This window comes from Primulina huaijiensis, chromosome 4 (assembly GCF_012295235.1).
Source record: "Primulina huaijiensis isolate GDHJ02 chromosome 4, ASM1229523v2, whole genome shotgun sequence".
NCBI lineage: Eukaryota > Viridiplantae > Streptophyta > Magnoliopsida > Lamiales > Gesneriaceae > Primulina > Primulina huaijiensis.
Window position 1 is genome coordinate 20,553,178 of NC_133309.1, and position 71,619 is coordinate 20,624,796.

A 71,619-nucleotide genomic window follows, 5' to 3' on the forward strand; every position below is an offset into this window, starting at 1 on the left:
CTCGCCACTTCTCGAAGAGGCTTGTCTCCAAAACAAAGTTTTATTGCACTGTGTTCTTTCTCCAGAATTTCATCCTTGTCTTTGATGGTACTTAACATCTTTTCGCTTTTCTTGAGAGCTTCAACCAGGCCTTGTTGGATCAAGATGGCTCGCATCTTGATCCTACAAAGAGAGAAATCATTCTTAATGGTGAATTTTTCAATGTCACTCTTCAGCGATCCCATTGATCCTTGTGCAATTACGTAGTCGATTCCCACGGACGGCGCCACTTGTTGAATTAAGTGTTTCAATGGTTTCCATTTCTTATGCATGAGTGATTAGAAGCACCAACCAATTCACACAGCTTCTCTTTCACGCAATAGAAAGTAATAGAGGCTCAAGAAGGTTACGTGGTTCGGCTGGTTCACTGCCTACATCCACGAGATATTTTAGGCATAAGAATTCGCAATAAAGTTTTTTTTTCTCCTTTGATTCTCTCGAGTCAATAAGCTTGTATTCTTTTTCTCTCGGACTCTTGTGATCTATGTGTGATTGTTTTTTTTTTTGGGTCTCTTCCTTACGCTTCTTTCACATATTTATATGTTTGATCAAGTTACTTCTCTATTGGACCATCAGTGTATTATTCTCTGGCCCACTAACTGATCAATCAAAGTTCTTCTTCAATTGGCAGGACCAAGCTTTGAGACATTTCTTAACAGTTTAAATCTCCAAAATTAAGGTTTTAATTCGGGTGAATTGGATGTGTTCGATTGGGTTGACACATGATGTTATTAAAAAATTGTTCAACTCAAATCCGACTAACTCGAGTCAACCCGACTTAACTCGATTTTGATTTTTTTTTAAAAATGAAATAAAAATTCAAAAATAATAACTATAATAATATTTTAATTTAAACACATAATAACAAAATCTCTCTTATGATTTAAATTTGGAATTCTAATAGTAGAAATTAAAAGAATATTTATTATATCAAATAAACAATTGTTTAAAAAATAAAAATATATATACACAAAATAAATAAAAAATGATGAAATTTTTATGATATAAATATACACTATTTTTTCAAAAATAAAATATATAAAAATGTAGATAATATTTATTAAATATATATTTTTTAAAAAATTAAAATTTTCAGGTCAACTCGGGTTGGCACGAACCCGACACGAACCCGATTCGGGTCAGATATCGGGTCCAGCCCAATCTGATCCGAACCTAAAAACCCTCATCTAAACTTGATTTTTTACGGGTACCATCTGATTGGGTTGACGGATCGAGTCTTATTTTGACACCACTCTCCAAAATCACGCTTTTTTAAGTACATTTTGACTTTGTAATAATTTGATTGGTAAATTGAGTGTTACATTTTACTTTTTTATTAGATATTATCATTTTCTTTTATGATGTCGATCATAAACTCTTAGCTTTTGGAAAGTTTTTTTTTTTAAGAGATTTTATGAATGTATAAAGTATCAACATCTTTTTGTTAATGGGACAGTCGAATTTGAATAAATATTTGCTAAATTTTTTGTTTATATGTTTTTTTTCTTTTCGATTTTAGTTATTTATATTATCGATTTTTTTTTGTCAATTTTAATCCTTCATCTACTCACATCAGTGATGCGTCAGTGTCATATCAACGCCACATTATAAAAGAACTAAAATTGAAAACAAAAAAAAAAAGACTAAAACTGTAATTTATTAACGTAGATGACCAAAATCTCAAAATCAAAAGACAAAAAAAAAAATCAATTTTCCCTTCCACGCTAAAGAAACGAGGATGCGTATGAAACCAAACAAACACTTGGGCAAAATTTAAAGACAAAAAACACATATGATTCACATCCTTTTCCCATCACATGAAAGACAAAAACAATAAGAAACCAATGGCCACAATTTATATCTTTCACACTAGACTAATTGACTTATCAGTAACATAGCTTTTATTAATTAATTTTATAAAACTTGCAACAACTTTTGATGGGAATTTCAAGAATATCCCCAAATTGTATGCTTAAAATTATCAAGTCTCACGTTGTCTCCATCAAAAGAGAGACGTCCCATATGTAACAAAAAACACCCAAATAATTGTCTCAATTTTCACACTTAGGCCGGCAACGTGACACATTGATTACGTTCCTACTACACAATCTCCCTTCTTTCACATTTTCCGACTACTCGATAAATACAGCAAATTCGACGAACGAAGCCCCATCATATACGCCACAAAAATGGCAAGAATCACGAGGGGAGGATTCAATGGTTCTTCCATCTTGATCAAGTTGTTGGTGTTGCAAAGTCTGAGTATGCTTTCTTTAGGACAAGATTTCGATTTCTTCTACTTTGTCCTACAGGCGAGTGATTTCGAGCCTCTATATATGCATCGTTTTTCGTGACATATTAGAATTTTTTTTCTTCCTTAGAAGGGACGTGATTATATTAACTTCGATGTCATGGTATGTGCAGTGGCCAGGATCATATTGCGACACGAAACAGAGTTGTTGCTACCCCACAACAGGGAAGCCGGACGCAGATTTCGGCATCCATGGGCTGTGGCCGAATTACAAAGATGGCTCGTATCCTTCGAACTGTGATCCCAACGATCCTTTCGATCAATCGAAGGTATATATACGTATACACGTTATGAAACACTTTTGAATTTTCATCATAAAATGTCAAAACAGATATCACTAACTGAGAATGGATTGAATCTGTGGGGGAATGCAGATATCAGATTTAATAAGCAGAATGCAGCAAAATTGGCCGACTTTGGCATGTCCTAGCGGCAGTGGCTCGACGTTTTGGGCACACGAGTGGGACAAGCATGGCACATGCTCCGAGTCCGTGCTGGACCAACATGGCTACTTCAAATCTGCTCTTAACCTCAAATCCAAACTTGATCTCCTCCAAATTCTTGAATCTGCTGGTAAATTTGTCCTCGCTTTGTTTGTTTGTTTGTTTTTTTTTTTTCCGATCTCGAGCCTAACATGAAATATAATAAAATGTAAAATTATTGTAATCCAGAAATTAAACCGCGACGTACCTAGTCTTGATCCTAAAGCATGTTTGGAAACAAAATAAAATTAGATTTGGATTTGAAAATTTCAACTTCGTTTTGTATGTTTGGTTCATTATTTTTGAAAAATATGTTCACAAATGGCATTTCTTGGTCGGAAAAATAAAGGGTTTTGAATTTGAAAATTTAAATTCAACCGTTATAATCATTTTTTAGTAATATAATATTTTGTATATCTATAATATTCTTTTAATTGAGTTATAGGATAATTTTTTTTAATCTAGGGTAGAAGTTTTGAAGTTAGTGTCAATAAAATTTTAATATATTTTGAGGAAACTATATGATTCATAAAATGAGAAACAAATTGTAATAATTTTAAAAGGTGAAAATAATACATGATATTTAAAAAAAGAGAAGATATCTTGTGAGACGGTCTCACAGATCTTATTCGTGAAACGGAACCCAACTTATATTTACAATAAAAAGTAATACTTTTGGTATAAAAAATTATATTTTTCATAGGTGATTTAAAATAGAAGAACTGTCTAACAAAATTGACTCACGAGACAGTCACACAACAACTTTTATGCTTTAAAAAACATTTCATCTTCCATTTTTACATTCCAATATTTAACAAATCCAACCAATCCAGAAAGGATTTCGAATAATTTAACGAAGTCACATCAAATTCTTCCGAATACTAATTTCATTTCAAAATCTCATCCCGCCAAAATGTACGAAACAATAGAAATATAAATTCCATCAAATCCCAGGATTCATGACTATCAAATATCACTCATAATTTTCCAAATTAATAATTTGTTTCAGGGATCAATCCAGATGGAGGAAAATATAGTTTGAGCAGCATAAAAAGTGCAGTTGAAAGAGCAATTGGATACAATCCTTGGATAGAATGCAATGTTGATGAATCTGGGAATAGCCAATTGTATCAGATATACTTTTGTATTGACACTTCTGGCTCAAATTTCATCCAATGCCCAGTGTTGCCACATGGGAAATGCGACTCTACCGTTGAGTTCCCATCATTTTAGGAACATTTGTCTTTCTCTTCATAAAAATATTAATTTGAATCAAAGAGAAATAATAATAATTTGTCGATACGATTCATATCTGACCGCTATTTACGATTTTGGTCATCTATATATAATACTGAATTTAATCTTGTCTGCTATTTTTTTTATACCTGTTTTAGTTATTTTTCAGACTTAACGTCGAGATAGAATCAACAGGCGTTGATCACTCACGTCAATATTTTGATGAAAATGACTGAAATTTGAAAAAAAATTAAAATTTGATAATATAAACGGTCAGATTCGTAAAGTAAAAAAACATACGGATCAAAGTTGCAAATTTCCATGTTTGGTCTTAAATCTCTTCTTTATATAATTATTTTAGTTGCCCAATCGACATCAGAATCTGGTCGCACTGTTCTGACTCGTAGGGCCAAGTCGGGCATGCCATGGCAGTAGATGGATGGATACCTATAATTAAAAATAGTCCATTATATGATTTCAAAAAATAAAAATTAAAAAATAGCCCATTAGATGATTTCTAAAGATAAAAAAATAAAAAAAATCATGCAATAAATTGGTTAATGATCCAATAAATATAATTAAATAAAATGAGACTAGCAAATTAGTGTTCATAATACCATGATATCACAAACTCATAGTTCAGAAACTAAGAGATGTATTTTACAGAAAATTGTTAAATTAGTTTCGCAGCAAGCATAGTGATGAAAGAAAACTTATGAACCCAAAAATGAGGATTCAAGACAGTTTGGAGAAACAATGCTTCAATTAAGATTAGATCAAAACCTTCAACCAGAAGAAATAAAATTCGTCAAAATAGATTTACGTCACATGGATGTAGAGCTTTAATAAAAAATATCCTTAGAATATGTCAAAAAAATGATCAAATAATATTACAATAAAGATCCCTTGGTATGATGGGACATAAACCAACTCCAAGAAAATCTTAAAATTATGGAAGACGATGAATATGAGTTTGTCATATGTAAGTATATCCCAATGAACATAGAAGATCAAAAAGATAAACAGATTATTATCAAATAATATTTAAATCTTGGTTTAATCAAAACAAGAATATCTTCATATAGCCGTCCATGTTTTCTGGTAAGAAATCATACTAAAATAAAAGGAACAAACACATATTAGTTATTAATTATTAAAGTTTTTTATACCCGGTAGAGAGCATTCAATCAGTTGTATACGCAATACCAAAATATTTTCTAAACTCGATTGTAAGTCAGGATTTTATTTATTTCGGATACATGAAGAAAGCGAGAAATTCACATATTTCTCCACACTACAAGATCACTATATTTAGAAAAATATTACCAATGAGATTGGATAATTCACCTCAGATATTTCAAAGAAAGATGGATAATCTATTTAAAGATTTTTTAAATTTATATTTTGGCTATTAAAAATCATCAATATAAACACAATATAAATTTAAAAAATCTTTAAATAGTATTCATTTAGATATTTTATCTAAAGTATATAAAAATGAAGGACTAGTCTTATCAAAAAAGAAGGCAGTCATCGTAACAAGAAAAATAAAGTTCTTGAAATATAAAATGATGAGTCGGAGATAATTCTGCAAGAACACGTTGTGAAAAATGTGCAAAATTTTTCATAAAAACTCAAAGATACTAAACAACTTCAAAGTTTTTTAGAATTAGTTAAATTTGTTGGAATGTTCATAAAAAATCTAATAAAACAAAAAAAGTTTAGTCCATTATTAAATAATTATGCAAGATTCCTATGGACAGAAGAACACACAAAAGGATTAAGTCAATTAAAAGAAATTTGCAAAAAACTATGAAAATGGTTATTCCTCAAGATGAAAATGATATGATACTATATACATATGTCGGTGATCGTTGGTGGGCACGGCTCTTATAAAGCTCACACCAGAAGGAGAACAACCTTGCAGCTATTGCAATGGACTATTATCATATGCAAAAGCTGTAAGATTGTATATCAACGAAAATAAATTTTATGCAGTAAAAAAGACTTTTGAAAATTGATCATTATTTTTACTTGCAAAGAAATTTACCTTAAAAGTTGATAATATACAGGTAAAAGCTTTCTTGAAAAATAGAATTGAATATATTGAGAATTCTAGATTGTGGAGATGGCAGGCTTTGTGTCAAAATTATATTTTTGATAATGTTATTATTAAATCTCATGAAAATAATCTTGCAGATTTCTTAACAAGATATGGACAATGCTCATGCTAATTCCATCACGAGATTGTTGAGACATTTGAGGGAACACCTTGAAATGCTTCAAAAAGATTTCAATAAGCTTGCCCTAAATGTAAAAGTTTCGGGTAGACTACAACAAGTTTGATAAGAGCACCGTCTCTGATCGAATAACATGTTGTTTACAGGCTTATACTAAGTTATAGTATATATTGCAAAAGTCGATCCTCCAGGCTCTTGAGAAGTCACTGGTTTCCCAAATGGATAGTTTTCGAGTACAAGGATCTATACCTGGAGCAGGGGATTCAATTATCCCTGGCACAATTGCTAATTCCGGATAATTTTTAGATAAGTTGGTCAAAATAAAAATTGAAGTTTCAGATTCTTATCTCGAACCTCAAGTCAACCTGAAACATCCACTACTCGTTTTTCTTTAAAATATACTAAAATTTTTTTTCCTTCCTACTACTTTCGGCCGAAATATACATAATTATGTTTTAAAGTACTTTTGCACCATTTAAAATAAACCAACCAACTATTATTTGAAAATCCAAAAGAAAGTAATTCAAAGTATAAAATAGTAAACGTCAACCAACCTAAACTAACATTATTTCAAAAATCAATTTAACTCTAACATCCTCTCAAAAGCATCATAAGTCATAAAAATCTTTAAGTAATCATAAATCATAAACTTGGTTTTATTTGCAGAAAATTAGTGACGATCCTCGGGTTGTGTGCACCTTCAGTCCAACTAGTTCAACCATCAAGACTTCCATCAATATCAATCTCAGGCCCCCTGCATCGATCACACCTAGTGAGTCTATTGACTCAGAAAACCTTAACCATGATAACAAGTAATACATACACATTCACAAGCAAAAGTGAAAATACTTTTAATAAAATAGTTTTTCATGAACATATACTTTAACATTTTCCTTTCAACATATCATATCATATTTATTTTCATCATATACGTATATGTTTCCCTTTTTATTAAATTCAGATCATCAATTGTGACTTTTATATTAACTGTAAGTCGATGAATCCATCTACGTATTACAACGGTACCGAGCGACGGGGACATCAACAAAAGCATCACCCGTCAACTGAGATTTGGCCTTACATATCATCATATCATCGTATTAGTTACAATCAATTTACCTCCTTCAACATTTCATATTTGCATCACTTATAAAAATTCATGCACATATAAATCATTTTTCTTTTAAACCAAGCATGCAACATGTCTTTTAGCATTAACGTTTCATCATAAAACTCCATAAACATTTACAATACAAATTTTAATATTCATTACAACATTCAGGGTACTACCAGGACGTCTAACATTTTTCAGATGTAAAATGATCGTTTTGCCCCTGAAACCCTAACTTTCCCAATTTATCCTCAGACCTTAAAACAACGACCCAAATATATCCAAACTTAACATATCCCCTTAAAATACACTCATAAATATTTCTTAGACGTAAACTTAAGCTCCTCGACTAATTTCTCAATTCGTATTTAAACTTAGACGTATTTCCTGATTTTAACTCGTATGGACTCGAAACTTAACCAAACTTTCTCAAATTTGAACCAAATCTTATTAACACCTAACTAGACCATATACAACTCAATTCAAGTCCATTAAACCATTGGAAATGCCTATAATTGCTACTGAATTTTCTGCCCTAGTTTGGTCAAACTCTAGCTCACCTCAACCTCAATTCCTTCGCACCTACACACTAACCGATTGGACCAGACCCTAACCAACCCTCCTAGGACCTAGACCGAGCCCCTTAAGACCTTCCTAGTCCAGCCCTCTAGAGCCATGCACGAGGACGTGCATGGTTCTCTCCCTTGTGCGCGGTGGTGCCCTAGCCATGCGCCCTTCCACTCCTAGCCTTTCCAGCCTTGCGTGGACCACCATGGCTTAAGGCTAGGACCCTCACGAGCCCAGCCCTTCGTCTGGAAGACACTTGCACAACCCCATTCCTAGTTTTCCCCAAAAAAATCGAACCCTTGCCCTATGATCCCAATTTTCGTTCCAGCTTGTTTCCCTTGCGTCCAGCCCTTACCTATGCATCTAGGGACCCTAAACGTGTGGAGAAACTTCCCTTCCCAAGGCCCTATGATGGCAGCCCCTTCATGCACCATTAACAAGAGTTTTAAATTATAAAAATACATGTTCTAAGCATAATATGGCATAAAAACGAAAATAAATACAAGGGCGACCTTCATTCAAACATGCTTCGAACATATAATATGGTGCGATAGATGAGAAAAAAGATATTAAAGCGTGTCTTTGCGTTTATTACGCACGGAAACGAGTTGAGATGAGAAGAATGTTGACGTAGGGAGGGACCTTGCTGATTTTCCCTTCACAAACCGTGATTCCTCCTTCAAATTTCTCGTGCGTGCATGTGTCTTGGGTGCTAGGAGTCCTTGTGTGTATTGTGTGCATGAGTTATGACGGTTTAGTGAGGGTTTGTTGGCTTTTATTTTTAATTAAAACACATGGTGCAAGCTTAGGCCCATTAACCTAGTATAATAGGCCCACTAGTTAATATTTAAAATATTTTGTTTAGAAAAAGTTGTGAAAATATTAGCCGAGTTCTCGAAAAGTTCATATTTTCATCAAAAATCGAATACTTGTTAAAAATATGACTCGGCGTATAAAAACACCTCATTCTCGAAAATTTCATTTAAAATAAACCACACATTAAACAATTAAAATAATTATTTAATAAAATATTTTCCCTCATATGGTCCCTGATCTCCGTTCCTCGATCGCGTCTCAAATAACCTTCGAAACACAGTTTTATGCATTCTAACAGGAAACCATATTTTAAACATGTAATCATGCACACCATAATTAATTCATACCATTAGAACCATTTAATTAGTCATTTTCTATTTTTCTTAGATTTGCATGCAGTTGGATTACATTATTGTATTTTGGACCTTACACAACCCTTCACCTTGGGGATTCAAGAGCGATAGATCAACCTTAGATCTCAATTGAGAAGAAAAAATCTAAGGTTGGTACTAACGAGCATATAGTTTCTCCATTTCATGTATATCAACATAAATGAGAGAAATTGAAAATAAGAATATGTATCAACTCAGCCACAATCTGAGTTGATATTGTAGAAAAGTATCCTAAGCTATGGATGAAACCAAATTCTTTTCCCCAAGGTGGTAAAAGCATTGTATGAATGTGAGGCTCTTGCCTCAGTTTATACTACATCACCCAGTTTCCTAGAAATCTCAGTACTACCAAAACAAATCTAGGAAATTGTTTATGAAACATGAGAAAATAATGATTATTTGCGAGATGAGATATTTTGGAGCTTTAAATTTTTAGTGCAGCACCAGAACCAGTTGGGAAAGGCTCGCATGAAGCCTTTCACTTCATCAAGTTGACAAGACAAGGCATGCACATTCAAAAGTTCATCAAAGATCCTCCGGAGAATGAAACATCTCATGTTTCATAATTAATTGAAGACGACATCTCCCCTAGACTTGCATGAAGATTATGAGTCTGTCTCTCCGACATGGACAAAATCAAGTTTCCATTTAAGTTTTATCAAAATTATGTAAATGGATTTTTCTGTTAAATACCATGACAGGAAAAATACAAGCTTTGCAGAAGAAATATTTGAAAAGAAAAGAAATATTTTGTGGAATAGCAAGCTAACGGGAAGTAAAGAAACTCGTCGTAAATTATGCAATACAGCTCACGTGGGAAGATGGTCAGAAAGAATACACCCAAAATACACAAACCAGGAAGAGTCAGAATTCGAGAAAGGTTTTTGGCCCAAATCTGACAGAAAATATAATGCGTAGACAAATCCAAGTGATGAAGGTCCACACAAGTCACGTTTCCTCGAGGACCATACAAAAGCAAAATATTCCCCAACACAGGTATAGAAGGCATGTGATTGAATCACTTCATTAGTGGAAGATGGACCACTCAACTACCAAAACATGACATGCCACTAACTAATGGCACACCAAGTAAAAGATGTTCTCGGCCACAAATGCAAAGCAATTCACAAGTTTGAAGTACGGATTTCAAAACCACCAAGGCTTCTATATATATTAGGATAGAAGGAAGATGAAGACATCATTCAACCTGTTCATTATTCTTTCAAAATAAAATTTACAATATTTTTCAGTTTATAAGTATCGTTTATCGTAGCTAAACAAGTTTCTCCTCATCTACAAGAGGTTACTATCTAATAATATGTTGTATGTTTGAATAAAAGAACTAATACTTAATGTCCTCTCACGTATTATTTTCAAAATTAAACATCTTTAGCATACAGTTTGTGTTAACTGTTATTAAAAGAATCTACGTCAGGAATCATCTGTTGCGACTGCGTAGTTAGACTGCGAGGAACAATCTATAAAACCTGGTGGATATAACCCGAAGACATTCTGGTCAAAGAGGTAAAATATTTAATTTATTTTACGTAAGCATGATGTGCTAATAAAAAAAGTAAAATAAAAGAATTTGGTATATAAGCTGAAAACCTTGCGAATATGTTTTTAGGCTACATGATGTTAAAGAACATGTTCGATATGTATAACAATGGCACGTACCAAAAGCTCGAGGATATTTTTGGAATTTTTAAATAATTAGGTAGCTCAAACAAACTTTTAATATACAAGAGAGTAAGTATAAAGTGGGTTTTAGGTTTAGGAAGTTACTGACAACTTGGCCTTGTCGAAATCTGCATGTTATTATATTTCTATGAAGTTGAAGGTTCAATCAACCCCATCTACATGACATCACCACTCGGGGTCAAGAATTTACTTGGATGTATCAATTTGATTTAGGTTTATGGATCTGATTTCTTATTTAAAAATTATTAAACGTATCTTAGATATATTTAATCGGGTTTCAAATGATATATATCTCGAACATATTTCAAACTTATCATAACTAATACTAAAAATGCTTAAGTTGATATCGAGTAAATCATAAAATCATAGAAATCAAATCAACCAAATTTCAACGAATCCTAGTTCACTAACCTAGATGCACGTCGCGATTATTCGAGCTTTCGATAATTTTTTATGGTATTTCTCGTATTATTAATATAATCTTTAAACATTTTCTAAGGCGTTTTATGTTGATATATAATTTTTCCTGAAAATAATACTATGTTTTTGATGCAGCTAAAATAAATGGGTCGCGTAGACTGCGGACGCGAGATCTGACTGGTTAGAAAACTGGTCCACTTGGCCAGTAAATGAGCTCACCTGGCTGGTAAACGGATCCACGTAGACAATATACAGTTAACTTGCAGGGCGTCACCAGCGTCACGAACACTCGTTAAGTGGGCGTCGGGAGGGTTCCCGACGTAGACACTCCGACTATCAAGTCAGTAAGCAGTTCCAAGAAAACTCAGAGAACTAAAGAACTTTTATAAAAATGAGAGCCTACCTTGAATTGTGTGGGAGTTCCCTATTTATAGATTATTAGGAGCCCTTAATGGGCTTGAGCTTTCGCAAGCACAATCCAATTTTTGGGCCTCGATAATGTTAAAACTAAACAAATAACTAATTGAATTAGGCTTATTAAATTGGGCTTATTATTATTATTAATCCAACAACTAATTAATCGAGTTGGATTAAATAATTATATTGAGCTTGTACCCATCACAGGCCCCCCACTCTCGAGCAGTTTCAGGTAAATGTAGGTGATCGAGAGTATAAATTATGTGCGGAAATCAATCGAGCAAAGATCGATACTTTAATGCAGGTTTTGGGGAATGATTTTATTTCCATTTTTGCATTTAAAGCGATTTTTATTTGAGATATATATATGTATATATTTATATATTTTTGGAATGATTTTATTTCCTTTGATTTGTTATGAAAAAAAAATCTCAACCACTATAAATATGAGTAGGCGTGAATTGAATCAAAAGAAGACAAAACAATTGCAAGAAGAATTGTGAGTGGACCGAATTTGCAGACATGAGTACGCATTGTCTTTTCTATCTATTTATTACTTTTGTATTGGATTTGACTTTTCATGCTTGCATTGTGGTTTTCACCTCATTGTATTGTGTCTTGGATTAAGACATTTCAAACGTGTCCCACTATATTTTAATAATTATCTCTCCATTCTTCCATATTTGAACGAAATGATATGGATTTCTCCTTTGTGCTTTTTTTTTTAATTTTTATTTCGTTGCTTGAGCTTTGAGCGATCTGTCCGGAGTGATGGTGGGGGCGTGGACGTGGGTGACCAGCACGGGCGGCGCCGAGGAAAAGTACGAGAAAGAGATCGGTGAGGGCGAAAGCAAAGGAGAATAATCCGGGCTCTCACCGTTACTAGCGAGCGGGGGGTGGTGGTGGAATTCAAGCGCTGGGACAGCATTAGGCGGCTTCTCTGGAACACGGTGGTGGAAATTCCAGCAGCCTCTGCACGCAGTGCATTCAAACGTGGATGGGTGTGAACCATGGCAAAGTTTCGTATCATCTGGAGCCTATAGCCGCTGCTATTGCTAGTGATGCTCACTTGGAAGTGAAGGTTTTGATAACAAAAATGGCAGACAAGCGGTTCTTTCCCCTGGAATCATCATTTCTTGTTCTTCTCCATGCATGCTTATTCACAGTAACACATGCCATGCTTCTCGAAACCGAATGCAACAAAGCTACAGATCCAGAGTTATGTCTCAACGTATTCGGGTCGGATCCAGCCACCCGCGCCGCCTCTTCCTTGGTCGGGCTGGCGCAGATCGGCATTGCTAGAGCCACGAGCCACGCCGAGCAAACCAGGGCAGGTATCAACACGCGATTGTTTTTCTCGACGGAGTCGAAAGAGAGGAACGTGTTGAGCCAATGCGTGCATAAGTACAACGGCGCATTGGCCACGTTGAATGTAGCGCCGTTTACCCTGAGAAGAAAACTGTACAGTGAACAAACTACTCTTGAGATTGACTCACTCCATGAGGGTATTGATTTCTACTCCACCATTACACATGACTAACTCGTAGAACTCAGCATGGATTTGTTCAGAAAATTTACAGAACGTAACGAGAAGATGCATGGTCTTTTGTTCCTGGATGTCATTCCTCTCTCCGTTGGTCTTGAAACTACTGGTGGTATCATGACTGCATTGGCTCCACGGAACATCACCATCCCCACCATCAAGGAACATGTCTTCTGGATGACTTTAAATTTTTCAATATAATTTGGATTGGCTCGACTGGGTATTTTTTGTAGGTATTGTTTTTGTTAAAAAAATTTTTTTTTTTTTTAAAAATATGTGCAGGTTGTGTTCCTCGAGGGAAGGAGTATTCCTTGCTAATGGCCAACTGTCGGAATAGCCAAACTTTAATCAGTAGCTCTAGCGAGAGCGATGATTATGATAGTGACTCATCAAAATCTGACGACGCCGACTTATCGGGTGGTTCAGGTTTCTTTAGCGACTCCAAGACTAGATCTGTAGGCTCTCGCGGATTCCCTAAGGGATCTACGCCGTTAGAGAATCCATTGTTGGGTGATGATCCTGAATGGAGTGATCCTTTAGGCGTTGACGATAAGGATGCTCTGTCTGGCCAAGATGTCGGTAGTTTGCGCGAAGTGCTTGGAATACCACCCGAGTGTGACATTAAGGTTCCGGGACCTCAAGATGACTGTCATACCCCGCCTCTGGGTTACTTCACCCTTTTCCTTGAATACTTTACTGGTGGACTTGTGTTTCCTCTGCAACCTCTATTAGTGGAGTTGGTTAAAAGCCTCGGTATGAGCTTTAGTCAATTGACTCCAAATGCCGTTATAGTTTATTCAGCATTTTGTCATAAGATGAAGGAGATTCACATGCCTTTGTCTGTAGAATTGTTTCACTCACTTTTCTCGGCGTGTAGAAGCAAACCGGATTCGCACGTTTACTTCCAACCTCGGGCCAAATGTAAATTTTTGTCCCGAATTCCGTCTCCTAAAAGTTCTTGGAAGTCTCACTTTTTCTATGTTAAAGACTGTGGGTGGGGAATACCCGTGGTCTGGAGTTCAGGACTTCGAGTGATTGCGATGAGAGAGACTCACCATGCACTTCAACTTCAATGTCGTAATTTAGGTCTTTTTGAAAAACTTTGTAATCCTAGAAATTTAATGACCGCTGGTATTTTATTTTATTTTATTTTTTTTGTACTCTGTGTTGGTTATTCCTTCATTCTCCATATTTTTTTGCTGTAGAATTCGCTGATTCTCTCTCTTTTATATAACATTTTCTGTCAACTGTATATGTGCAGGCGATAGATTTGATTTGGCAACGATCCGGGCTCGCAAGGCCACTGTGGGGAGGCGTTCCCCGCTTGCTGGGGAAGGTAGAGCGCCTGCGAATCGGGCTGTTCATGACTTTCGTGACCCTATCTGTAAGGGGATCCCACCGGCACGTTCTGAGCATGTCCGCGGGTCGGGTTCTAACTCACAAAAGAAAACTAACTATTCGCCATCAAGCAAAACTTTGGAGATTAGGCCTGCGAATGGGGGAGGAGGAGAGGCAAAAAAAAAACAAGCTCATGAAGGGGTGCAAAAGAAGATTGATGAGGAAGCACAAAAGAATCCTAAGAGGATCCGTGCGGACGATCAAGGAGCATCTTCCAAGACTTCCCGTTTTAAACATATCTTTGTCGATGGGGTGAACCATAGCAAGAAGGCTGACTCTTTCTGGGATTTCGATGATCCGGAGATTGGATGGAAGAAAGGACGGAGCATTGTCGGAGACTATGACATGGTCCATCTAGTGTCGCTGTCTACGGATTCATTTGCTCATTCCTTTGCCTGGAATTCGTGTCAGGTATTGTGCTTTTTATATTATAATCCTGCATGTTTCGTCCGCTTTAAAATTGTTTTATGATATTTGCAGGGTTTGTCGTTAGCTAGTGCTGTGCGAGTTCGGGAGGAAAGGCTGCGCAATTGTCAAGATAAGATGCATGAGGAGGTTGCTCGTTTGAAAGAAGAGAATTTTCGTCTTACTCAAGAGAAAGAAAAGATCAATGTGGAGCTTCTACAAGTACAGGAAAAGCTTGCGGACAAGTTAAAAGATTTTACAATCCTCGAAGAGAGGTATTCTACTGAGGTCAAGACTGGTGGTCAATTCCTTGACTCGGAGGTGGGCAATAATCTTTTGAAAAGGACTGAGGAGAAAGGCGCTCAGAATTTCAAAGCGTTCTCTGCATTTAGAGAGGAGGTACTCGACCGTGCCATGATCATTCATGACGAGGTAGTTCTGGATTGTCGAAACCAACTGAGGAAGAAACTTGTGCCTGAGGAGATAGTGATGATGATTGAGCCCAGTGTCCCGGAGGTGGGTGGAGGCTCCATGGTTGATGTCCCTTCGGACAATGCTGGAATGATTGAAGCCTTGGATCTCCGCCCTACTGAGGGGGAAGCATAGCGTTAAGTAGCATTTATTATTATTTTCGTTTGTTACTTATCGCAATGTTGTTTATTGTGTTTTCGCACGGATTGGATAGTCGCTTCATTTGAGCACTGAGGTTGCTCAATTTTCATATTTGATGACTTTATTTATAAATTTGCTTCATACAGTGCAATATGCGGTAGCTTTGTTGGTGATGACGTAATGCTTGTTTTCATGTTTACTTGGGAGGGGATCAATCTCCCAAGATTTTGTCTCAAGGGGAAGTCCTAAACCCCCATTAAGGGTGGTGAGGTATCCCGGGACTTGTTTCATCTTTTACCTTCTCCAGAGCCGTCATGTTAGCAATCCCACGAGGTTGGCCAAACCTCCTTTTTTTGGGGAGCCTTCGACGACTACATGGGTAGGTTACGATATAAGCATACGTATTCGGAGTATTTCACATGAAAAAAGTCCTTGCTAACATTGGAGAATAACTGATAATTTTATTGAATAATGTAATGATGGAGATACATGGGCAAAATGATGACACAAGAAACAACCAAACATAAACTATTATTTTCTTTTTCAACTATGTCCCTCTATGCATAAAACTTCTTCAGATTTGCTACATTCCACGGCCGAGGTAGTACTTTCCCATTTTGGTGTTGGAGGCGATAAGTTCCCATCTTGATTATCTCCACCACTTTATAGGGGCCCTCCCACTTTGGGTCAAGTTTTCCGACTGGGCGCAAGACATCAGCTTTTCCCATCACAAGTTCTCCTACTTTGAAGGATCTTGGATTTACTCGGTCATTGTAAACCTTAGCCATGCGTGCCCTGTACCTTTCTGCCCGGACGGATGTTTCCTCTCGCAATTCGTCGATCAAATCCAAGGAGGCCAGAAGGGCCTGATCGTTCTCAAGCTGCTTGTACTGTTTCACCCTCAATGAAGTTTCTCCTATCTCAGCGGGAGCTACAGCTTCAACACCGTAAGCTAGATTGAAAGGTGATTCCCCTGTCGATGTGCGCGGTGTAGTTCGGTACGCCCACAATGTGCTCGGCAATTCTTCCACCCAGTTTCCTTTAGCGTTGCCAAGACGGGTCTTCAGATGCTGCAAGATAGTTCGGTTAGTTACCTATGTTTGCCCATTGGCTTGTGGGTTGCCGACCGACGTAAATAGTTGTTTGATAGAGAGACCCTGACACCACTCCTTTAGTCTTGCTCCAGAGAACTGTGTACCGTTGTCCGAGATCAGTGCTCGAGGAATCCCAAATCTGCACACTATGTTTTTCCACAGAAAACCTATGACGTCTTTCTCCGAAATTTTCGCCAATGGCTCTGCCTCGACCCACTTCGTGAAATAATCTACGGCAACTATGAGAAATTTTCTCTGCCCCGTAGCTGGGGGGAAAGGTCCTACCAGGTCTATTCCCCACTGGGCAAAGGGTAGGGGGCTTCCAAGTGGTTGTAACAACGTCGCGGGTTGGTGATGGAGATTGGCGTGCTCTTGGCAAGATCGACACCGCTTAACCAATTCCATGGCATTTTTTCTCATGGTTGGCCAAAAGTAACCTTGTCGTAGGGTTTTGGCAGCCAATGCTTTCCCTCCCAAGTGGTTTCCACAGATTTCTTCGTGGATCTCACGAAGAACGTAGTCTACCTTGCTCGGAGTGAGACACTTCAAGAATGGCTGAGAGTAACCTCGTTTATAGAGCTTTCCATCTATAATCGTGAATCACGCAGCTCTTATCCTTAGCTTACGTGCAGCGACGGGATCTCGAGGGAGATCTTCACGCATTAAATAGTTAACAATCTCTTCTTTCCAGCTTGGTTCTTCTCCTTCTAAGCAAAAGATGTTGCAGTCGGCTTGCTCTGCCTCCTCCTTACTGATTGTCAGGAAAGTTATCGTTCTGTTGTCTATGTTAGTCCAGGAACTGGCTATCTTGGCCAGACGGTCTGCCACTTCATTTTTTGCCCTGGGCACTTGTTTTATCTCGTAGCTCTCCAGTAGAGCGAGTAATTCGTTAAACTCTGGTCACATATTGGTTCATTTTTTCCTCTTTGGCTTCGTAAGTTCCATTGAGTTGGTTAACGACTAGTTGGGAATCACTGTGCACCACCAGACTTCTTGCTCCTGCCGACAGAGCCAACTTAATTCCTACTACAAGTGCTTCATATTCGGCCTCATTATTTGACGCGGGGAATTGAAATTTAATGGAATACATCAATTTATCACCTTGAAGGCTTTCTAGCAATACCCCGGCTCCACTTCCCTGCGAAGTGGAGGATCCATCGACATGGACCACCCAAGTCGGGACAGAGCTTTCTTCCTCATTAGTGGTCATTTCAACAAGAAAATCTGCGAGAACTTGTGCTTTAATAGCTGGGCGAGGTTTAAACTCAAGTCCAAATTTGCTCAGCTCAACGGCCCACTTAACCATTCGGNTAGAAGTTCTTTCCATACAAGAGCTAAGGTGTTTACACCTTAGTTGGAGCCATCATCAACCTCAAGAGGTTGATAGGTATTTTTCTAAACACACTATGTATGACATTTTGTTGTTTTTGTATTTGCTACACATTAAATCAAGGTGGCCGAAAATTTCTTATGAAAAATAAAAATTTTAAACTTCCGTTCCGCTTCCGGTCACCGTAACCGATCCCCTTTCAGTTTATGCTCTCTTTCTTCATTCACCACGAGCACAGCGCTAACCGCTTCAGGTGAGACTGCTAAATAAAGCATCAATGCGTCCCCAAATCGAGGTTTTACTAGGAGTGGCGGTGTGGACAAATACTTCTTTAAGTCTTCGAATGCTTACTGACACTCTTCCGTCCACTTGAACCCCTTTCCTTGCCTTAGAACTTTGAAGAATGACAGGCCTTTGTCTACAGATCTAGAGATCTGCCGGTTCAAAGCAGTCATCCTTCCAGTTAATTCTTGTACTCCCTTCACACTCCGCGGGGGAGTCATGCTTAAGATTGTCTTTATATTTTCGGGGTTTGCCTCTATTCCTCTTTGTGAAACCATGAATCCAAGGAACTTTCCACCTCGTACACCAAAAGAACATTTTTCTGGATTTAGCTTCATGCGATACTTTCGTAATATTTCAAAGCATGAAAGCATTCTTCCAGGTCCTCCACATGCTTGATCGCTCGGACACTTTTTAAAAGCATGTCATCTATGTACACCTCCATATTCTTCCCAATCAAGGTTTCAAACATCTTGTTAACCAATCGCTGATATGTTGCTCCCGCGTTCTTGAGTCCGAATGGCATTACCTTATAGCAATAGATCCCTCGATCAATGATGAAACTAGCCTTTTCTTGTTCATCTGGGGCTAATCCTATCTGATTGTACCCTTGGTGGGCATCCAANAGTGGTGAAAGCCCCCTCGCTTACAACGTGATCCTTGGACGTCCAAGCCTCAATCTGTTTCGTGCCATTGCATCCACATACCACATGAAACTAAAATTCCCGACTCTAGAAGGGCCAGGAGAGGCGGTCGGAGATAGCAGACTCGCAAGAGAATGTCATGCGTCTATTTTGTTAAATGCAGGGGAGACTCGAAAAAGATAAGGACCTGACATAGATTCCTTGAAGGGAAAGAAACAAAAACTTGAACAAGTTTCAAATGAAAATGGAATACATCTCGTGGATGGAGAATCAAATGACAGAGAAATNACTACTTCGATATGTTTGAGAGCTTCTGTTGCGGTCATCATTTCTCTGTCATTTGATTCTCCATCCACGAGATGTATTCCATTTTCATTTGAAACTTGTTCAAGTTTTTGTTTCTTTCCCTTCAAGGAATCTATGTCAGGTCCTTATCTTTTTCGAGTCTCCCCTGCATTTAACAAAATAGACGCATGACATTCTCTTGCGAGTCTGCTATCTCCGACCGCCTCTCCTGGCCCTTCTAGAGTCGGGAATTTTAGTTTCATGTGGTATGTGGATGCAATGGCACGAAACAGATTGAGGCTTGGACGTCCAAGGATCACGTTGTAAGCGAGGGGGCTTTCACCACTAAGAATTTCACCATTTTCGTGCTCCGCCGCGGGTACGATCCCAAGGATATGGGTAGAGCAATTTACCCAATTTCTTCAACTATTTCTCTAGCAAAACCGACGAGGGGAGTATTCACTTGCGCTAATTGCGCATTACTCAGACCTAACTTTTGGAATGCCTCATGAAAAATGATATCTTCAGAGCTTCCTGAGTCCACCAATATTTTCTTTACCCAAAAATTAGAAATCGTGGCGGAAATGATTAAGACGTCATTGTGGTCCTCCCGAGAGGCTTCCAAGTCCTCTTCTCCAAAAAACAATTCATCATCTTTCATTGATATCTCGTTAATCGACTGAGTTACGGCTAAGCGTGAAGAATTTTGTTCATGTCTGGCGGCACGCACGAGATTTTTTCTTGCATTGTTTGAATCACCGCAGGCGGGCCCCCCGGTTATGACAGATATTATGCCTCCCGTGGGCATGTTCTCCTCCCTCTGCTCGGACTTTTTGCCCCTCTCGCCCCGCTCTCGCTACTGCTCGCTCGGGCGTTTGTCATCAGGACGTTTGTTGCCTCTCTGCTGATGGCGGAATTTATCCACATAGTCACCTAAATATCCTCGCTTGATCAAATTTTCTATCTCAGCCCGAAGGCTGAAACAATCTTCAGTGGAATGACCTTTATCTTTGTGGAAACGACAGTATTTGTCAGATTTTTGACGCTTAGGATTTTCTTTCATCGGGCGCGGTGGTTGTAATAAACCTTGTTCTGCTACTACCAGTATGTCGGACAAACATGCCTTTAAGGGAGTATACTGGAGTCTCGGACTTTGGGCTGTTCGTTTTTCCTCCCTCTTTGTCCCTACCGGTCCCTCTTCTTCCCTTCTTCTTTTCCCTAAGTATCGTGGTTCGATGGCCTCTTCAATGCGTATATGTTTTTCGGCTCTTTCTAACAATTCCTCCAGAGTGCTTGGGGGCTTTCCAGCTATAGATTCCTTGACTTTTCGATGGCGGAGGTTCTGCTGCATTATTCCGGCTAACAGGTCATGGTTAACATGAGGAACTTCATGTACAACTTGCGTGAATCGTTGTACATATTCTCTCAGGCTTTCTCTCTTCTTCCCTTCTTCTTTTCCCTAAGTCTGCCTTCGCATAAAACTTGTCGAGATGATCTTGCGGGTCGCCCATTCCCTCGTACTCTGGCAAGTTGGGTATTTTCACTCCCACTGGTACCGACTCAGCTAAGATGGCAGTGGTAAAAGGGCTACGCCGTGCAGGTAAAATGGCCAATCGGCTGTCTTGTTCATTCAAAGTGCGAGATCCTTGTGCGTAAGTGTGGAGCGAGATACTTTCTCTCCTTGGAAGGGGACGATGTGTATGGCCATCTGATTCATCTTCCTTGTACGTTTCATCATTGCGCCTTGTCGTCTTGCTGGGGTTATGGGAAGTCGAACGGTCGTTGGGAGTTGTTTCACCAGTATTAGTGCGTGGATGATGTGCAAGTATTTGGGATGATGTGCAAGTATTTGGGCCACTGCTTCAGCTGCCGTGTGAGTGGCTGTCTCTTCCATCATGGCTTTCAGCGCTTCTTGGGTGATGAGCATCTCTGACTGCGAATGATTAATATGCGGGTGTCCCTCACCTATAATGTTACGAGAGGTGTGCGAACGAGTGTGCATTTTCGAGTGACGAAGTGATTGTTTCCCACAGACGGCGCCAAGCTGATGCAGCTGAAATAAATGGGTCGCGTAGACTGCGGACGCGAGATCTGACTGGTTAGAAAACTGGTCCACTTGGCCCGTAAATGAGCTCACCTGGCTGGTAAACGGATCCACGTAGACAATATACAGTTAACTTGCAGGGCGTCACCAGCGTCACGAACACTCGTTAAGTGGGCGTCGGGAGGGTTCCCGACGTAGACACTCCGACGATCAAGTCAGTAAGCAGTTCCAAGAAAACTCAGAGAACTAAAGAACTTTTATAAAAATGATAGCCTACCTTGAATTGTGTGGGAGTTCCTCTATTTATAGATTATTAGGAGCACTTAATGGGCTTGGACTTTCGCAAGCACAATCCAAATTTTGGGCTTCGATAATATTAAAACTAAACAAATAACTAATTGAATTAGGCTTATTTTATTGGGCTTATTATTATTATTATTATTAATCGAACAATTAATTAATTGAGTTGGATTAAATAATTATATTGAGCTTGTACCCATCAGTTTTAAAAGATTTGGTACACCTAATATGGATCGGACTTGTAGTCTAATTAAATGACTGACTTTGGAAAAGTAGAAGAGGACCCGAGAAACGTGTTAGTTGTCAAAAGCAGCCAAAACAGAATAAAGAAAAACGTGTGCACAATAAGCAATAAGGTGACACGCTTTCCTTAGTCATTGTTTTTTCTTTTCCGTCTTTATTACTTCTTTTGACTGTTTCTTCCCCTTTTCTTTGAATAAATAAAAATCTAGATTAGGGAAAAATCCGAAACGAGGATGGGATCCTCGATTNGATATTAATATTATCTCTAATAATAATAGATAATAATAAGTTTTGGTTTGAAAAAATTCACAAACCCGTCCTCGTCTTGTTCCATTAATATTTTAGAAATGGAGATAGGGCGGAGATGCGAATTTGATCTCCGCGATTTCGGGTTCGAGAAAAGCGGGGATCGGGATGGGTATGGAGATGAGGATGGAATTCGGGTACATGGGTGGGGATGAGGATGGAATTCGGGTACATAGATGGGGATGGAAAACCCGCCCCGCCACGCCACGCCACATTGCCATATCTAGTCTAGACTGATTTTTCTGTGAANTATTTAATGTTAATGATATTAAACAAATGTAGGGAAAAAAGAAGAAAAAACAATATAAGACGTCCATGTTGAATTTGTTAGGTGTAAATTGTAATATAGGAAATTGAAATAGGTCACAGGAGACCATTCCAGAAGCCTTCAAAATATGTACTTTACTTATATTAATAAACTTGGTAAAAACTTGTGTGAGACGGTCTCACGGGTCATATTTTGTGAGACAAATCTCTTATTTGGATCATCCACAAAAAATTACTACTTTTTATGCTAAGAGTATTACTTTTTATTATGAATATCGGTAGGGTTGACCCGTCTCACATATAAAGATTTGTGAGACCGTGAGACCTACTCAATATACTTTCATGTACTATGTGTGCACATAGATTAAATTTTTATTTAAAATATAGTTTTCTATTTATACATAATAATTTTTATATGAAATATAGTGATATTAGAGTAATTTTTATTTAAACTTAATGTTTGAATTTCTAATTTAGTATGGTTTTTTAAGATAAAATTTAGACTTAACATTTAACGATAAAAAATTAAAACCTTATGATCTCACAATTTGAACTAGGTAACTTATCGAATGGATCGGGATTGATACAACTGAAACTTTTGATCACTTCGATGTTAAGATGGTTGAGATTTTTACTTTCAGCTCGACTTCTTGTGTACTGTCTGTTTGTGTCAACATATTATAAACTTCAGCCAAATTTCTGAGAGTTTAATGCTAAAATATTCTCAAAAAAGACAAACAATTCAAATAATCATTCACTCTTATCTAACAGACTTTAAAGAGCCATTTGTTGCCGAATCTAACTAGTGCCCAATGATATTTATTTGTTCGTACTATATTTAGAAAAAGACAAATAACACATAACATCTTCTACCAAAACGTCTGTTATCTGATATATTTGAGTATCGTTCAATAAAATATTAATGTTGGATTTTTTGTCTATAAAGAAAGCGATTCAAGATAACATTTTGAACTATCGATATTGATTATTCAAAATAATCGATGCTCTCAACAACAACCTCTTCAAGAAAATTTGTTCATCAAGTTGTTTGCACTTACTAGAGTTCTTCGTCACACAATTAGAAAATCAAATATGTGCAAATTATTTTACTCGCTCGTTGTATTTTATACCCGAGCTATATTGAGTGGTGAATAATGTTTTAAATTTTCATGAGCCTATTTCTTGACATATTGTTTATCTATATTTGAGTTTGCTAGGAGTTTCAGCTCAATAAAGTTTTTGACCGAGCTGAAATGTTCAAAAGATTGCATTAATCCAAGTTTGTGTCAAAATTTTAAAAATTTATATTATAATTAAGGGCAAAAACTTGTGTGAGACGGTCTCACGGATCGTATTTGTGAGACGGATCTCTTATTTGAGTCATCAATGAAAAAATATTATTTTTTTTCTAAGAGTATTTCTTTTTTTTGTGAATATGGGTAGGGTTGACCCGTCTCACAGATTAAGATCCATGAGACGGTCTCACATGAGACCCACTTTATTATTAAGATATGTCAACATGATTTTTTATTAAATTATTTGATAATTAACTAAAATAAATAGAGTTATGCCAAAACCGTCGTTTGGTGCGACGAACGAGAAATTAACAACTCCTCTCACTAGATTCCCCAACAACGAAATAACTGGATTTCCTATGACTTGGGTTCTATTTGACTTGGATGTCGTGTAGACAAATATTAGTATAATAAATTTTTAATTCGAATTATTAAAGAAATCGAGTCAAATATAATTCTATACTATTTTATTAAATTTGAGACATTTAGAGTAACTAACTTCGGTGTCATGATCTGTTTTAATAATTATATATATTAATAAAATATTAAAATTTTAATGTAAGTTATATGTAGTTCAGTGAATAGAGTCATTCATTCTTGGGGTTTATGTTATATGTTCTATTCTTAATGAAGTCATTTTTTTATTCTTTTATTTTTTAATTTATATATCAAAATTACAGTGTAGTCCTTCACTATTTCTTATAATTATATTTTGATCTTAATTTAAATATAAATCAAATAAATTATAAAAAATATTATACAATTACGTCGGAGTACGAGTGGATAGAAACGAACGTAATTAAGCCGTTAATCACACTTAATTTATCAATTAATATCGACACCCTAACAGTGAACGCAACAAAGAAGTGGAGAATATTTGCTTAAACAGGAAGTTGAGCGAGCACAAAATTCAAAGCTCATTCAAACGACAGCTTTCAAATCATTGTCAAATTCCCTCTGTTTCATCCAGATTTCTTCTGCTTTTCTTTCTCCAAATCGCACTCTTCGGACTTCAGGTCGTTTTGCCGCAAGGTATGTTTTGTTGTTGCATTTATAGCTGTAATATTTTCGCCGTAGCTTTTTTTTTTTTTTAGATTTTATGTGGCGAGTTTTGTTTTCTTTCTGCTTGATTTGTAGTTCACTGTGCTACGATCTGTGAAGTTTTAGTTTTTCCGTGGAGTTTGAGATTTGGAAGTTCGTATTTTTCATTTAGGTTCGTTAGTAATCAATGTTGACGTTGAGATCTGCAGTTGGAGTTTCGCTGTGATGGACAGTTGAATTTTTTTAAGAAGTAGTGTAGAGTTGGTTTTAGGAAGTTCGTAGCCTTTTAGGTTCGTTAATGGCTAGTGTTGAAACTGGGATTCGTTGAAGTTGTGGTTCTGGTGGCAGTTGCATTTTTTTTCGAGATTGTGCCGATCGAATCCTACTCGTAATTTATTGTTCATAGATATTTTCTATGGCATGGTGCTAGATGGCCATGCCATTATAGTCATCTATGTGACGTTTGGCTAATTGGTGAGTGTAGAGGTAATGTGCTGCCTAATGCTTCCGCCATTGACTGCTGACTTTTTGTGGTCTTGTGTGTCTGTTTTTGGGTACTACGGGGAGGAGTCCCTGACTTGTAGCATTTATTGTCCGTGTAGCATTTATTGTCTACAATGTTATCTATGTCTTGAGTCCTTTTCTTTCTGAACTTTGGAGTTGTATTTGCGGAGTTTGATGGTTCTGAAATATTACTTTGCCAAATGTTGTGGGTATGATTATATAGTTATTTTCTCCTTTAAAGTTTCTGAGTCTCTTGTAAACTTCTATGTTTGAGTTTTTAAATATTTTAATTTTTTTGTCCAAAGCAATCTAATTGTCGATGTCATTCCATTTTGGACCATTTCCTTATAATCTTGTATTGTGTTCGTGTTATTATCCAAATTATGGAGGAAAAGATGTTTAATGCCTCTGGCTATCTTCCCTTGTACTTTTTATGGTGTTGCGTTGATATTCAAATATGGAGAAAATAACTTCATTGCCTCTTTCTATCTTGTGGTGTCTCTGATCCCTCTCTTTCAGTTTGTGTTTTGTTTATCCAAATGCTAATGAAAAATTGCTATTACATTGTGTTTGAAAGGCCACTGGTTTGAACTTTGAAGCTCATAATTGCGTGAGACACTTGAAGTACCAGCAGGCCTTCCACAAAAACTGCTTGACCTATTATTTTAAAAGGATCATAAAGGGCTGGAATGTTATTTAACCTAATTTTTACTGCATAAAGCTAAATGATTTTTCTATATGTTGATTGAATTTTTTGTAAGTTGATTTCGTTATCTTGGTACACAATCTGCTAATCACTGATAGCTAATGTCCAACTTTAAGATGTACGGAATCAATGTCTTGTGATTAGAATAAGACTAGATCCCTCAAAATGTGTATGCGATCGAACTCGAAGCATCATGGAGTTATAATTTATGGCATTAGCATTATTTTCTCTGTTATTGAATCTTATATTGCTTGAGTGTCCATATAGGCTAGAATGAACACATGCATCTCTACCAGTTTATCAATAAATTCACTCATATGATGCAGAAACAACTGGTTGACATCTCATAACCGATGACTGGTTGACATCTCACAACACGTCTTTCTTTCTTAACAGTAAGTTTTAAGTTCACCTTTTTTGAGAATACAGTCTGGCTAATCTGTTACTTACATTCACATTGTCTTTATCCTTAATTTGGAATTTGTTTTGTTTGTTATGACCTATTGGGCAGACCATTTTATGCAGATTGCCTTGCTTCCTTGAAGTTCAATTCTCATGATATCTGCTTGGATGCTTAATAATGCACAAAAATGAAGAAACTGTATGGTGGTGTCTTATCCACAACCTTGTTGATGGTTTTAGTTCTTGGTTATTATATAACTAATAACCCCATCAAGGAGAGTTATCTTGCAAGTCCTCGGGCCTTCAATCTTACAAATCCTCTTGAGTGGATAAGTCCTGGCACTCCACCTGCATTTCATAGTCGAGAAACATCTTCTCAAGTGATCTCTACTGAAGTTATATTATCTGAGTTCTATGTTAAAAGAAACTTGACAAATGAAGAACAAAATGCTTTGCGAACTTGGAACCGACTGAAACCCCTGCTTACACTGGATAAAGCCTTACCTAATGCTATTGAAGCTATTAAGGAAGCAGGTGTTGCATGGAAAAATCTAATCCATGTAGTGGAAGAAGAAAAACTTCGGAGTGATGGAAGTTTATCATACAGAGGAAAAGAGAAACAATGTCCTCATTTTCTAAGTAAAATGAATGTAACAAAACTTGATGACAGTGGATTTAAGTTGCGGGTTCCTTGTGGCTTGACTCAAGGTTCTTCGGTCACATTTATTGGCATTCCTAATGGCCTTCTTGGTAATTTTCGGATTGACCTCACTGGTGAACCACTTCCAGGGGAGCCAGATCCTCCTATTATTTTGCACTATAATGTTAGGCTCCATGGGGATAAAATAACAGACGATCCTGTGATTGTACAAAACACCTGGACAATTGCACATGACTGGGGTGAAGAGGAGCGCTGTCCATCTCCTGATGATGAACAGAATAAGAAAGGTATATATCTATAGCCTTTTTCATCTGCTAAAATCTGTACAACAGATTCGGTATTCAATATGTATTTGGAATTTGACATCTTATGCATGGTTAGTTATCATTCAGTTTGGGAACTTTTAGTCATGTTAGTCGTTGTAATTCAGATATAAATCTCAGATTTCCTTGTCCCAGTTATATGGGCCTTGTGCATGAGAAGATTTGGCATGATATTATGGACTCAAATCAGTGGCTAGCTTCTCTTGAAAAAAAAAGTTCAGTCGCTAACTAAAGATTTGGTCAGCCCTGAATTGGATATGTTTCTCAAATCATACTAGCCCCTGGGAATTCCTTGCAGAGCTTACATTTACCTGGACACTTGATTTGACCATATCCATGTATTGTAATTTTGTTTTACTATGTACATTCACACAGACATCCTCTGTTTTCTTTTAGAGTATCTAAGAGATGTTTTAATCAAAGTTTACTCTATTGTACGAAGATATTGTTATTTTTTCCAAATAAGGAATAACGGGACTTTTCGCTTTCGGTAACCTTTCTGTGGCTTCAGTTTTGCTATTTTTGTTATATGTAATAAACTGTGGATTTAGAGAGTTTATCAATCATGCAAGTATAATAATTGAAATGATTTTACATGTACTATATCCCAGATGTTTACATCATCCATTTTAATCCTACATAATCTGTTGTTGCTTTTGTTGGATAACTTTCTATCTGCTGAAATCAGTTGATGAGCTGGACCGGTGCAATGAGTTGGTGGGCAAAGAAGGCAACCGATCTAGCAAATCTAACCGACATGCCAGTGGATCAAAAAATATTTCTAGGGTTCATGATGGGATACCAAGAAAGTACTTTCCTTTTAGGCAAAATGATTTGTTTGTTGCTACTCTTAGAGTCGGCTTAGAAGGAATTCAAATGACTGTGGATGGAAAGCATATAACTTCATTTGCATACCGTGAAGTAATTTTTCTGTACCCCGTTCACCTCCTTCCCACAATTTATCTGAATTTCATGTAAATATGACATTACATGTTAACTTGTGTTTATTATCGGCTTGTCATGCAGGATTTGGAGCCATGGCTCATCAGTGAAGTGAGGATTTCAGGAGATTTAGAATTATTTTCTATTTTAGCCAGTGGTTTACCAACTTCGGAAGTTTTAGAACACATAATTGACTTGGAAGCTCTTAAAGCGATCCCACTACCTCCACAAAGACAGCTGAGGCTCGTTATTGGTGTTTTCTCTAATGCAAACAATTTTAAACGTAGAATGGCAGTTCGAAGATCATGGATGCAGTATGCTGAAGTACGATCAGGACAGGTTGCGGTTCGTTTCTTTGTGGGCCTGGTAGGTTTTACCCTTTTGGAATATTTATCATGACTTGTTCAAGCACCATCTTTCATACTTGAACTTGTTTCTGTTTTTTTTTTTTACCCTTTTCTTTGCTTTAATAACTTAAAAGCATTACAATATGAAGATCTTATACTTGAAATATTCCCTTTTAAGAAATTATTGGTTAACCACTCTTTTTTATGCAGATTTTTCTTGCCTCCTGCTAAAATTTCACAAAAAATCAAAATATTGTCTTTTACCATGACAATCAAAACTTATTTGAATATGGTTTATTTATGTGTTAAGGTAACTTATGTATGGTCCATTTCTTTTAGCATAAAAGCCAGATCGTGAACGAGCAGCTCTGGAATGAAGCACGGACATATGAAGACATTCAGCTGATGCCTTTTGTTGACTACTACAGCCTCATCACATGGAAGACAATAGCCATTTGCATCTTTGGGGTAAAGTCTCTTCACATCCTTAACTAATGTACATTTCCTTCAGTACCTTATAGCCCCAATCTCTTCGACAGACTAGGGTTGTTTCGGCAAAGTATATCATGAAGACGGATGATGATGCATTTGTTCGTGTGGATGAAATCTTGAACTCTCTGAGAAAGATCAATGCAACACGTGGTTTGCTCTATGGCCACATCAATTCAGATTCCGAACCTCATCGTAATCCAGAGAGCAAGTGGTATATTAGTCATGAGGTATTTCTTCAACTGATCATGTAGATTCACTGCTCAAAATCCTTGTACTTATTTTGAGTACATTTTCCATGTTTGCCGTGGTAATTTGCGCACTTTACAGAGTTTAACATTAGTGATCTATCTGACTCTATATTGTATTTTTGTAGGAATGGCCCCATGATAAGTACCCACCTTGGGCACATGGTCCTGGTTATATCGTGTCAAAGGACATAGCCAAGGCAATTTCCAAAAAACACGAAAAGGGAATCTTAAAGGTACAGATCTCAAGTCTTCATTTTCTTGCCATCACATCAAATTGAAATATGTAGGTTTTTTAACCTTTGAGAGCATCCAAATTCCCTATCATGCACATTATTATTATTTTTGTTTGACTTGAAGAAATTTTTTGAAAATAAAATTTTATTATTATTTATTACCATTAAATTGTTGCCTACTTTAAATATCTCGAGCATTCAAGAAAAACAAAAAAGAAAAAATCATTGCTGCAGATGTTCAAGCTCGAAGACGTGGCAATGGGAATCTGGATTGCTGATATGAAGAAAAACAATCAGGAAATCAGATACGAGAATGATGGGAGGATTATAATCGAAGGTTGCACAGATGGTTATGTCATTGCTCATTACCAAGCCCCAAGAGAGTTGCTCTGTTTGTGGCAGAACATTCAAGACAAGAAAATCTCAAGTTGCTGTGGCGATTAACTCACAGATCTGCCGGAGTAGATAGAAAGGCTACCGCGCATGATCTGAGGAGCTGGAAAGAGTTGTTCCAATGCTTGTGGGAGGAGTTGCGGTAGCTGTACATGTGACTAGATATTGAAATGGATTTATGCATAACAGGGAAAACCATATATATTATGTTTTCCCATTTTTGTTAGTGAATAGGGGATTTGTAAAATATGTATAGAGAGAAAAAAACTGGCCATGGCTCGTGTAGATTTCAAGTTGATTTTACACATTTATTGGCTCTCAGATTTCACTGTAATTAGTTCATGGAGTGAGGCTCAATATGTGTAAGATAAATTGTTAAAACAATCCTGAATCATGCGGACCTACGGTTGTTAATGTTGTGTCTAAAAATTTGGGTGAAACGAGGAACTGGGCATTCAAAATAATCGGTGTGCCATGACGATTATTCGTAGCGCCTTGAAGTGGTGGTTCAATGATGCTTATCGGGCTACGTCTCGAATCACAAAAACTTATATTTAAGTTTGGAATACATATATTTTTAAAGTGTTGGGAAAATCTATAAACCACATAATCAATCATGTTAAATCATTAAGAATTTGATTGAAATTTTAAGCAGAAGTTTACTTGAAGTCATAATTCTAAATTCTTTAAAACGTGTCTTAATCTTCCAGATCATGCGCTCTTTCGAATCTTTTAATTTTCTCTTCTGAACTATTTTTTTAATGGAGAAGAAAATTAAGGAATGTGATAAGCGTGATCTGATAACCATGACTCATATATAGATAATGTCTATCATTATCTTCTGATATTTCTCTTTTAGTCCATCATAAAAACAGAAATTATACTTATGTGTTTACACATTAAAGACCCACAACCTATTAGAAAATTATACTTATGTGTTTACACATTAAAGACCCACAAGCTATTAGATACATAAAACCTCAATAACCCGAAACCTTAATTGATCATTTTATTTTGAACTTAACTACATAGACAACCCACAACGCATAATTATTCATATATAACCTCATATAAATAAAATTGATCCAACGTAAAAACCCTTCAACAGATTTACAATCAATCTTTTTTGATCAAATTGCATGTGTTACAATGTTTAAACAACTTATTTCCTCGTCATTTAGACACGGAAGATATGATTTTGTGACGATTTGGCACTGTAGATTGCATACTCACCTGACTACGTATAATTTTGATCTACGGATGAAAATACAACGTTCGGACCACAACGGATAATATACGAATGGAGAGTTAACCTTCAATTTGAACTATACTTTTAATTGCTTAATTTGAATTATTATCTATTAAATTGCATTCTTTTCATAATAATTCATCACCCTTTGCCTCAATCAACCCACAAACTTAACCGTTTGATATTTTTTTCCCTTGTAATTCTTTTCGAGTAAAATTGTTGTGGAAAAGCAAAATTTTGTTTAAAATGTGCAATATTTGATGCATCAATCAAAGTACCATTTGGTTTGATAAATATAAATAATGTATCAATGATAAAATAATCTATCAGCAGTAAAACTATGCCCAAAATAATCTAGGGATAGTACTCTTAAATTTGACTAAAAAATTAATTGGGATCCTAAGTTTGACTAATGCAACTTTTTTGGATCCTACATGATGAGATCCGGATGAATCTGATGAGCTGAATCGTGACAATCCACCTAATCGGATATGAGTTTTGTTTTGGAAAATGAGCAAGAGATATATCTTGGTGATTATGGCTTCAACTAAAACCTGCAAACAAGGAAATAAACTCGTGAATGGGCGCCAGAGAGGTGTTCAGCGTAACCACTTCGATTCTTAAATTAGCAGGTGACAATGAAGGAGAAAATGACTATATATGTGTCTGGATATACGTGAGTGCCAAAAGCTTTTAAATCAGAATGTGTGAATCCTTTAAATGTAAAATGTACCTGATATTTATATGAGGAAAATATCATGATTATCTTTATTTTCAGTGCCCACTTACTACTTAGGGTAGAATGTCTGTCCATACCCTGCTTCTGACAACTTCTCTGACACGCCACAATAATGATTATCAAGCATAAGGTATATCATACTGGTGTACTAGAGTGAAGTGCTAATTTCGAGGTATCCCTCGTAGAAAACCTCCCGGGAACTTGTATTAAAGCCTGGGCTTTTGGTAGCCCGAGGAGAAGATGTCCCGGGCATTCACCTGCCAAGCTTATCACGAATTCTTCCTGGTAACTTATCCTGATTTGGGCTTATCCATTTAATATCTCGGATCATCTGTGACCCGGGCCCTTATGGAGGTATCACCACCCCTCCCTTAAATAGTCGGACTAGAGTCTTACTCGCTGTCCCGATCAGTCATGCTTGGACTTCATCAGAAAGATAATCAGTTCTGGCTTATAAAAACATCGGAGATTCGTGCATCTTGGACATAAAATAAGGTGCCAGGACTTTATGTTTAGATAAAAGTGTCGAGATCTCATGTCTCCCGGGCTTAAGATATTTTGTCATTTAGTATTCTCGGGTGGTAGGGCTGATGTCATGATGATGTGGGCCCTATAATTTGAACGGCCCAAAACGCTTCGAATTTCGATAAAGTGAACAGTCTGATACACCTCGATTTTTGTGCATGTCCTTTCATCTACCCGCACAATTCCCAAAACACATCCTGGCCGTCCGATCTCCTTAAGATCAACGGTTGAGATCATTCTCCTTTCTCCTATATAAGACGATGAACCCCCTTCATTTCCCACTTTTACAATTTCTGAATTTCTCCCATATTTCATTCACCTTCTCCAACGTGCGACGCTCCTCCATTCCGGTGATTTTCGATCAACAATCTTTCGCTCCATCATCCTCATAAGTTTTCCTTCATTTTTTCCTTCAAAATGTCTGATTCCACTTAATCCACCTCTGGAGCAAATGCGCAAGGCTCATCTGGTTTTAAGTCCACCGCGATGCACTCCTATTCAACCCCCTCTCCCCCAAAACGCTCTTTTACCCAGCTTTCTTCAAAACCCCAGACCTTAAAATAAAAATCCTCATCTTCTGGCCCTTCCCGAGCTCTGAAAAAGCGCAAAGATAAGGGAAAATCTCGGGCTTCTTCCCCTTCTTACTCAGAAGTTTATGGGGTTCTCTGGTTCGCTTCAATGAACAGCACCCTGCGCCAGGGAGCTGACGAGGAACTCCGGGCCCTGGGCTCTATTCCTTCTTCCTTTCCCATTTTGATTACCGATCCCTCTGATAGGGCCGATCACCCTCCTTCTGATTTTACCACTTTTTTCGGGACCAAGTTAGAAATTATCTTTGATTTCCCATCTCCTCTTTTTCCACTGAGGTTGCTAGGGATGTCAATTCGGGTGGGTTGGGTGGATTGTATCGGGTTGAACAATAGTACTATTCAAAAAGTACTCAACCCGAACCCAACCCTAGCCAACCCAAAAACTTTCTACCCAAACTTGAACCAGAATAAACCCGATTAACCTGATTTTGAATTTTTTTTAAAATTTTATTTTAACGAAAATTAAATAAAATTCAGAAAAAATAATAATAATATTTTAATTTAAACAAATAATAACAAAATCTCCCTCATATATATTATTTAAATTTGAAAGTCTAATGGTATAAAATTAAATATATTTACAACATCAAATAAATAATTGTTTAAAACATAAAAAAATGTTCAAAATAAATATTAAATTAAATTATGAAAATGTATGATATAAATATACAATAAATATTTTTTCAGATATAAAATATATAAAAAAATAGGCAATATTTATTAATTATATATTTTTTTAAAAAAAAAATTAAAATTTTCGAGTCAACTCAGGTCAACCCGAGTTGACCCGCCGAACCCAACCCGATCATTTTTTTCGGGTCAGCCATCGGGTCTAACCCGGTCTGACCCGAGCCCGAAAACCCCAAACCCAAACCTGATTTTTTTCGGGTTGAACCGTGTTGGGTTGGTGAGTCGTGTCTAATTTTGACACCCCTAGAGGTTGCCAAGTTTTTTGGTATCCCCGTTAACCAGCTTCACCCCAACTCCTTCCGAATCATGGACTCTACGTTATATTCTTTTTAGGATGCACAATCTCCTTATCACCCCTCTTATTCTCCACTATTTTTTTGTCTGCAGGATGGGAGAATGCTTTCTCCTTATCTGTCCGGCTAAAATCTTGATTCCTTGATGATATCCCTTCTTCCCAGAAGAGATGGAAAGGACGCTTTTTCTATATACAACTTCCCTGTTTGACCGGTTTTCTTCTTTCTCTTCCTTCACAACATTCTCTTCCTCAATCTTATAAGTTCGAGGAACCTTACATCTGAAGCCAAGACTTGGTGGAGGGACAAAAGTTTTCTTCTTCCACCCTCATCTCTGAAGAAAATTTGATAACTTACGGGTTGAGTGACCGGGTAGAGACCCAATTGACCAGGTTATGGAAGAAGTTGCTGGCTCGGGCGCTCAACCCGATAACTATCAAATCTTGAACCTTTTCCTTATTTTTACTGTATACTAGGATTAATAACTCCGCTTTCCTCTTCCTTTGTTTCTGACAGATAACTCAGAGAGAAAGAAAATGACTGAGGAGGTGGCCCGGCTGAATGAATCTGTCAGGGCAGAAACTTAGCAAGAACGGGAGGTGACTCGGACGGACTCCCAAGAAGATTCTGAAGATCATGTTCCCCTCATTCAGAGGAAGAGAAAGGCTATAACAAGCCCGGAGCTGATACTGATTGAAGGCAACAAATTAGGAGACCAGGATACCTCCCAAACAACTCAATCCAACCCTCCTCCTTAAAATCGGCCCTTCAACGAGCCTCTGCAGCCCAACCTACCCACTCGAGCCAACATCTTCTCGGAGGGAACCACTCCAACTGGACTTTGGCTCCTCAAATAGATGCTTCTTCCTGTTGAGGAGGCATATCTGAAGAGATCCCTTCCGACCCCCAAGCTCTTCAAGGGGTCAAACCAGATCCTTTCCATAAGTCTCTCTGATCCTCTCTCTCTCTCTCTTTTTCTTTTTTTTTTACTGACTCCTTCCGAACAGGGTGTTCAAATGCTGATATCGACTTTTGAAGAGGTAGCAACGGTGGCCACCTTTGAAGGTAATCGAGCCCGGGCATCCCAGAATATTCTCAGGCAATTATAAAAGGAATTGTCCCGGGCTTGGTCAATTCATGAGGAAGCAGTTGCCGGCCTTCAAGCAACTTTAGTTAAGGCCAACCAACAACAGGAAATAACTCAAGCTGATATGGCTAAGTCCCGAGATGATGCTGGCTGAGAGGAAACCCTACAAGGGACTGTCTCTTTCTTAGAATCATTAAGGAAAAATTCTTTGACCAATGAGGTGGATAGACAGATGTCCAGGGCAAGTGCTGCTGAGGATGCCCTGGCTGCTCTTAAATATGATCAGGACAAGAAGCAAGCCTCCTTTCTCCAATCTTCGGAGTTCAAGAAGGTCGTTGAAGATCGGGCCTACTCTTTCTTTCAGACTGGCTTTGACAAGTGCAGAGAGCAATTTGAAAAAGCCGGGCTTCTTCCGGAAGATAGGGAAGATTTTCCCGATTTTGGTCGGGCTATAAAATAACTTCCGAAGGACTCTGAGGGGAAGGAAGATGAAAAAAGAGAGGAGCAACCAATCCAAATAAATATAGAGTATGATTGTAAATATTTTCTTTTTATTTCCTAATTTATTATAATCTCTGCTTTCTGGCTTTTATTAATGAAATTTCTCTATTCTGAACTTTCTTTTTCGTAAATAGATCGAAAATTCTTTAAATCATGAATAATAACCGGGTTACTTTTCTATGTAGAATGTTAATTGCTTAGAGAAATTTCTAAGTGTTGGAAAGTAACCGGGCCATTTTATGAAGTGATCGGGGTTTCTTGCCAAGGTACGGAGCCCTGAGCCAGGGTACTGATCCCGAGACTTGGAATGGTCGAGGTGCAGAGCCTCGAGCCAGGGTACGGAGCCCTGGACTTAATGAATAACCAGGGTTCGGAGACCAGAGCCAGGGTACGGAGCCCTGAGCTTAATGAGTAACCAGGGTACGGAGCCCTGGGCCAGGGTACGGAGCCAAGGACTTGGAATGGTCGAGGTGCGGAGCCCCAAGCCAGGGTACGGAGCCCTAGGCTTAATGAATAACCAAGGTACGGAGCTCTGGGTCAGGGTACGGATCCTGGGACTTGGAATGGTTGAGGTGCGGAGCCCCGAGCTAGGGTACGGAGTCCCGGGTCAGGGTACAGATCCCGTGACTTGGAATGGTCGAGATGCGGAGCCCCGAGCCAGGGTACAGAGCCTTGGGCTTAATTAATAACCAAGGTACGGAGCCTTGGGCCAGGGTACAGATCTTGGGACTTAGAGATTTAACAAGGACCTCGTACCTCTCGGGTTTAGATATAATATTTCATACACTTTTTGAGAATAAAAGAACTTCATTATTACTTTAAACAATAATTACATTTCAAGTGTTATACTTTTTCAAGTGAAAAGTATTACAGGGTCACTTGAGAGAACGTCCGTGAGCATCCTCCAGATAAAAGCTCTCGGGCTGACTTTCCGGATTATCTTGTATTGTCCTTCCCACCGAGCTTTCAATTTACCAACATCTCCTACTGGATTGACTTTTTTCATCACCAGATCGCCTATCTGAAAGTCTTGAATCCGGACTCGTTGTTGTGTAATTTCATAAACCGACCTAGGTAAGCTTCCATTCTAATCATAGCCCGCTCTCTCCTTTCCTCCACCAAATCAAATTCCATTGTCTGGCTCAGATCATTATCATTCGGATAAGAATCTACCTGGACAGAAGATTGTCCAATTTCCATAGTAAGGACTGCTTCATAACCATACACCAGATTGAAAGGAGTTTCTTGATGATGTGCTCGGGGAGTAGTCCAGTATGCCCATAGAACACTATGCAGCTCTTCTACCCAATCTTTCTTTTGGCCCTGCAGCCTAATTTTCAAGGCCTGCACAATAATTCTGATTATTACCTCTGTCTGCTCATTTGCTTGAGGGTAAGCAACAGAGGTGAAATACTGAGTGATCTTCATTTCTTGACACAAGAAGTGATCTCATTTCCTTGAAATTACCTTCCATTATCTGAAATTAATCTCCTGGGAAATCCAAATTGGCATACAATGTTTTTCCACAGAAACTTCAACACCTTCTCAGTTACTCTAACCAGAGGTTCGGCCTCAACCCATTTGGAGAAATAATCTACTGCAACCAAGAGGAATTTCTTTTGAGCTCGAGAAACTGGGAAAGGTCCCACAATATCAATGCCCCATTGGTCGAAGGGACATGATGCACAAATAGGTTTCATAAGAGTGGTCGGGCTATGCTGAAAGTTTGAATGATGTTGACACCCTTCACATGCCATGACAATTCGACAAGAGTCTTGGCTTATACTCCGCCACCAGAATCCATCAAGCATTGCTATCGGACCAACGCTACTCCTCTGAGATGTTCCCCACAACATCCTTCATGTATTTCTCGGAAGAACACTTTAACAAAAAGTCCTTGGTATGAACTCCTGTATAAGATGTTATTTAAAAAAACAAACCCGTGAGCTCGTTTTTTGATCTTTTGAGCTTGAGCTCGATCTTCAGGTAATTCATTATGGCAATGAATTTGATCAGAGGTGTCATCCAGAAATACTCTGGAGTTGGCAACACTTCCTCCTCAATAGAAAGAATCAGTCGAGTAATATGCAATACTTCTCGAGTATTGACTTCTGATAAGGAGACGGCTATTTTAGCCAAAGCATCTGCTTCCCCAATCTTATCTCAGGGGATCTGCTCAACACTCCAATCCACAAAAGATTCTGTCTGGGCTTTAACGAACTTTATATACTTAAGCATTTTGTCATCTTTAGCATCATAAACGTCCTTTATTTGCTGAGTGACCAGTTGTTAATCAGAATATAAAATGATCCGAGAAGTTATTATTTCCCGGGCAGCGCGTACACCAATGAGAACAGCCTCAAATTCTGCTTCGTTGTTGGTCACCCGAGAGTCGATTCTCAAGGCCAATTTAATTTTTTCTCCTGGAGGTGCTAATATCACCACTCCCACTCCACATCCAGCTAGACACGACGTCCTATCCACAAATACTCTTCAGACCTCTTGCTTATAAGGCTAAATCATTTCCGATAGGAAATCTGATAGGGCTTGTGCTTTGATGGCAACCCGATGCCTATATTCAATGTCACACTCTCCCAACACAACTATCCACTTTATCATTCTCCCAGACACCTCTGAATGAGTCATAATCCTCCCAAGAGGACTATTGATAAGCACAATAATTTGGTGTGAAAGAAAATAAGGTCGTAGTTTCCGAGCAGCCATAACTAGTGCTAAATCTATCTTTTCCACTTCACTATATACCGGAGCTCGGGTCCTCTGAGAGCATGGCTGACATAATACACAGACTTCTGATCAAAGCCTTCTTCTTTTATAAGCACTGAACTGACAACATACTCTGTGGTGGATAAATAGACAAACATTTTTCCCCCAGGCTCTGGCTTCACCAAGACAGGAAGCTCGGTCAAGTTAGTGCTAGGCATGCCACCCCCTCGATCTGTCCGAGAAGTACAAAAGTTGACCGAGACGATTGCTTCACTTTCTCGATTCATATCACGATCTGCGTACCAGAGTTATCCGTTCTTTCAGATAATAAGGAAGGCACAAAAATTTAGGTGGAATGAGAAGTGTAAGCAGGCCTTTAAAGATCTTAAGAGTCACTTGGCAAAGCTTCCTGTCTTGGTGAAACCAGAGCCCGGGGAAAAAATGTTTGTCTATTTATCCACCACAGAGTATGTTGTCAGTTCAGTGCTTATAAAAGAAGAAGGCTTTGATCAGAAGCCTGTGTATTATGTCAGCCATGCTCTCAGAAGACCCGAGCTCCGGTATAGTGAAGTGGAAAATATAGATTTAGCCCTGGTTATGACTGCTCGGAAACTACGATCTTATTTTCTTTCTCACCCAATTATTGTGCTTATCAACAGTCCTCTGGGAGGATTATGACTCATTCAGAAATGTCTGAGAGAATGATAAATTGGATAGTTGAGCTGAGAGAGTATGACATTGAATATAGGCTCCGGGTTGCCATCAAAGCACAAGCCATATCAGATTTCCTATCGGAAATGATTCAGCCTTATAAGCAAGAGGTCTGAAGAGTATTTGTGGATGGGACGTCGAGTCTAGCTGGATGTAGAGTGGGAGTGGCGATAATAGGACCCCCGGGAGAAATAATTAAATTGGCCTTGATAATCGACTCTCGGGTGACCAAACAACTAAGCAGAATATGAGGCTGTTCTCGCTAGTATACGCGCTGCCCGAGAAATAGGAGCTTCCCGGATCATTTTATATTTCGATTAACTGGTCACTCAGCAAATAAAGGACGTTTATAAGGCTAAAGATGACAAAATGCTTAAGTATCTAAACCTTATTAAAGACTAGGCAGAATCTTTTGTGGATTGGAATATTGAGCAGATCCTCCAGGATAAGAATGGGGAAGCAGATGCTTTGGATAAAATGGACGCCTCCTCATAAGAATTCAATACTAGAGAAGTATTGCATATTACTTGTCTGATTCTTTCTATTGAAGAGGAAGTGCTGCCAACTCCAGAAGATTCCTGGATGACACCTCTGATCAAATTCGTTGCCCATAATGAATTACCTGAAGATCGAGCTCAGGCTCAAAAGATCAAAAAACAAGCTCCCAGGTTTGTTCTTTTAAATAACATCTTATACAGGAGATCATACCAAAGACCTTTGTTAAAGTGCTTATCTATGGGAGAGGTGGAGTATGTCTTCCGGGAAATACATGAAGGATGCTGTGGGGAACATCTCGGAGGAGTAGCGTTGGCTCAGAAATCAATGCTTGCTGGATTCTAGTGGCCGAGTATAAGCCAAGTCTCTTGTCGAATTGTCCGGACATGTGAAAGGTGTCAACATTATTCAAACTTTCACATTGCACGGCCACTCTTATGAAACCTATTTGGACATCTTGTCCCTTCGATCAATGGGACACGAATATTGTGGAACTTTTCCCAGTTGCTCGAGCTCAAAAGAAATTCCTCTTGGTTGCAGTGGATTATTTATCCAAATGAGTTGAGGCTGAACCTCTGGCTAGAATCACTGAGAAAAAGGTGTTAAAGTTTCTGTGGAAAAACATTGTATGCCGATTTAGAGTTCCGTGGAGATTAATTTCAGATAATGGAAGGCAGTTTCAAGGAAATGAGATCACGTCCTGGTGTCAAGAAATAAAGATCACTCGGTCTTTCACCTCTGTTGCTTACCCTCAAGCAAATGGGCAAACAGAGGTAATAAACAGAATTATTGTGCAGACCTTGAAAACTATTTTCACGTCAAAGGGAAAGATTGGGTAGAAGAGTTTTCTAGTGTTCTCTGGGCATACAGGACTACTCCCCGAACACATCATCAAGAAACTCCTTTCAATCTTATGTATGATTCTGAAGCAGTCCTTCCTGTGGAAATTGGACAATCTTCTGTCCTGGTAGATTCTTATCCGGATGATAATGATCTGAGCCGAACAATGGAATTGGATCTGGTGGAGGAAATGATAGAGCGGGCTGTGATTCGAACGGAAGCTTATCGAGGTCGGGTTATGAAATCATACAACAATCGAGTCCGGATCCGAGACTTTTAGATAGGCGATCTGGTGATGAAAAAATTCAATACAGCAAGAGATGTTGGTAAATTGGAAGCTCGGTGAGAAGGACCCTTCAAGATAATCCGGAAAGTCAGCTCGAGAGCTTTTTATCTAAAGGATGCTCAAAGACGTTCTCTCAAGCGACCCTGGAATACTTTTCACTTGAAAAAGTATTACGCTTGAAATGTAATTATTGTATGAAGTAATAATGAAGTTCTTTTCTTCTAAAAAATTGTATGAAATATTATATCTAAACCCAGGAGGTAAGAGATCCCGGCTAAATATCCAAGTCTCGGTATCTTTTCTAAAAAATTGTATGAAATATTATATCTAAACCCAGGAGGTAAGAGATCCCGGCTAAATATCCAAGTCTCGGTATCCGTACCCTGGCCCAGAGCTCCGTACCTTGGTTATTTATTAAGCCCAAGGCTCCGTACCCTAGCTCGGGGTTCCGCACCTCGACCATTCCAAGTCTCGGATCCGTACCCTGGTTATTCATTAAGCCCAGGGCTCCGTACCCTGGCTCGGGGCTCTGCACCTCAACCATTTCAAGTCCCGGGATCCGTACCCTAGTTATTCATTAAGCCAAGAGCTCCGTATCCTAGCTCGGGGCTCCGCACCTCCACCATTTCAAGTCCCTGGATCCATACCCTGGCCTAGGGCTCCGTACCCTGGTTATTCATTAAGCCCAGGGCTCCGTACCCTGGCTCGGAGCTCCGCACATCGACCATTCTAAGTCCCGAGATCCTTACCCTGGTTATTCATTGAGCCCAGGGCTCCGTACCCTGGCTCGGGGCTCCGCACCCTGGCTCAGGGCTCCGCACATCGACCATTCCAAGTCTCAAGATCCGTACCCTGGCCCAGGGCTCCGCACCTCGACCATTCCAAGTCTCGGAATCCGTACCCTGGCCCAGGGCTCCGTACCTTGGCAAGAAACCCCGATCACTTCATAAGAAGGTCCGGTTACTTTCCAATACTTAGAAATTTCTCTAAGTAATCAACATTCTATAAAGAAAAGTAACCCAGTTATTATTCATGATCTAGTTACGGAAATGAAGATAGTTTAGAAAAGAGAAATTCATTAATAAAAGCCCGAATGCAGAGATTAGAATAAATCATGAAATAAAAAGAAAAGACTTGCAATCCTACTCTATATTTATGGGAACTGGCTGCTCCTCTCCTTTTTCATCTTCCTTCCCCTCAGAGTCCTTCGGAAGTGATTCTATAGCCCGACCAAAATCGAGAAAATCTTCCCTATCTTCCGGAAGGAGCTCGGCTTCTTCAAATTGCTCTCGGCCTTTGTCAAAGCCAGCCCGAAAGAAAGAGTAGACCCGATCTTCAACGACCTTCTTGAATTCCGAAGATTGGACGAATGAGGCTTGCCTCTTGTCCTGATCGTATTTAAGAGCAGTCAGGGCATCCTCAGCAGCACTTGCCCGGGACATCTGTCTATCCACCTCATTGGTCAATTAATCATTCCTTGATTCTAAGAAAGAGACAGTCCCCCGTAGAGTTTTCTCCCGGACAAGGCTCTCGTCACCGTCATCTCGGACCTTAGCCAGATCCGCTTGAGTTATTTCCAGCTGATGGTTGGCCTTATCTAAAGCAGCTTGAAGGCAATTGCTTCCTCGTGAATTGACGAGCTCGGGACAATTCCCCTTGTAATTGCCCGAGAATATCCTGGGACGCCCGGTCTCCATTACCTTCAAAGGTGGCCGCCGCAGCTACCTCTTCAAAGACCGATATCTGCATTTGAACACCCTGTTCTCAAGGAGTCAGTAAAAAAAAGAGAGAGGGAGAGAGAGAGGATCAGAGAGACTTACGGAAAAGATCCGGTTTGACCCCTCAGAGCTTGAGGGTCAGGAGAGAGTTCTTTAGATGTGCCTCCTCAACAGGAAGAAGCATATGTTTGAGGAGTCTGAGTCCAGTTGGAGTGGCTCCCTCCGAGAAGATGTTGGCCCGAGTAGGCAGGTTGGACTGCAGAGGCTCGTTGAAGGGCCGATTTTGAGGAAGATTGGTGGATTGAGTTGTTTGGGAGGTGCCCTGGTTTCCTCTTTTGTTGCCTTCAATCAATATCAGCTCCGGGCTTGTTACAGCCTTTCTCTTCCTCTGAATGAGGGAAACATGATCTTCAGAATCTTCTTGGGAGTCCGTCTGAGTCACCTCCCACTCTTGCTGAGTTTCTGCTCGAACAAATTCATTCAGCCGGTCCATCTCTTCCTCGGCTATTTTCTTTTTCTCAGCAGCCACTCTCCGAGCAGCCAATTTCTTCTCTTTGGCTGCCTTCTCAGCCGTCCATTTCTTCGCGAAGACCTCTTGCATTTTGAGTTATCTGTTAGAAACAAAGGAAGAGAAAAGCGGAGTAGTTACCGAGTTGAGCGTCCGAGCAAGCGACTTCTTCCATAACCCAGTCAATTGGGTCCTCTACCCGAGCACTCAACCTGTAAGTTAAAAAATTTTCTTCGGAGATGAGGGTGGAAGAAGAAAACTTTTGACCCTCCACCAAGTCATGGCTTTGGATTTAAGGTTCCTCGAACTTATAAGATCGGAGAAGAGAGGGTTGTGAAGGAAGAGAAGGAAGAGACCAGGTCAAACAGGGAAGTTGTATATAGAAAAAGCGTCCTTTCCATCCCTTCTGGGAAGAAAAGATATCATCAAGGAATCTAGATTTTAGCCAGGCAGATAAGGAGAAAGCATTATCTCCCATCAAGCAGACAAAAAAATAGTGGATAATCAGAGGGGTGATAATGAGATTGTGCATTCTAAAAAGAATCTACGTAGAGGCCATGATTCAGAAAGAGTTGGGGTGCAGCTGGTTAATGGGGACACCAAAAAACTTGGCAACCTCAGTGTAAAAAGAAGGGATGGTAAATCTAAGATCATTTCTAACTTGGTGCCGAAAAAAAATGGTAAAACCAGAAGGAAGGTGATCGACCCTATCAGAGGGACCGAGAATCAAAATGGGAAAGTAATAAAGAACAGAGCCCAGGGCTCGGAGTTCCTCGTCAACTCCCAAACACAGGGTGTTGCACATAGAAGCGAACCAAGGAACCCCAGGAACTTCTGAGTGAGAGGGGAAAGAAGCCCGGGCTTTTCCCTTAACCTTGCCCTTTTTCAGAGCTCGGGAAGGGCCAGAAGATGAGGATTTTGATTTTAAGGTTTGGGGTTTTGAAAAAAGCTGGGTAAATAAACGTTTTGGGGGAGAGGGGGTTGAATCGGAGCGCATCGCTGTGGACTCATAACGAGGTGAGACTCGCGCATTTGCTCCAGAGGTGGACGAAGTGTAATCAGACATTTTGAAGGAAATAATGAAGGAAAACTTACGAGGATGATGGAACGAAGGATTGTTGATCGAAAATCACCGGAATGGAGGAATGTCGCACGTCGGAGAAAGTGAATGAAATTTGAGAGAAATTCAGAAATTGTAAAAGTGGTAAATGAAGGGGGTTCATCGTCTTATATAGATGAAAGGAGAATGATCTCAACCGTTGATCTAAAGGAAAATCGGACGGCCAGGATGCGTTTTGAGAATTGTGCGGGTAGATGAAAAGACATACACGAAAATCGAGGTGTATCAGACTGTACACTTTCTCAGAATTCGAAGCGTTTTGGGCCGTTCAAATTATAGGGCCCACATCATCATGACATCAGCCCTACCACCCGAGAATACTAAACGACAAAATATCTTAAGCCCGGAAGACATGAGGTCTCGGCACTTTTATCTAATCTAAACATAAAGTCCTGGCACCTTATTTTATGTCCAAGATGCACGAATCTCCGATGTTTTTATAAGCCAGAACTGATTATCTTTCTGATGAAGTTCAAGCATGACTGATCGGGACAGCGAGTAAGACTCTAGTCCGACTATTTAAGAGAGGGGTGGTGATACCTCCATAAGGGCCCGGGTCATCTGGATAAGCCCAAATCAGGATAAGTTATCAGGAAGAATTCGTTATAAACCTGGCAGGTGAATGCCCGGGACATCTTCTCCCAGCGCTACCAGAAGCACGGGCTTTCATACAAGTTCCTGGGAGGCTATCTACCCGGGATACCTCGAAATTAACACTTCACTCGAGTACACTAGTATGAGATACCTTATGCTTGACAATAATTATTGTCAGAACTACAGGAGTTGGCGTGTCAGAGAAGTTGTCAGAAGCAGGGTATAGACAGCCATCTTACCCTAAGTAGTAAGTGGACACTGAAAACAAAATAATCATGAGATTTCTCTCCTATAAATATCAAGTATGTTTTACATTTAAAAGATTCACACATTCTGATTTAGAAGCTCTTGACACCCACGTATATCCAGACACATATATAGTCATTTTCTCCTTCATCGCCATCTGTTATCTTAAGCATCAGAGTGGTTACGTCGAACACCCCTCCGACGCTCATTCACGAGTTTATTTCCTTGTTTACAGGTTCCGGTTGAAGCCATAATCACCAAGATATATCTATTGCTCATTTTCCAAAACAAAACTCTTATCCGATTCGATTAATTGCCACGACATAACTCACCCGATTCACCCATATCTCATCATTAGTCTAAAGAGCAAGGGACAACGGGTGAGACTCCGATCTCATATAAATTGCATTTGAATCAGCAGAAGAAAAGGGAAGAAATTAGTGGGGTGTGGACAAGACAAATATTTCTGCACATTCTCGCTACAGTTTCACCGAAAGAACAGCAGTGAAATTACAAGAAAGTTAGATGGAAAGAGAGTCGGGCTAATCAATGACATTAAAAGATCTGGCTTTGGTAATTTTCATGTCACTCAACTGAAAGAATTCCCACTGTTGCCTCTACACTTTTCCACACTTCACATAAAAAGCTGTCCCCTTTTTTAAACAAGAAGAATTCAAGGACAGTAACTAACCATTTTCAGCTTTTTTTTTTTTGCAAATTAACTCCAGTTTTTCTTTACAAGGCCCCACCCCAAGAAAGTCTATAAATGGTGGTGGTGCAGTTCTTTCCTCTGCGGTTGGTACAATTCCTGGAACTTGTTGCGGTGATGAAGATGAGATCTCTGAAGGGTGGTAGTGATGGTTCTGTGACTGCTGAACTGCAGACATCAGAGAAGGGTAGGAAGGATAACAATTAATAATTGTCCCATCCCAAGATTTGCTACAGTTCTTGAAAATTCCCATCATCTCACTCATATTATTATTGTTGCTACCTGTGTCAAAAACAACAGTAGAAAATGAAATAAAGCATAAATTATGGGCTAAAAATATCATCTTTCTCAATAGTTTATAGCTATCTCACATCGTCATGATGATGTTACAAACCTCAAAAGAAAAAATAATTTCTTCATCATGCCAATAATTTTAATTATTCATATGAAAAATGTTTGAAAAACCACAGATTCACAATTCTTGAAGAGAACTAGCAAGTGCAAACCGAGCCAAACTAGTGAATTTGTGTTTCGTAGTCAGAATTCGATTGTAAGCAGAATTTGATTAATTAATCCGCAAGAACCTATCTTTAATAATATAATCAGTTCGATAAATACTCAAGATTTCATTTTCCATAGACTGGAACTGAGAATCCATACCTGTCAAGAAACCAGCAGATGTCTCCGGTGCCCAGAATCCATAACCAGTATCAGGTGTTGCTCCGCCGCCGCCGGTGGAATCACACTTAACACCACCAAAATGTTGGCACTTGGTCTCTATTTGAACATCTGCCGAGACATTATAGAGCGAAGGGGAATCATCGTCTCCCATTCTCTTACAGACAAATTGGCCCATTTTCCTCCTCCTGAAAGCACTGGATTGCTCTCTATACTTCCTCGCCATAACAACATGCCAATGATTCTTCACCGCATTGTCTGTTCTTCCGGGGAACAGCCTCGCGATCATAGCCCATTTGTTGCCATACAATCTGTGAGCAACCATAAGTCTCTCCTCTTCTTCTTCACTGAAAGCCCGTCTGTTAATCTTCGGATCCAACTGATTAAACCATCTTAATCTACAGCTTTTACCTGCACGTATACCCAAAGAATCACAAAATCAGAAGAAGGAAACAAAAAGAAAACAGGAAGAAAAGAGATTAACCCCTAGCTAGATTGATGTGATTACAAATAAATTAGTTCTATTCAAATTTTACCTGATCTTCCTTCTAGTTTCTGTGCAATAAGGTTCCAATTATGAGGGCCATAAATGGCGACGAGTTCTTTAAGTTTCGAATCCTCCGCAGGCCTCCAGTGCCCTCTCGCGCAAAATTTTGATCGCCCATTTCCATTACTTGAATAATCTTTCCCACTGCTCGGTAGCGCTGCATGCATGTTAGACTCATCTTCTTCGTTTAAACTTGCATTCAGATCAATAATCTCGTTATTCTCTCCGAACCCATCACTGGAATCCGAGCATTTCCCTTCACAATTATGCGTTTCATCCAAACAAGAAAAACCCCAGTGATCAGCACTGCTACTCTTAGAAAAAGAAGAGCTGATCTTCTCCATAGAAGAATACTCAAACCTGTTGCTTAAAGTAAGTGAGTTCCAACCTTCAAACATCGTCCCCGCCATTAACCTAAACAGATCCAACAAGAAGGCAGATAGCAAACTCTGTATGAATCCTGGGTCCAATTCTTGCTGTTAAAAAGAAATCCATTTTTTTCTCTGACAGATGATTCTGTCCTTGTACTGTTACGAGGTCATCCATCCATCATCACGATTATCAGGTGATGAAGATTGTGGCAAGTAAAAGATTTTCGAATAAGATGTGCGTGTGGGGGGGAAATCGACAGACGTTGGAAATGGAAAGAGAGAGGGTTTCCGAGGTGAGAGACAGCAGAGAAAATGGAAAGGAATTCAAAGCGCATAGGGTATTTGTAACAGAAAGCTGTACACGGACAGGGCGCGCTGATGTTGATCTACTCTTCCGCCCTTACAAACCCACTGTGTTTTTATGCGTAACGATGTTTATATATATCAATGTATACATGACCTAATTCTTACCGCATGCGGGAAATTTCTCTAAATGGTTCCTTTGATTCGTTTTACTAAAAATTATAATTTTTGTAACGATCAAACAATCTCTAAGTATAAAAAATTATCGTACCTGATATTTTGTTTGTAAAATTGAAATTTATGTAAGATTTTACTTAATAAATTATGTTGAACATTATGTTTCAGATTTTCTTAAAGTTCACAGTAGTTAAAACATCGTGTGTCGATCGTTTGGAAATTTATATGAAATTTTATTTGATAAATTATGTTTAAAATTTAGGTTTTTTCTACGTTATTTTGATCTTGAAGTAATATTAGGATATTTACAAGATATGAACAATTAAATAGAGAGAAAAAGGGTTTCATTTATTTATTAAAAATGAAATGGTTAAGAAGGTTTTATTCCTTGTTTTATTAAGAAAAAAAATGATAATCTCTCTATATTTATTGAATACAAATGATTCTTTGAAAATTGTTTTTGATACACATAAAAGTTATTTTTATTAAAAAAAACCCAATCATGTAAAACATAAGTAAATGGAAAGAAACAGCAATTGACGTTTGAAGTTGCATATTATTTATCTTATCCCAATTCGTATTTATTTGATCATATTATTTATCAATCTACTAATTATTTATTTTACATCAATCAAATCGTTGAATTTAAATTATAATATTATCCTTAATAACTAATATTATTAATATTCTATTAATTATTAGAAAAACAAAATGATAATTTATTCTTCAATGGTAATTTATTCTTCTTTCTTTTTACTTTTAATCAAAGATCAACATATATTATTTATCAAAACAAATTCTAATAAAAACACCTTTGAAAACTTTCTACAACTCTTTTGCCAAGATGAAAATTACTTAAATACTATTATAATTTGATTGGGTTATGTTTTAAATTTTTTAATTTGTCAATTAACTCAATTAGTTAGTTTTTTTAAAAAATTACTCCAGACTTTCCGAAATTCAGACATGACAATAAACATTGTTGTCATGACAGAAAATTCAAAAGTAGCAAAACTCTTACATCAGATCCAATGATCCAAGTGTGTAAGGAGTTGTATATTTTATGTTTGAATGTATAAACCCCACAACTCGAAATATATTAAGATCTTTAAATCTAATAAATGATCTAATTAATCATATCATGACACCAAATTTTACTGATAAATCCAATGTCGTGTAAGCATCAAGTAAACATTATATTAATTATGAAAATTGATACTATACTATTTGTTTGCACAATATTTGATTTGCGAGCGTGTCAGGTGCAAAAATGCATCAATTTGTGTAAAAACAATGAAAATATAACTTCTAGGAACCACGACGATTATGAACACTAAATTTGATCGTTCGTTATAGTCTTCTAAATAAAAACAACACCAAAACGAAATGCTTTGTTTTAAATTTTTCCCATATCTCCTAAGGGTGTCATTTTAAATTTTCGGATTGAATCGTGTCGAGTTAGTGAGTCGTATCTGATTATGACACCCCTAATTTCTCCTTTCCCATCAATCTTATCAAATTGATATTTAATTCAAACTTCCAAATATATGGTTTAGTTTATATCATAAAAAATGATAATAACACGATTTCATGTTTTCAATAAATTATAGCAACTATTATGTATATGTTTTCGCTCATTTTTTAAAATGATTAATTCAATTTATTATATAAGTTTATAATTAAATTTTTTGTAAACAATTTTCAACAATAATTTTATAAATTTAATGCTAAAATGATATGGAACATGGATTACATAGTTTAGAGTAGGTCTCTTGTGAGACTGTCTCACGTATCTTTATTTGTGAGACAGGTCAACCCTACCGATATTCACAATAAAAAGTAATACTCTTAACATAAAAAGTAATATTTTTTCATGGATGACCCAAATAAGAGATCTGTTTCACTAGTACGACACGTGAGATCGTCTAACACAAATTTTTGCCCATAGTTTATGCGTTATTTATCGGAAATAAGAAGATAATTAACATAGTTTGCTTTAAGAATAAAAGTTGCATCAGCATATATTTTTCCAAGGCACGCAATTTATAATATATAATTTGTAATATTTCATCGAAAAAATAAATATTTGTGATACAAATTTTCACACCCGTGCGTGTTCGCACTAGAGTCAACTTTTAGGTGAAAATAGGTCAAATTACATTTTATTTGTGACATATTATTTCTCGGAAAAAAATATTATATTTCTCCTATATTATATATTCCAAGTAACTTTTACAGCAATTTTATGTATTGATTAATTTGCATGGATCGAACACATAATAATATAATGATATTATTACTTTTTTTGAATAAATTATATTGTTGAATATTAGAAAACTAGACTCCAATAAATACTCTCAAAAAAAATACTAATGTTCCTTCCCATGTATAATACCTATTCTTTATAATAATATTATTTTTATAAAACACAAAAACAAGAGGGAACATCTACCATAAAATCCAGGCAAAAAAAATTCCAATATCATTATAGTTTTAATACATAAAACTATGTAAAAAAAATTATTTTTTGGTTTTAAAATGAAATTTATAACTTTTTTAAAATTGTAATGATATATCATAGATATATAATACACATTTTCAAATAACAACTTGATGCTTTAAAAGAATTTGTTGGAAAATACTTTGGCTCAATAGAAAAATATGAAAAAACTAATCTTTTATGAATTAAATAAAATCATAACAATTTATAACACATGTTTTCCATTGTAGTCATTTGTAAGACCATCTCCAACTCATATCATCTATTTTTCATCATCTATCCTCCAAAATAGAAATTTATGGATCTCTATTTTCAAAAACTTTATCCAACTCATATACTCAAAATATTACCAAATACTATTTTTCTTTAATTTATTTCATTTTCGAATACACATACACACACATATAATTAATTAATTTCATAATATATTATTTAACTAAACTTAATTAATTCGCTAAACATGACACAACTACATTTGTATTTGACTCGATATATTTAAAACAATACATTTATTTTGTCATCAAATTGCAAACAAGAGACAATTACATTCATCATACAGACATAAAATATAAATCAAGACAAACATAAACGACACATATGATTTAAAGAACAACATACAAATTGACCATTAAAATTACTAATATTCCGAATTATTGTATTCCTCTCACAAATGGTCAATAAGAGCATCTCGAAGTGTATAGTGAGCCAATTTATGTTTTATTTTACGATGGTGTGCAAGAAACTCTTGAAATCAGGCATGCTCATCACGTGTCATTACAACATCTGGGATGGGTGCCTCATGATAATATGTGACTGGCACATTCCATTCATTTTCATCTTCAATAATCATATTATGCATTATAATGCATGTTGTCATGATATTATGCAGTACTTGTTTGCTCCAAACTCGTGCAGGTCCAGTGATTATCGTCCACTTTGATTGGAGTACTCTAAATGCTCGTTCAACATCTTTTCTGCAACTTTCTTGTTGTGCTGCAAAATATTTCTTCTTTGGACCTTATGGATTTTGAATTGTTTGCACTAGAGTGGCCCACTTTGGATATATACCATCTGCTAGGTAGTATCTCATGTTGTATTCTTTTCCTTGTATGACATAGTTAGCGGTGGGAGCTACTCCATTGGCCAAATTAACAAAGAGATGAGATTTTGACAACACATTAATGTCATTTTTGAACCTGGCAAACCAAAATATGCATGTCATATCCACAACTCGTAATCTGCTATAGCCTCCAAAATGATTGTTGGTTTTCCGCTATGAGTAGCATATTGTCCAGCCCAACTTGTTGGACAGTTTTTCCACTTCCAATGCATACAATCTAGGCTTCCCAACATCCACGAGAATCCACGTTGTTTTCCAATAAGGAGAATCCTTTCAATGTCATCAGCAATGGGAGACCAAAGATACCAGTCACTAAACACCTCCACCACAGCTTGGCAAAATCTTTTTAAACTTTCAATCGCAGTAGACTCCTCGATTTTAATATACTCATCCGTTGAATCAGACGCCACGTCGTATGCTAAGATACGCATTGCAGCTGTTATCTTCTGGTATGGGGACAACTCGGGCCTCCTCAACGCATCTACTTTCTTTACGAGGTAATTATCATGTTGATGAACAAATTCGATAATTCGCAAGAATAGCTGACGAGACATTCGAAGTCGCTTGAAAATTGATTCATTGTACATTGGAGACTCAGAAAAATAATCATTGTACAAGCGTTGTTCAGCGGCTGATCTGTCTCGATTAATCACAACATGGCCAGGGATCGAGCCTCGACGGTGCAAATTATCACATTCTTGGAAGTAATTGGAGACAACGGTGCCACTGTTTATGAGTTGGCTTAAAACAGTTTGTTGTTCGTCAATGCGATTTAACTCATTCTTTATGTTGGCACTAGGTTGATCTTCGTCGTCCGTTGACGAGGAGGACGAGTAGAAAGAAAAACTTGAAGGTCCTCCCTCATGAAAATTCATTTTTGAGCAAGATAAGTAAATTATCAAGAAGCCACTGGTCTTTAAATAAGTGATGACATTTTTTAGTTTACTTATGTTAGATATTTTAGTTGCAGCTGTCACGAATTGTCTAGTCACAATCAGAAACAGGTCTTTTGTCAACATATTGTTTTCTCTCCAAAATTTCTTCATGGTATCAAGAGCCAATTTACCAAAGGATTTTGATAGTTTGATTAAAGAACTGTTAATCACATCCACAACTTTCGCGGATCGAACTCCGCGGGGGGGTGCGGGGGGAGCGCGCCCCCGATCGGGGTTTGGGGACAGCCACGAAAATTATTTTTGTTATGCAATTATTGATTGGGATTCTTTTGTTTTCGCATCGACTTGGTTTTGTTTACTGTGTTGAAAAATATTTGTCACGGACTATGCATTTCTACTAAAATCCAACTAAGGTTGTCTAGCAAAGACAAGTCAGTTGTCACATGTTGTCTAGTCGTAATCAGAGACAACTCATCTGTCAACTCTTGTCTATATAGTAGCTGTCACGGGCTATGCACTTTCACTAAGAGCCAACTGAAGGGTTGTCACGTTGCAGTCAGCTATCACGGGTTGTCTATTTGCTAGCAAAGACAAGTCATCTAGCACGAGTTTTCACCCAATAATAAAGAAACTCTGTAATATGTCAGAGATGCATTGTACATTCAAAATAAAGTTTTTCCAATACACACCTTTAGATCAAAGCTACTAAAGAACACTTGAAGGACATTTCCACCATGGCCAAATGTACTGAGAAAATGGTGGCTGTGATGAAGAATGCTGAGGTACATAGACAACAGCTCATTGATGTTGATAAACAAAGGAATGCGATGATGGCTTTTAAGGAAGAAAATAAAATACGAAGGATGAACCCTATGTGCGTTGATGAATCAGTCCCTGCATACTTGATCAAAGAACAACAAAAAATTTGGCAGAAAAGAATGGAGACGGGGGATGGCTCCGACGGGACTTCTACACCATTTGGACAGTTCCTCGGAGGAACTTCACCATCCGAGTCCGACCTTCCACCGTACTAGTTTAATCTCATGATTGCAATGAACTAAAAATGTGTTTATCTTTATTGTTGTGTGTGTGTGGGTTTTTTTAATTGTTGGTAATATGCCACTTAGTATTATCTACTTTTTCATGTCTAAAAATATCGCATGTTTATCAATTTAAATTAAGTTGATAATAAGTGTTTGTAATAAATTGTGTTGTATATTTCTTTGTCATTAAATTGTTCATTAGTTCCATTTGCTAACTATTATAAACTGTAAATTGTAATTAATTCATTAGAAAACTAAAACAATTAAAATGAAATTTTCAGAATTAAATAATTCAAAATAAAAAATAAAAAATTGAGCAAAAAATTATTTAACATTAAAAACAATTAAAATTTTGAAATAAAAAAATTGGCCAAAAAATTTAATAAAACTACAAAAGGACTATATTGTAATTTTTAGAATTCCAATTTTGTAATTATTTTCATCTCCTACTCAATCCTCTATATGAATAGTGGTACTCCATAAATGGAGAATCACTATCGTATGCTCTAAAATGGAGGAGGGAAATAAAGCATGGTTGTAGAAGATTTCGTTGGAGATGCCCTAAAGCAAACACTAATCCTTCAAAAAATTTACTATATTTATTATGTCTCTCAGTTATATTGATTCCCAAATGCTTATTTTGATTTTTTTTTTAAGTGAGTGATTTGTAGGACTAAGCGCTTACCGTTTTAACAAAAATTATAGCTGATGGTGATGATACAATTCAAATATTTTAAACTGCATAGTAGCCAAAGCGTCAAGGTTCGATCGCTCTATCCAAGAGGGGCAATTATTGTATGTCAACAATCTCCGATCCCTCTCAATAATTGCACTCTTTGCAATCAATGAGAATCGAACCCATGAACTTGGCTCAAATACCAATTGTAGGATCGAGAGCTTACCGCTTTACCAAAAATTATAGCTGGTGGTAATAATACAACTCAAATCTTTTAAACCGTTTAACAACTCAAACGCATGGTTCGATCGCTCTACCCAACAGTGACAATTATTACATCTCAAACATGATTTGCTACCTTTGGCGTAGTCTCCAAATTTAGACTTTAAAGCCATATAAACTACATGCCATTGACCCTAATTTTGAAATTTTAGTTCGATAATAAAGTTCAAATTAATATATTTTCAACAAAAAAAACTATAAAAAGTAAACCATAAAAATTATTTAACCTAAAAATGGTCCATCGTAGTACAACAAACTTAAAAAACATAAATCCCAGCGACGAACTTGTAAACAAATTAATGACACCAACCTCCAAATTATGAAAGTTATATCGAGTAGAAGATCATAACATAAAAAAAAATAAAAAAATAAAAACGTAACATAGAAAATAATGAATAAAGTGGTTAAAATAATAAATAAAGTTGTGAAATTAAATATTTTACAGCAATCAGGAGGAGGGCCAAGCCCACTTGCAGACGTTTTTCATTTATTGGTGACAGAGAAGATTGACTGGAAAAATATAGTACTAAATTTTCAGTGAAGTTTCCATATTTTGGTCAAATTTATCGAAACTTAACATTTATTCTGGTTTTTTTTTTTTGGCTTCAAAATCACAGTTCAGTAAAATGTTAGTAAATGGATTTGACCTCATTCGTTGTTTCCCGAATTTCATGCCTTAATTCTTGGAAAATGGCAACCATAGCAGTCATGTTCTTTCATTGGCCCCAGCACCACAGGAACAGAGCTAAAATTTATTTTTAAAATTTTAATAATTGTATATAAATAAATATATTTGGATATATTATATGGGTTCATACTTATTGAATGATGATATATTATACATAGTACGTACACTGATCGATGGGGCATGCATGCAGTTATTTTCAATTGATTATTTTTCGAGTTTATATGAAAATAGTAAAAAAAAAAAAAGATTTTATATATCTCATAGTCATGTTACTGAAATTTTTATTGATTTAAAAAATAAATGATCAAAATTGAAAAAAAAAATAATTGTTGTAAATTAATAATTATTAAAAATATTTAGTACCTTGTTGTAAAATAAAATTTAGGATATATTTAATAATCTGCAAAGGAAAACTTGTAATCACATTAGTTAATACTTTTTACATATTATTCTAATAAACTATATTTAGAATCGAATGTGTTGGATCAAGTATGTTGCTATAGGTACAACCAAAATATCATACAACGATATGTACAATAATAATATCTCATTATTCAAAGAACAACACGTGAGATTTTGTTATTATATCGTGAGATTTTGTATTGAATTTATTGTGAGATTTTGATAAATGAAATTTTTGTATTGAATTTTTTGTGTTGTAAGAATTGTTGTATGAATTTGGTTGTACTAATGCTATATGTACAACCAAAATATCGTACAATGATATGTACAACAATAATATCGTGATATTTTGCTATTATATCGTGAGATTTTGTTATTATATCGTTAGATTTTGTATTGAATTTATCGTGGAATTTTGATAAATGGAATTTTTGTATTGAATTTTTTGTGTTGTAAGAATTGTTGTATGAATTTGGTTGTACATATAGCATTACTCAAAGTATTAAGATGATTAAACTCATGGAATGTTATCGTAGTAAGTTGTGTCAAGTAGGTTAACCATTTTATATGTCATTAGTAAGTATAACGCGTGAAATATCGCACGTGATTTTCACACGCTCGCATAATGTAATTATTTGAATAATAAAATATTTTTAAAAAAAACTATAATTTAGAAAAAAAATATTTGGGTTCGAGATAAAATACTGAGAAATTAGATAAAAACTTGTAAGAAGATGGAGAGATGTAAGAAGATGGTTATCGATAAGCCTATATCATCAAAGTTACATAACAAATTATGTAGCTAAAAATAAATTTTAGTATCACAGTGATGTATCAAAGTGATTACTATGAGGCGTTGAAGGATTATATAATAAATACATTCATTTTTTGTTTATAATATTTTTTAAAATAAAAAAATATTTATTTATCAAACTTTTTTGCACCTCGACCTTGAAAATTTTATATTTAAAATTGTATAGTTCCATTTAAAAACTACATAAATAACAAAGAAATAGGAATATATATAATGTTATAAATGTAGTGTTGGAGAAGTAAAGACAAAGTTTTAGTGCATGGGATGTCCAATGGGCCATACTAATTCATGCGTGCAAGGACAATATTAACACATGAAAACATGTGTGTGTGTTTCATAGTTATTTATGAAATAAGAAACGAGTGGACCATCCATTTATTTATGAATTTTTATATCTTTCATGTGAAAAATTTATAACATTTGTCCGAATGTTTGTATCTTTATTACTTAGTTTTAATTTATTTTTAAAAAAAATTAAATTTTAGTTTCACTTCTTTCGTTTCTTTAACGACATGTTAATTCTTTTATTGGAAAAAGATTAATATTGCAAAAACAAAAAATAACTGATTAAGATTGAATTTTGATCGCTTAAAGATAATGGATGTAAACTGTAGGATTGAACGCTTTCTGATTTACCAAAAGTTATAGTTGGTAGTGAAGGTGTTATTCAAATCTTTCAAACCGTACATCAGCTCAAACACTATGTTTCGATTGTTCTATCTAATAGAAACAATTATTGCATCAAACATAAACGAACCGAATCGAGTTTATTATAACGAAAATTTTGATGCTCGATTTCGATTCAAAATAGATATAGTTGATGGTAGTGCAAATACATTAAGTGCTTTTACTACACCCCCACAAGCAACCCAGGCTTGTGGGGACACTTGTTGAAATTATTTTTGATAAATATTTATTGGTGTGTGTTGTGTATTTTCTGCTCGTNAATCGAATCACCGAATTGAGAAATATCAATGAGAGAAAATATCTAGGAGTGATTTCATTTAGTTTCTATGATAACTATTTCAGTTGAGTTTATATTCATGAACTCCAGTCATTTAATAGCCAAGAACACTTAATTATTTTATTCTCTTTTTCCAAGTGATGAATAAAGTATGTCATTCAAACTTCGATTTAAATATTGCTAATAAAAACCTAAGTTCAAATGATATATTCAAACAATGATCTTACCTAAACTTCGCTAAAGTTATACGCTTTCCGAACAATATAAACATTTAATGATGTGTCCCTAATGATCCATAATTATAGCCTCTCTCCCGAGTTGTAGAATTAATAAGATAACAAACAATTTTTGGCCAGTAAATTGAAATTGATAAGAACTATAAAACACAATTAAATCAAAAAGAATTCAATCATATAAACAATGGAGTCAAAAATATCGTGTCAACTAAGCTACATCATCCTCTATAATGGAAAAGTTAGTTCATAGCGAAATCTAAACAAAAACAAAGAATGCTTGAAGATTTAGACATCTCAATACACGAATTAAAAAAGAGAAAGATTAGATAACAAATCAGAAGTGGTGTCTCTGTCCCCAGATTCATCGTCTTCATCGTTGCGATCAATCCTGGCGTTCTTGATCTTCTTCTCATGTACGTGCTCTTCGTCTCCCACGGATTTCTCTCCCAAAAACGGCTCTCCCCATTCTGAAACCCTATTATCCTTTTTTATATTTCGTCTGAGCCCATGAGTTGAAAGCCCAATTTTGATTTTCGCTGTCATTATCGTCGTGGAGCTGCTTTGGTAGCGCCTAGGCGCCCTTAAAGTTCAGGGGTAGCGCCGCGGCGCTGGTGTTTAGCGCCTAGGTGCTTCTTGTTCAGTGGTTCAGGCACTGTGTCGCTTGTGGTTCGAATATCCTGGCGCTGTAGTCTTGTGCCTAGGCACTTCTTTTCCTTCTTTGAAGCCTTAGCGTTGTGGCGCTTTTTCTTTGGCGCTGCGGCGCTTGTCCACCAATATTTAAGATAAAAAACACCTCTAATTGCTATCAACCATCCAATAGTTGTTCATCTTCTGCACGACACAACAACAACAAATACAAAACATAATTCTGTCTGAAACTAATATAATTCAAATGGATTCTCATATAAATTAAGTATAATTCTTGCACTTATCAGTGTGGCTCTTTTCTTTTGGAACAAGATTTACTTCATCAAGGCATTCAAGTTCCTAAGCAAATAAGAATTCGTTAGTATGAAACATTATCTTTTTCAGTAAAATATCAAGATTTGTGAACTATTAAATGATATAATTTGGACTCAAGTTAAGCTCGAATTCGATAAATTCAAATCAAATATTTTTTTGTGTCGACTTGATTTATTTATATCCCTTCTTAAATGATCAAAATTACTGGTCACCTTACCTCTCGTTTTGAGATAATATTTTGTTTCGTTATTTACATCTCACGAATAATGTTAAATTTTTATATTATATTCAAATGAAAATAATCCTAAAATTGCAAAAAAGCATTATTTTTAAGATTGGAGTTCCGAATATGATGTTACGTTTTTTTTTACTGTTCTTTTTTTTTTTTCGTTACCAATCCAACGTGTGGCCTATGTACATAGGATTCAACCTCACGTACGAAATAATTAGATCCATTAATGATTGATTTGAACGATCATCGAGAGAAATTAATCCATTTTTTTAATTAGCGTGACCTCTATTTCTTTATGTGCATCGGATAAACATTCGAGTTACCGTAATAATAATAATAATAATAATAATAATGCTCATATAAGTCAAATCAATATAAAAGATCAAGAATTTATTTTAAGAAAACTATATGTTTGTCTTGTAATTTTAGTCTTATATGTTACTTATATTTGATTTTAGTTTTGTACGTTTAAATTTTTGTCAATCTTAATATTTTCTCATCGTGAGTATTGACATGTCATTGTAAATATAACGTAAAAAAAAATCAGTCCACGTAAAATGCATGCATGTAAATTATTTAAATTGCTTAATTGATTGTAAATGCTTAAATGATATATGCTATATGATTAAATTGTTAAATTGTATGATTTCATGAAATTAAAGATTTTGTCTGGATATTCGATATTAGGTTGGAGAAAGGAGACCGGAGACGACTAAGATAAAAATATTTTTTAGGCTCGATAAAATGATTTAATAGGATGAAAATTTTCTAAAAATTTTGGAGTCTAAATTATTTTACGAGTCGAACTTTATTTTATCAGGAAAGCTGATTTTAGTCAAACAAAAGATTTTGTGGACCCGAAATTTATTATTTTTGAAAACGATTTTTGTAAACTTTTATTTTATATTTAATTGGGACTTATTGGGCCTAATTAACCTAGGATTAATGGACGTAATTATTTTCAAAGCTAGAGTCCTAAAAACTCTAGACTCCTTTATCGACGAAAATACTAAATTATAAAATAAAATCCTAGGCTTCTAAGACTCAAGTTGGACGAAAATTACACACATAATTTTCGAAACATTGAGAGCAAGGTTGTTCGTCGTCCGTTCGTTTCTCTTCGCAACCCACGCCGACGATTGAATATTCGAGCGTTCTAAACGCAAAGGTACGCTTCTAAACTTTCTCTTTGCACCATTCAAATCATATTATGCTTGATTTATGTTTTAAAGCATGAACATTATATTGATCAAATTATTTGACAGTTGGATGAATATTTTTCAAAGTTTTTACGGTTATATGCACATATGAGACGTGTTATGGATTCTAAGGGGATCGCTGTCAATAAAAGATGTTATGGATAAAAAAAAGGTCGTTTAAGGGTGGAACGTAGGCTGGAACCAAGCACGACTAATAAGGATTCGAACCTAGGGTTTTCTAAGGGCTTCAATGGAGCTTTTGGGATAGGTAGGCTCGGCCATGAGGGAGGTTGCACCAGGGCTCGACTAGGCTTGGTAACGGTCCCATGTAGGCTGCGTCTAGAGGTTAGAAGGTGTCCTAGGGCGGCTGGATGTATGGCAAGATGGAAGGGTAACCGCGATCAAGGGCTTCTCGCAGATGGGTGCGTGCGGTTGGTTGCGGGAGGCCAAGGGCTGGTGTGCTGGTCTAGGACGGTTCAGGGTGATCCAAGAGGGTATGCCGGTGGTCTGGGCGTGGGCTGGTCCAGGGTGGCTTGAGAGTTTTGGGAATAAAGTGGCTCGATTGGGGTTGGGGTTCGAGAATGGCTAGGAAGGGAGATGGGGTTCGAACCGTGGCTCACGGTGTTGGTTCGTGGTTCATAGGGGTAGTTTAGAGACAAAAAGCTTATGTTTATAATTTGAGAAGAAAATATTTAGTTTTGAATTTATTCGGGTTTAAAATGCTTCACGATTTAGTTATTAAGTCAATAAATCGAAAGATTCGAGTTTACGTTTAAAAAAAATATTAAAAGTCAAATTTAAGCTTATATGATGCTATGGGATAGGCTCGAGTCAAGAAAGTAAGAAAAATTCAAAACTTGGGAAGTTCAAGGTCTAGGGGTAAAATGGTCATTTTACGTCCCGAGTAATCGAAATGTCTGAAAATGTCCCGAAGAATCATAATACATGCTAAACGATATTTTAAAATGCTTATGATGAAAAAAATGATATTTTATGACATAAGCAAATGTTGTACGCTTTTCCCGTTTAATGCTATTTTTAAAGGACACGATATTTTATAAGTAAAAGGAAAGAAAAAATATTTTGAAGGATGTGAATTGACTGTGACACCGAAGCTTTAATGGGGATATCGTGAGGGGAAAGGCCTAGGGGGAGCTCATTTACGGGAAAAAGCCTAGAGGGAACTCGACGATCGTATTTCCATATTTGAGTGATGAGAGTTGCTGAAACCCCGCCCCCAGGTACTGGTATAGCTAGACTATTCAGTCAACCATGATGATATGATATATGATAGTCACTTTCAAGAATCAAATTTCACACAAAATGATATACGATGATGAAAAACTTTATGATTTAATGATTTATGATATGATATATGATTACGAGCTTTTACGCCAGCTTATTTTATTAAAATATTTATTTTAAAGCTGCATGTACCTGTATATTTATTATTTGTTACGTATGTTTAGAACGTGCTGAGTCATTAGACTCACTAAGTTTGGATGGTGGCAGATGATGATGATTTTGAGGGAGGCGCTGATGCTTAAGTTGATTGGGTCCGGTAGTATATTCCCGAGGGACTTTTATTTTCCGCATAGCTTAGTATTTAAAGTTTTAAAGTAAAGATTTTGACGGTTTTGATTTAAAGATTTTCTGTTTTATTTTGAAGTAAAATTGAAGTACGATTTTGTGGTTGATGATTTATGGATTTTATGCATTTAAGATTTTTAAATATTAATTTTTATGTTGGATGGTTTGAAGTTAGAAGAAATTGTTTATTAAAAATTATAGTATTTATTTAAATTTTAAAGTTAAAAGTAAGGGATGTTTCAGTTGGTATCAGAGCGAAGGATCCCGAAAAGGTTGTGTTACTGCCACTCCGAGAAGCTCAACATGTTACGCCTCAAGTCTGTGAGTTTTATTGCTTTAATATTTATATTCTGACTTTTAAATGCTTATATGATACATGAATTAAGAGGCTAGACGTAATTTTAAATTTAAATACATGTTGGTTACGTGGTTTGGACGACGTGAACAGTGATGCCTCCCATACGTGTTATTTCCATGAGTACTGAGGGGGAGAGGCAGGAGGAGAAGTAGGAGGAGAGACGTGAGGAGGTACCTCGACCACCCCCGGATGCTGATGCACGGGTGATCGAGGGGATGGCTCGTTTATTAGAGTAGCATGTTGGGAATGCTGCCAGGGGTCATGCGGATGATATTTACATGCAGTTTCGGAGGAGGGATCCGATGAATTTTGCTGGTACTACTGATCCATTCATGGCTGAGGGGTGGATTAGGTCTTTGGAGGTGATCTTCCACTGTATGAACATGGTGGATGCTGACAGGGTCCGATGTGACATTTATTTACTGAAGGATGACGCATCTCTGTGGTGGGAAGCAGTTGAAAGAGGGATGAATCTGAATACCCTCACATGGGAGGACTTCAAGCGGATGTTCTATGAGAAGTACTTCACTGCCGACGTGAGGTCCAGGCTGAAGCGAGAGTTCATGAGTCTCTCTGGCAGGGAGACATGCCTGTTGCGGAGTTTGTAAAGAAGTTCAATAGAGGTTGTCACTTTGTGTCCCTGATCGCTAATGATGTTGTTGAGAAACTGATGCACTTTCTTGATGGTCTGAGGCTTACTGTACGTCGGGACGTACTGTTGGGAGACCCGACGAATTATAATGATGCTGTTACGAGGGCCTTTGGAGCGGAGCAATCACTAAAGGATATTGAGTGGGAGATGCAAAGAAAGAGGTCCCCTCCACCACAGTAGCAGCATAGCAAGAAGACGTTTTCGGGACCACCGAGGAGGCCGGGACAATAGAAAGCACATGGACAGCCACAAATAGTAGCTATTCTGAAGACTGACGAGAGACTACTCTGCAAGGAATGCAATCGCCAGCACTCTGGCAAGTGCATGTGAGGGCACCTACAAGTGATTCAGGTGCAGAGGAGACATGCATAAGGCTATTGATTGCTTGAGGCAGAAGCAGCCCGTGACTGGAAGGGCTTATGTGATGCATGTTGAGCAAGCAGAGCCTGACACTAAGCTTATTATAGGTATTCCGTCTATCTAAGCATTTTATATTGCTTTATTGCTCGAATTAAAGCATGCATGCTAGGATTAAATCGAGGAGGGTTGAGAATTTAAGGACTGAATTGTGTCAATCTAGAAACTTAAGGGATTATGAGGGTAGATTGGGCATAATTCGAGTTATTAGGGACTAAATTGCAATAATTCAAAATTTTTGAGGGCCATTTGGCAATTTTAAAAAATAAAAAGGGGTCATTTTTCAATATGTTCGAGACTTCAGGGACTAAATTGCTAAAATGAGAAACTAGAAAGGGCCTAGACGAATTTATGGCCTTGTTTGAGTATAATGCCATTATTACCACAGGCAAAATATTGTTAGTGGGTGTAGCTACCTATGCTTTGCTAGATTCTGGAGTTATGCATTTTTTCATATTTGAATCCTTTGTGAAACGATTGGAAATGTTACCGGAGAACATGGAGTAGAGATTCAAAGTCACAGTGCCTTCGGGTGAGCATATAATCTCTACAAGCATGTTTAAGAATGTGGAGCTCAAACGAGGCTGCTCAGAACTGACAGATGTCATGCATCATTTCTTGCATGAGTGCAAGGAATCTTATTCGAAAGGGCTGCCAAGGTTTCCTGACCTGTGTTATATCTGTACCCGATGATGGCAGTCGATCGATATAATATGTGGAAGTTGTCAAGGACTTTCCCCATGTGTTCCCTGATGACGCTTCTGGCGTTCCACCCAAGAGAGGGGTGAAGTTTGCAATTGAGTTGATGTCTGGTACTGTGACAATATCTAAGGGACCGTGTCGTCTAGCACCTGCTGAGATGCAAAAGTTGAAAGATCAAATTCAAGAGCTAGTAGACAAGAGATTTATTCGCCCTAGTTTCTCTCCATGGGGTGCGTCGGTGTTGTTCGTGAAGAAAAAGGATGGGAGTATGAGACTCTGCATCGATTAATGAGAACTGAACATGGTAACAGTGAAGAACAAGTATCCTTTGCCTCGAATCGAGGATTTGTTTGATCAACTGCAAGGAGATTCGGTATTTTCAAAGATAGATCTTCGATCAAGATATCACCAGCTGAGGGTGAAGGAGACAGATGTGCATAAGACGGCTTTCAGAACACGCTATGAGCATTATGAATTTTTTGTGATGTCTTTTGGATTGACTAATGATTCAACGATATTCATGGATCTCATGAATCACGTGTTTCAGCCGTACCTCGATCAGTTTATTGGGCATAATTCGAGTTATTGGGGACTAAATTGCAATAATTCAAAATTTTTGAGGGCCATTTGGCAATTTTAAAAAATAAAAAGGGGTCATTTTTCAATATGTTCGAGACTTTAGGGACTAAATTGCTAAAATGAGAAACTAGAAAGGGCCTAGACGAATTTATGGCCTTGTTTGAGTATAATGCCATTATTACCACAGGCAAAATATTGTTAGTGGGTGTAGCTACCTATGCTTTGCTAGATTCTGGAGTTATGCATTTTTTCATATTTGAATCCTTTGTGAAACGATTGGAAATGTTACCGGAGAACATGGAGTAGAGATTCAAAGTCACAGTGCCTTCGGGTGAGCATATAATCTCTACAAGCATGTTTAAGAATGTGGAGCTCAAATTTCAGAAGAATGTGGTCGAGCGAACCTTATTGTGCTGCCGATGCCCGAGTTCAAACGAGGCTGCTCAGAACTGACAGATGTCATGCATCATTTCTTGCATGAGTGCAAGGAATCTTATTCGAAAGGGCTGCCAAGGTTTCCTGACCTGTGTTATATCTGTACCCGATGATGGCAGTCGATCGATATAATATGTGGAAGTTGTCAAGGACTTTCCCCATGTGTTCCCTGATGACGCTTCTGGCGTTCCACCCAAGAGAGGGGTGAAGTTTGCAATTGAGTTGATGTCTGGTACTGTGACAATATCTAAGGGACCGTGTCGTCTAGCACCTGCTGAGATGCAAAAGTTGAAAGATCAAATTCAAGAGCTAGTAGACAAGAGATTTATTCGCCCTAGTTTCTCTCCATGGGGTGCGTCGGTGTTGTTCGTGAAGAAAAAGGATGGGAGTATGAGACTCTGCATCGATTAATGAGAACTGAACATGGTAACAGTGAAGAACAAGTATCCTTTGCCTCGAATCGAGGATTTGTTTGATCAAATGCAAGGAGATTCGGTATTTTCAAAGATAGATATTCGATCAAGATATCACCAGCTGAGAGTGAAGGAGACAGATGTGCATAAGACGGCTTTCAGAACACGCTATGAGCATTATGAATTTTTTGTGATGTCTTTTGGATTGACTAATGATTCAACGATATTCATGGATCTCATGAATCACGTGTTTCAGCCGTACCTCGATCAGTTTATCATTGTCTTCATCAATGATATTTTGATATATTCCATGAGCTGAGAGGAGCATGATCAACACTTGAAGACAACTTTGCAAGTATTGCAAGATTGAAAATTATATGCAGAGTTCAGCAAGTGTGAGTTTTGGCTAGAGAAGGTGGCATTCTTAGGCCACATCATTTCGAGAGAAGGAATAGAAGTCGGCCCATCTAAGATCGAGACAGTTAAAGAGTGGCTGGTGCCTAAAAGTGTAACAGAAATCCGCAGTTTGTTGGGCTTAGCAGGCTACTATCGCAAGTTCATCAAGGGATTTTCTTCCACTACAGTACTCTTGACATATCTGACGAAGAAGAATGCGAAATTTTTATGGAGACCGGAGTGTCAAGGTGATTTTGATCAATTGAATAAAGCGCTCACTACCACGTCAGTTCTAGCTATGCCGACAGAACAAGGGGAGTATGTGTTGTATACTACGTTTCAAAGCTAAGATTGGGCGTAGTTCTCATGCAACATGATCGAGTCATCGCATATGCGTCTAGACAGTTGAAAGTCCATGAGAATAATTATCTGACACCTGACCTTGAGCTTGCAGCATTCGTATTTGCGCTTAAGATTTGGAAGCACTACCTTTATGGTGAGAAATGCAAGATCTATATGGATCACAAGTCTCAAATATTTCTTCACCCAAAAGGAGCTGAACATAAGACAACGAAGATGGCTAGAACTTGTGAAGGACTACGACTGCGACATTAGATCTCATCCCGAAAAAGCTAATGTAGTTGCAGATGCTTTGAACATAAAATCGACAGTCTTGGCTCATTTAGCAGAACAGAAACCTCTGCAGACAGAAATTTAGAGGTTAGATCTTGAAGTTTATGCTAGGGAAAGGCTCCTAATCTCGCTACTTTAACAGTACATTCTACTTTGAGAGACAGAATTCGAGCCGAGCAGATTACTGACGAGCAACTACAGAAATGGAGACAACGAGACGAGTCTAGAGGCTGGATGTCGTATACTGGCGAGGATGGAATTGTCAAATATCAAGGACGACTATGGTTTCCTAGTGGAGTTTCACTTAGAGTTGAAATTATGATGGAAGGCCATAGTACCCCATATTCTATACACCACGGAAGTACAAAGACGTACAAGGACTTGCAACTTTTATATTGGTGGCTGGGGATGAAACGAGATATTATGTGATTCGTATCCGAATGCTTGACATGTCAACAAGTGAAGGCGGAGTATCAAAGACCAGCAGGAATGCTCCGACCACTTCCCATTCTCGAGTGGAAGTGGGAGAACATTACAATGAACTTCGTGGTAGATTTACCAAATACGGTAAAAGGATCCAATGTCATTTGGGTAATAATGGGCCGTCTTACTAAGTCAGCACATTTCCTACCAGTGAAGACGATTTTCTCCATGACGCAGTATGTGGAGCTGTATATTCGGGTGATAGTCAGACTGCATGGAATTATAGTTTCCATAGTGTCGGGCAGAGACGTACGATTCACTTCATCGTTCTAGAAGAGTTTGCAGCCTTGGGGACCAAGCTACTATTCAGCACAACATTTAATCTCCAAACAAACGGTCAGTCTGAGAGAGTAATACAGATTCTAGAGGACCTACTCCGAGCTTGCGTGATCGATTTCCAAGAGAGTTGGGAACCAAAGCTAGCTCTAGTGGAGTTCACCTATAACAATAGTTATCAGTCATCCATAGGAATGGGTCCATTCGAGGCACTCTACGGAAAGAAATATAGATCACCTATCCATTGGGACGAGGTAGGAGAAAGAGCTACGATGGGTCCCAAAATATTTCAGCACACCACGATTTAGTCGCCATGATCTGAGACAGGATGAAGACTGCTTAGAGTCGACAGAAGAGCTACACTGATAAAAGAAGATGAGATATCGAGTTTACAATAAGTGACCACGTATTTGTGAAAATTACACCTATGAAGAGTGTTATGGGATTTGGCAAGAAAGGCAAACTCAGATCGAGATTCATCCTGCTATTTGAGATACTCGACAGAGTAGGAGAATTAGCATATCGAGTGGCGTTGCCACATAATCTCGCAGAAGTTCACAATGTCTTTCACGTATCAGTGCTCCGCAAGTACATGTTGAATTCCTCACATGTACTAAATTTTGAACCACTGCAGCTTATACCAAACTTGTCTTATGAGGAGAGGCGTACTCAAATTTTGGTCAAACAGGAGAGAAGGGTGCGGAACAAGTTGATAAAAATGGTCAAAGTCAAGTGGCCGAACCACTCGGAGGAAGAAGCCACTGGAGAGACCGAGACTGAGATGAGGCGTTGCTACCCGGAGTTGTCCGGTAATTCATAATTTCGAGGACAAAATTTTATTTAAGGGGGGATGATTTGTAACGTCCAAAAAAAAATCAGTCCATGTAAACCGCATGCATGCAAATTATTTAAATTTCTTAATTGATTTTAAATTTTTAAATGATATATGTTATATGATTAAATGTTTAAATTATATGATTTCATGAAATTAAGGATTTTGTCTGGATATTCGATATTAGGATGGGGAAAAGAGACCGAAGACGACCAAGATGAAAATATTTTTTCAATGAATATTTTTAAGGCTCGATAAAATTATTTAATAGAATGAAATTTTTTTAAAAATTCTGGGGTCTAAGTTATTTGACGAGTTGAACCTTATTTTATCCGGAAGCCGGTTTTAGTCGAACAAAGGATTTTTTTGGACCCGAAAGTTATTATTTTTGAAAACGATTTTTATAAATTTATTTTATATTTAATTGGGCCTTATTGAGCCTAATTAACCTAGGATTAATGTGGCTATTTATTTTCAAGGCTAGAGTCCTAAAAACTCTAAAACTAGACTCCTTTGTCAACTAAAACACTAAATTATAAAATAAAATCCTAGGCTTCTAAGACTTAAGTTGGCCGAAAATTACACACACCACACATACACAATTTTCGAAACATTGAGAGCAAGATTCAAGGTTATTCGTCGCTCTTTCTTTTTTCTTCGCAACCCACGTCGACGATTGAATATTCGAGCGTTCTAAACGCAAATGCACACTTCTAAACATTTTTTTTTACACCATTCAAAACATATTATTCTTGATTTATATTTTAAAGCATGAAAAATATATTGATCAAATTATTTACGGTTGGATGAATATTTTTCAAAGTTTTGATGTTTATACGCACATATGAGACGTGTTATGGATTCTAAGAAGATGGCTGCCAATAAGAGACGTTATGGGTAAAAAAAGGTCTTTTAAGGGTGGAACGTAGGCTGGAACCAAGCACGGACAATAAGGATTCGAACCTAGGGTTTTCTAAGGGATTCAATAATTTTTGGGGATAGGTAGGCTCGGCCATGAGGGAGGTTGCACCAGGGCTTGACTAGGCTTAGTCACGGGCCCATGTAGGCTGCGTCTAGAGGGTAGAAGGAGTCCTAGGGCGGCTAGATGGATGGCACGATGGAAGGGCAGTCGTGAGGGAAAAGGCCCCAGAGGGAGCCCGTTTATGGGAAAAGGCTCCAGAGGGAGCCCGACGATCATATTTCCATATTTGGCCACGGTCCAGTGACCAGAGTTGTTGACGCCCCGCCCAGGTACTTGGTATAGTTAGACTGATTAGTTGACCATGATGATATGATATATGATAATCACTTTCAAGGATCAAATTTCACCCAAATGATTTACGATGATGAAAAAATTTACAATTTAATGATTTATGATATGATATATGATTACGAACTTTTACGCCAGCTTATTTTATTAAAATATTTATTTTAAAGCTGCATGTGTCTGTATATGTATTATTTGTTACGTATATTTCGAACGTGCTGAGTCATTAGACTCACTAGGTTTGGATGGTCGCAGACGATGATATTTTGAGGGAGGCGCTGACGCTTGAGTGGATCGGATCGACAGTACACTCCCGAGAGACTTTTATTTTCCGCATAGCTTAGTATTTAAAGTTTTAAAGTAAAGATTTTGAGGATTATGATTTAAAGATTTTATGCTTTATTTTAAATTTTAGTTTTGGATTGTTTTAAAAATTGACGTACGATTTTGTGGTTGACGATTTATGGATTTTATGCATATAAAATTTTTAAATATTAGTTTTTATGTTGGATGGTTTTGAAGTTAGAAGAAAATGTTTATATATATAACAAAAATTTCATAGTATTTATTTAAATTTTGAAGTTAAATTTAAGGGATGTGACAGTAAACATGAATATTACGTCATAAAAAAAATACCAAATTGTAGAAATGACAAAAGAAGCGGACTGGGTCTGAAATATGAGAACATAAAAAAAAAAAATCACGGATAGATGAATACACATGTCTAAAATTATAAATTTCATTCATTTTAAATTATATTTTTAGGACTAGATTGTGTAAGAAATATTATCAATAATTGTAGATTATCTAAGAAATATTGTCAATAATTGTACTCTTTTTAATCAATATATGAGAATCAAATACATAACCTCGACTCTGATATAAATTGTAGGATCAAATGCTTGTCGTTTTAACAAAAACTATAGTTGATATGTTAGACATAACTTAATTGTGACGATGGGCAATGAGATTTAAAATCAGCAGATCTTTAGGCAATATAAAAGCAGTAGTCTTCAGCTAACGAAAACCAGAAGCAGAACTTAAAGTTCTAAGATAACCAGAAGCAGAACTTAGAATTCTAGAAAAACAGTAGCAGAATTCAGTCCAAACCGAAGTAACTTAACGTCTTTCGCATAAACAGAACCAGCCTTGAATGTTACCGTTACTTTATCAAGTACTAGCATTAATTGCACCATTAATGCTGTATGACGCTATTTATTACGTCTTACCAACTTTGGTATAAAACAAGACTGATTGTTTTGAAGATTTTCTGCAGGACCTATTTCAGGTATTAAAGCTGAAAATATCAGAAGTCAAAGAAGCCGTTTTGTTTATAGACGTTGGGATCAAAAACTTCTATAAACATACAAGAACAACGTTGATAAAGATGGGGACAATATTGATTACAATACTCACAACGTTGATCTGAGCACAAAACTCTCTTATCTCACAAAAGCTCGACATACAGAAAAGTAGCACACGTTTCATAGCATATATCTGATCGGTTGAAGATCATCTTGTGCTGCTATTTCTCGTACTCTTCATAAATAGTTCACACTATTCATATCTTGTTGAGAAGAGTTTGTAATCTGGAAAAGAGTCTCTTCCAGAACTTTGATTATATATTATTTTATCGTGTTGATACACTAAGAGTTTCAGTAGGCAGAGGCTAAGTCCTGCTGAAGTGGGTGTGTACGAGTGTGTACTGTAAAATCCAAAGTCTTTTAGTGATAACTTCTGGAAACAGAAGAAGGGGAGACGTAGAAGATTTTATCTTCGAACTTCCATAAACAACTATTGTCTACTGCCTACTGTTTTTATCATTTCAATTACTGAACCATCAGATCGTTTCTGCACTATTCTGTGATCTGTTGGTTGCATACTTGAACAAGATTAGCTTCAATCTCTAACAGGATTTTAGCAACTTCAAAAAAAGAAATCAGAAAAGAAAAGAGTTTATTCACCCCCCCTCTAAACTCTATATCGATCCCCAACAAGTGGTATCAGAGCAGTGTTATTCCTGTTCTTGAAAATCTACAACAGATGGCACACTTTAGCAAGGTTCCCATGTTCTCAAAAGAAGACTTCGATGACTGGAAGATCCGTATGCAAGCTCATCTAGCAGCTCAAGATGACGACATGTGGTTCGTCATCACAGATGGTCCATTAAAGATCTTAAAGCCTAATACAGCCGTTGCTATCACTGATGGTGCGCCGCACATGGTTGAAAAACCAAGAAGCGAATGGACTAGTCAAGATAAAAAGAAAGCCAATCTGGATAATGTCGCAAAGGACACACTCTATAAAATTCTTGATAAGAACACCTTCAGCAAGATCAAGATGTGTTCAACTGCAAAAGAAATATGGGAAAAGCTCATTCAAATCTGTGAAGGAAATGAGCAGACTAAAGAAAACGAGTTGGTCGTGGCAATGCAAAAATTTGAAAATCTGAGAATGAAGGCCGGAGAAACTCTAAACGAGTTTGATGAACGTTTCAGTAGTTTGGTAAATGAGCTAGCAGCTCTTGGTAAAGACTATGGCAACAGAGAAATAGCGCTCAAAGTAATGAGAGCATTGCCTAAGGAATGGGACGTAAAAACTATGGCCATGAGAGTATCTAGATATCTGAACAAATTAGAACTGCATGATCTATTTGCAGACTTGAAAGCATATGAATTTGAACTGGAAGTACGAAGTGGAGAAGAGCCATCATCGAGTACACCTACCAAGGCTCTTGCTGCTACCGCTGTTGCTCCTGTTACATTTGTTCCAAATGCATCACCTACTACTACTACTGA

General features: G+C 37.3%; 6 protein-coding genes across 13 annotated transcripts; 3 read left to right on the plus strand and 3 right to left on the minus strand.

Moving 5' to 3' along the window:
* Positions 1–2,187: 2,187 nt before the first annotated feature.
* Positions 2,188–4,196, plus strand: LOC140975372 (extracellular ribonuclease LE-like). The gene is made up of 4 exons (XM_073439045.1): positions 2,188–2,351; positions 2,464–2,619; positions 2,725–2,923; positions 3,842–4,196. The coding sequence occupies exons 1-4, from the start codon at positions 2,229–2,231 to the stop codon at positions 4,063–4,065; spliced, it is 702 nt and encodes a 233-aa protein (XP_073295146.1). The 5' UTR covers positions 2,188–2,228; the 3' UTR covers positions 4,066–4,196.
* An 8,244-nt stretch (positions 4,197–12,440) lies between these two features.
* On the plus strand, positions 12,441–18,087 carry LOC140975374 (uncharacterized). Of its 2 annotated transcripts, none has more exons than XM_073439046.1 (4): positions 12,441–13,237; positions 13,558–14,406; positions 14,537–15,084; positions 15,154–18,087. In XM_073439046.1, exons 1-4 carry the CDS (start codon positions 12,730–12,732, stop codon positions 15,682–15,684), a joined length of 2,436 nt encoding a protein of 811 aa, XP_073295147.1. In that variant the 5' UTR covers positions 12,441–12,729; the 3' UTR covers positions 15,685–18,087. The 2 variants fall into 2 exon arrangements, with proteins under 2 accessions (XP_073295147.1, XP_073295148.1); XM_073439047.1 differs by having other exon boundaries at positions 13,558–14,028.
* Positions 18,088–24,634: 6,547 nt separating this feature from the next.
* On the plus strand, positions 24,635–30,164 carry LOC140975375 (beta-1,3-galactosyltransferase GALT1). 6 transcript variants are annotated; one of them, XM_073439053.1, is made up of 9 exons: positions 24,635–24,812; positions 26,358–26,426; positions 26,543–27,381; positions 28,106–28,338; positions 28,444–28,725; positions 29,046–29,174; positions 29,246–29,425; positions 29,572–29,679; positions 29,914–30,164. In XM_073439053.1, exons 3-9 carry the CDS (start codon positions 26,622–26,624, stop codon positions 30,121–30,123), a joined length of 1,902 nt encoding a protein of 633 aa, XP_073295154.1. In that variant the 5' UTR covers positions 24,635–24,812; positions 26,358–26,426; positions 26,543–26,621; the 3' UTR covers positions 30,124–30,164. The 6 variants fall into 6 exon arrangements, with proteins under 6 accessions (XP_073295154.1, XP_073295150.1, XP_073295155.1 ...); XM_073439049.1 differs by having other exon boundaries at positions 26,557–27,381; XM_073439051.1 differs by lacking the exon at positions 24,635–24,812 and adding an exon at positions 25,486–25,534 and having other exon boundaries at positions 26,557–27,381.
* Positions 30,165–36,763: 6,599 nt separating this feature from the next.
* Positions 36,764–37,174, minus strand: LOC140974958 (uncharacterized). Its single transcript, XM_073438450.1, has one exon. The coding sequence runs from the start codon at positions 37,172–37,174 to the stop codon at positions 36,764–36,766; it is 411 nt and encodes a 136-aa protein (XP_073294551.1).
* An 8,233-nt stretch (positions 37,175–45,407) lies between these two features.
* On the minus strand, positions 45,408–47,748 carry LOC140974739 (uncharacterized). 2 transcript variants are annotated; one of them, XM_073438223.1, is made up of 3 exons: positions 46,912–47,748; positions 46,358–46,786; positions 45,408–45,865 (listed from the first exon to the last, which is right to left on the minus strand). In XM_073438223.1, exons 1-3 carry the CDS (start codon positions 47,330–47,332, stop codon positions 45,675–45,677), a joined length of 1,041 nt encoding a protein of 346 aa, XP_073294324.1. In that variant the 5' UTR covers positions 47,333–47,748; the 3' UTR covers positions 45,408–45,674. The 2 variants fall into 2 exon arrangements, with proteins under 2 accessions (XP_073294324.1, XP_073294323.1); XM_073438222.1 differs by having other exon boundaries at positions 45,409–45,979.
* Positions 47,749–51,491: 3,743 nt separating this feature from the next.
* Positions 51,492–52,268, minus strand: LOC140974959 (uncharacterized). The gene has a single exon (XM_073438451.1). The coding sequence runs from the start codon at positions 52,266–52,268 to the stop codon at positions 51,492–51,494; it is 777 nt and encodes a 258-aa protein (XP_073294552.1).
* Positions 52,269–71,619: the final 19,351 nt, after the last annotated feature.

Excerpts from the sequence above, each read along its gene's own strand:
- LOC140975372 (XM_073439045.1), top strand. The coding sequence starts at position 2,229 with ATGGCAAGAATCACGAGGGGAGGATTCAATGGTTCTTCCATCTTGATC. Across the intron at positions 2,620-2,724 it reads ATCCTTTCGATCAATCGAAG|ATATCAGATTTAATAAGCAG; the intron begins GTATATATACGT and ends GGGGGAATGCAG. Across the intron at positions 2,924-3,841 it reads CCAAATTCTTGAATCTGCTG|GGATCAATCCAGATGGAGGA; the intron begins GTAAATTTGTCC and ends AATTTGTTTCAG.
- LOC140975374 (XM_073439046.1), top strand. The coding sequence starts at position 12,730 with ATGGGTGTGAACCATGGCAAAGTTTCGTATCATCTGGAGCCTATAGCC. Across the intron at positions 14,407-14,536 it reads TAGAAATTTAATGACCGCTG|GCGATAGATTTGATTTGGCA; the intron begins GTATTTTATTTT and ends GTATATGTGCAG. Across the intron at positions 15,085-15,153 it reads TTGCCTGGAATTCGTGTCAG|GGTTTGTCGTTAGCTAGTGC; the intron begins GTATTGTGCTTT and ends TGATATTTGCAG.
- LOC140975375 (XM_073439053.1), top strand. The coding sequence starts at position 26,622 with ATGAAGAAACTGTATGGTGGTGTCTTATCCACAACCTTGTTGATGGTT. Across the intron at positions 29,175-29,245 it reads TAGCCATTTGCATCTTTGGG|ACTAGGGTTGTTTCGGCAAA; the intron begins GTAAAGTCTCTT and ends TCTCTTCGACAG. Across the intron at positions 29,426-29,571 it reads AGTGGTATATTAGTCATGAG|GAATGGCCCCATGATAAGTA; the intron begins GTATTTCTTCAA and ends GTATTTTTGTAG.
- LOC140974958 (XM_073438450.1), bottom strand. The coding sequence starts at position 37,174 with ATGAAGATCACTCAGTATTTCACCTCTGTTGCTTACCCTCAAGCAAAT.
- LOC140974739 (XM_073438222.1), bottom strand. The coding sequence starts at position 47,332 with ATGGCGGGGACGATGTTTGAAGGTTGGAACTCACTTACTTTAAGCAAC. Across the intron at positions 46,787-46,911 it reads GAAACTAGAAGGAAGATCAG|GTAAAAGCTGTAGATTAAGA; the intron begins GTAAAATTTGAA and ends GTATACGTGCAG. Across the intron at positions 45,980-46,357 it reads ATCTGCTGGTTTCTTGACAG|GTAGCAACAATAATAATATG; the intron begins GTATGGATTCTC and ends TTTTTGACACAG.
- LOC140974959 (XM_073438451.1), bottom strand. The coding sequence starts at position 52,268 with ATGAATTTTCATGAGGGAGGACCTTCAAGTTTTTCTTTCTACTCGTCC.